Genomic DNA, 71,353 nt, shown 5'->3' with positions numbered 1-71,353 from the left:
GATCTCAAGCACACGGAATCATGATTTCATGCACTCCTTTCAAGGTCCGATGTTTCACTTTCGCATTGCTGACCTTGCGTGGCCTCATTTATGACGTCACTAGGGTCATACGAGTTTGTCGTCGATAACTCCCGAGCAAATTGAGCTCGCGAGTCGGGAAAGCTACCAATGGACTCAGGAAGGCCTGCCGAACCGAACGCTGTGCGATATGGCCTCCTTTGACCCGCTTCGTGACCTGGGGGCTCTAACCTGACCTTGACCCGAGGTCAACACCTCATTGACCTTACCCGAACAAAAAGTATACCGTTTGACACGCCTGAGCGAGGCGAATACGATTATGCCGAAATGGTGGCGTTGTTTCGACCGTTTTTTTTACCCGTGCCTTTGGTCACTTGATTGACATGACCTCAGGGGTCACTGGTTGACTCGAGACCTTCTTTTATTCCCACTTCTTTTAAAACACTAATTTTATTGGAAACATCAACAGTACGTATATTGTGTAAAGTTTTGTGTGCAGCACCATGAAGTTAAAAATCCGTAATCACTTGTGGTAACACTCGCATACCTTCAGTGTTCATTCACCGTGGTTTTGCTCTGCCTGCATCAAATAGTCCTCACAGAAAAATCGTGCTGAACTTTTGACGTTGATGTTAGGGTATGACGGCCAAGTATGGATCCAGTGGGTCTTAACCCACGAGCCGCTGGGGGGCGTAGAGTCACCCCCCCCCCTTTACGTTTTGTGGAATATCGCTGAAACTTGATGAGCTACGAAGGTCAAACTTGGCATAGCTTGAATACCTAGGCAATGTTAGAGGAAAGTTTGGTGGTTGTAGCACCTAAGATGACGTCACAGTGACGTTATGAACTGTCGTTTTCCGATATTGACCGTTTCTGATGTCGCTGAGCATGAAGCTCAACAGTATATGAACTAGACAGCACCTGCTGTCATCCTTAAACATCTAAGCACACTTCCAACTAGTTCCTGACCAATATTTGGTCCTTTGTAATCGGTCTCATATATCATATACATATATCGTGAGCAAAGCGAGTGTCGCAAATCTATAATTTGACCTATGACGTCACTGTGACGTCATTTCAAATAAGATCGACACGAAATTTGGACACAACCTCAGCTAGGTATCCAAGACGATGTGTGCAAAGTTTCGCTTTTCTATCTCTTCGCGTTGCGACGATATCGTCGCAAAAGTATGGCTATTCATAGCCCCCTCCCCTCCTAACTCCGAAACGACTGGGCCGATCGCAAAATTCAAACGGCATTTGATAGCCCCGGAAAACTGTCGAACGAAACCTAATTTCATTGACCTCGAGGTCACTGATGACGTAACTGGTCAGGTCAAAGTAAACATCGATGTTTGGCTTGTTTTTATTTTGGGCTCTGGCCGCCGGGCGCCGTCTTACAAGTCAGATCAGCCTCATTTTTGTTTACACACTCTTGAACAGATGCTTTAGATGCCCTGAGGGTACCAAACTTGTACTTTGATTTTCAGGTCAGGGTCAGGTCATCACAGGTCACGGAAATCCTGTATCATGCATCGGTCACGTGACACATGTTTTATGGTCCATTTAGGCCATAGGTTTCGAATTCGATGTCGTTTATGTCATTCGGGGTCATTTGGAGTTGAATTTAGCTTAGGTCAGGCCACTTTCAGGTCAAAATAGGTAAACTTTTAAGGTTGATATTTTTCAACAACAAAAAGGTGTCTATCGGATGCAGTTTGAGCTCAGGAACACGATGCTGCTATTCGTATTGGTGTACGATGTCAAATTTGTGCCGAAAAAAAAATGATTTCAAAAATTAATATTTGTGAAATTTTTGCTATAATGCGTATAACTTCGCTATTTTTGAAGATGTGTGGCTACAACTTGCGGGGGTTGATCGGGAGTCTCTTAAATCGTAGCCAAAGAGCTCCTGTGTGAAATGGTTAACATTGCATATTGATGTCTCAAACGATTTTCTTACAATTAGCTTTTTTTCTTTAACCCTTGCTGGCCGAGGGGGTGCCCCTCCCCCCCCACCCCGCATGGACTTTTTTGCATTGTTGACATTGCGTTACGTTATGTATGACGGAATTAGGGTTATAAAAGTTTTTCGTCAATAACTCCCCGTCGAAGTGGGCTGGCGAGTTGGGAAAGCCACCAATGGACTCGGGAAGACCTGCCGAATCGAATGATATGCGATATGACCCCATTCGACCAAGTTCGTGGCCTGGGGGCTCTGACCTGACCTTGACCCGAGGTCAACATCTGAACTTGACCTCTCCCAAATAAACATCATACCATTCGACGACGCGCCTGAGCAAGGCGAACACGATGGTGCCAAAATCGCGGCTCTTCGGCCATTTTTTTGTGAAGTTATTACCAAAGACCAAACTCGTGCCTTGGATCACTTGAACTGACTTCAGAGGTCACCGGTTGACCTGAGCCCTTAAAATCGGGTACCAGTCGCTGCGTCTCGTAACGGCGCTCACGCTCGTTTTTTTTTTTTCGCGGGGCGCTAGTTCCATCGGGGGCGAAACGGCGGAGGATCGTACCCCCCCCCCCCCCCCTCTCGGCCGGCGCGTACGTTGAAAACCAATGGGTCCGGCGAGGGTTAACGTGGCGCAATTCACCCTCCTTCCCCTACCCACTAGCTCTCTAGCCTCCCTCGTCATGACTCGGGCTAATCGAATGGTTCTTGACCAACGGCCCGAATGAAGCTGATTTGATGATGATTCAAGTTGTTTATAAATATTAGAATACCTTACCTACAATGATATCGAAAATGATTTCTCACATTTCGAGTGATTTCGATAGATACAGTACAATGTAACACAATGAAGAAACTTAGGTAATCGTTTGGGAGTCAAATTATGCTGAAGGAAGAGCGGGAGCCAACTTTTAAGAAATGATGAACTTTGAAGACATCGACTAGCGAGCAGCTGTCATTTCTGATAGGAATGCTCAGAGCATATTTTTATACCACCACACATCTATTCGTAAACTTCGCACGAATGTATCAAATGCCCAGTCAAACCACTTGTTTCTTATCTACGTCTCATTGCTGCTCCTTTTTGTAGAATGCTTAGGTATTTGTGTAGGGGCCGTTTGATTGGTCAGTTGCTGAGATCCTACATGTGATTGGGTTGGTGATGATGGTGTGATGTGCACAGTTTCACTGCTGTAGCCTGTATCTTGTTTGTTCATGCAACACGACCGATAAATAGGATCGTATCATGAATCGCAATGAGCTTAACTATGACTCCTGTCATGCCGTGCCGTGCCGTGCCGTGCCGCTGTTGGGAGCCCCCTCCCCGTCCCCCGTGTGCCCCGCTCTGCCGCCGGCCGCCCGGCACCGGTCGGGCAGCAGGTGCGGGCCGCCGATCACACCGTCACTCTGTCCGCCCGGCACAGCTCCGACGAGGACGCCCGCCAGGCCATGATGAAGACCGGCGGCCGGCTGCAGAACGCCCAGGTGACGCTGCTGCTCAGCTCGCGCTCAGAGATGCAGCGCGTCATCGAGGTGGCCCGGCAGCGCTCCATGGCCGCCCAGGGCCTGGCGCCGATGCCGACGACGGCCATCGCGCCGCTGCCGCAGCCCGCAGCCGTGCCCGTGCAGCAGGCGCAGCAGCACGTGCAGCAGCCGGTGGCCGTGCCGCAGCAGGCCGCGCCCGCGCCGGCACCGGCACCGGCAGCTGCTGCAGAGCCAGACGTCATCGAGATCAAATCGGTGAGTAGAACGAACTAGCGCCGGGTCGGACCTGGCGCAGAGGGGTCAGGTCACCAACCGATCAGAGCTTTAGCAGAGCGGCGGGCCGAGTGGACGGACGAGGAGGAGATGAGAGTTCAGACGGCCGCTGAGGCTGTATAGTTATTGTCCGGTGAATCGTTATGGTATGGGGTCTGACAACATATTTATACCTACAGCATTCCGGGAATAATCCTATCCCGATCAAGCCGAATTGCACAACCATTTGCCGTATATAGATGGCTTTATTGGCTTCGTTCCGAAACGTGTGATGAAACGTTTGATCATATTCATTAGACGCTAGCAATCTCAGCCGGTTCATGTTACGCTCATTTCGTCCTCCGCATCAAATACGATTCGCGGCGAGCTAGGAGCCTAACGGTTACTGAACGCTCCGTCACGTCCCGATCAACATAAGATGCTTTGTCGGTCATAGATAACCCGCGCCCCACTGGGGTCTGCGTATAACATGCCCTACTGGGGGGGGGGGGGGGGGCTATTCATAGCCCCCCCCCCTCCTAACTCCGAAACTACTGGGCCGATCGTCAAAATTCAAACAGCGTCTGATAGCCCCGGGAAAACTGTCGAGCGAAACCTAATTTCATTGACCTCGAGGTCACCGATGACGTCACAGGTCAGGTCAAAGTAAAAATTATTAGCATTTTGGCTTCTTCACGTTTTGGGCTCTGGCCGCCGTCTTACAAGTCAGATCAGGCTCATTTTTGGTTCACACACTCGTGAACAGATGCTCTAGATACTCTGAGGGTACCAAACTTGTACTTTGATTTTCAGGTCAAGGTCAGGTCATCACAGGTCACAAAAATATTATATCATCCGTCGGTCACGTGACACATGTTTTATGGTCCATTTAGGCCAAAAATTTCGAATTTGATGTCGTCTGTGTCATTCGAGGTCATTTTGAGTCACATTTAGCTTAGGTCAGGTCACTTTCAGGTCAAAAAAGGTCAAATTTTGAAGTTACAATTTTTCAACAAAAAAAGGTGTCTATTGGATGCAGTTTGAGCTCAGGAACACGATGGTGCTATTTATATTGGCGTACGATGTCAAATACGTGCTGAAAAAAAAATTGATTTGAAAAATTAGTAATTGTTAATTTTTTGCAATAATGCGTATAACTTGGCCATTTATGAAGATATCTATATTATAAATCCTAAATAATCCGCCGTGTGCGACGTAGTCACTTTGTAGCGCTTATTGCGGCGGCGTCCGTTGACCTACGGCCGTGAAATTTTACAGAAATGTGGGCCACCTTTACACGTAGGTCGTATTAACTTTTGGACATGATGCGGCCGGGGGTGCGCCCTTGGCGCGTGCTCGCGTGCCCATAGGGTTAACATTAGAATCGGCAAAAACACGCTATTTCTCGGGAACGGTAAGGGCTACGGGGGTGAAATTTTCACTGCAAGTCGGACGCGTGCACTCATTTGTCGTATTAAATTTTCGAGGGGGTGGGTTCAGCGGTGTGCACGTGGTGGGGCCGCGACCGGCGCCGGGCAGAAGGCACGTGCTTTGGGCTCAGTTGTTCGCTTAAAAACCTGAGTGAAAATAATCAGACAACGAAGGCCGACACAAGGCACCGCTCGCCAAGGGGATTCGCCAGTAAATACAATAAATTTGTTTTTGCAATATCTCAGCCGTTTCTGGGCCGATTTAGCTGAAACTTGGATTGTCGGTGGCAGTGTAGGGTAGGGTAGGGTAGGGTAGGGTAGGGTAGGGTAGGGTAGGGTAGGGTAGGGTAGAGGATTGTAGGGTAGGGTTGGGTAGGGGATTGTAGGGTAGGGTAGGGTAGGGTAGGGGATTGTAGGGTAGGGTTGGGTAGGGGATTGTAGGGTAGGGTAGGGTAGGGTAGGGTAGGGTAGTGTAGGGTAGGGTAGGGTAGAGTTAGGTAGGGTAAAGTTAGGTAGGGTAGGGTAGGGTATGGTAGGGTAGGGTAGGGTAGGGTAGGGTAGGGTAGTGTAAGGGTAGGGTAGGGTAGGGTAGGAGTAGGGTAGGGGTAGGGTAGGGTAGGGTAGGATAGGGTAGGGTAGGGTAGGGTAGGAGTAGGGTAGGGGTAGGGTAGGGTATGGTAGGGTTGGGTAGGGGATTGTAGGGTAGGGTAGGGTAGGGTAGGGTAGTGTACGGTAGGGTAGGGTAGAGTTAGGTAGGGTAAAGTTAGGTAGGGTAGGGTAGGGTAGGGTATGGTAGGGTAGGGTAGGGTAGGGGATTGTAGGGTAGGGTAGGGTAGTGGTAAGGTAGGGTAGGGTAGGGTAGGGTAGTGTAGTGTAGGGGTAGGGTAGGGTAGGGTAGGGTAGGGTATGGTATGGTAGGGTAGGGTAGTGTAGGGGTAGGATAGGGTAGGGTAGGGTAGGGTAGGGTAGGGTAGGGTTGCGTTCAGTAACATCCTAACTTACAAAGGGCTCGAACAACTCGCATGCATCACCATCATACTTTACAGTTCAATTAAAAGCAGTTACCCAGTTCTACAAAAGTCATACCAATAAAAATGCAAGTTTCTACACCCAAACTAATGCATCCGTTAATCATACATATCAAAACATACAGTTATCACGTAAACCTGTACCTCTAGTCTATATTATAAATCCTAAATAATCCGCCGTGTGCGACGTAGTCACTTTGTAGCGCTTATTGCGGCGGCGTGCGTTGACCTACGGCCGTGAAATTTTACAGCGATGTGGGCCACCTTTACACGTAGGTCGTATTAAATTTTGGACATGATGCGGCCGGGGGTGCGCCCGCGGCGCGTGCTCGCGTGCCCATAGGGTTAACATTAGAATTGGGAAAAACACGCTATTGCTCGGGAACGGTAAGGGCTACGGGGGTGAAATTTTCACTGCAAGTCGAACGCGTGCACTCATTTGTCGTATTAAATTTTCGAGGGGGTGGGTTCAGCGGTGTGCACGTGGTGGGGCCGCGACCGGCGCCGAGCAGAGGGCACGTGCTTTAGGCTCAGTTGTTCGCTTAAAAAACTGAGTGGGCCGGCAGGTCATTGACCTTTGACAACAAAGGCCGACACAAGGCACCGCTCGCCAAGAGGATTCGCCAGTAAATACAATTAATTTGTTTTTGCAATATCTCAGCCGTTTCTGGGCCGATTTAGCTGAAACTTGGACTGTCGCTGGTAGTGTAGTGTAGGGTAGGGTAGGGTAGGGTTGGGTAGGGGATTGTAGGGTAGGGTGGGGTAGGGTAGGGGTAGGGTAGGGTAGGGTAGGGTAGGGTAGGGTAGGGTAGGGTAGGGTAGGGTTGGGTAGGGGATTGTAGGGTAGGGTAGGGTAGGGTAGGGTAGGGTAGGGTAGGGAATTGTAGGGTAGGGGTAGGGTAGGGTAGGGTAGTGTAGAGGTAGGGTGGGGTAGGGTAGGGTAGGGTAGGGTAGGTTAGGGTAGTGTAGGGTAGGGTAAGGGTAGGGTAGGGTAGTGTAAGGGTAGGGTAGGGTATGGTAGGGTAGGTTAGGGTAGGGTAGGGTAAGGTAGGGTATGGTAGGGTAGGGTAGGGTAGGGTAGGGTAGGGTAGGGTAGGGTAGGGTAGGGTAAGTTAGGAGTAGGGTAGGGTAGGAGTAGGGGTAGGTAGGGTAGGGTAAGGTAGGGTAGTGTAAGGGGGAAGGGTAGGGTAGTGTAACGGTAGGGTAGGGTAGGGTAGGGTAGGGTAGGGTAGGGTAGTGTAGGGGTAGAGTAGGGTAGGGTAGGGTACAGTAGGGTAGGGGTAGGGGTAGGGGTAGGGTAGGGTAGGGTAGGGTAGGGTATGGTAAGGTAGGGTAGTGTGGGGGTAGAGGTAGGGGCAGGGTAGGGTAGGGGTAGGGTAGGGTAGGGTTAGGGTAGGGTAGGGGTAGGGTAGGGGTAGGGTAGGGTAGGGTAGGTTAGGGGTAGGGTAGGGTAGGGTAGGGTAGGGTTGAATTGAGTAACATCCTAACTTATTAAGGGCTCGAACAACTCGCATGCATCACCATCATACTTTATAGTTCAATTAAAAGCAGTTACCCAGTTCTACACAAATAATACCAATAAAAATGCAAGTTTCTACACCCAAATTAATGCATCCGTTTATCATACATATCAAAACATACAGTTATCGCGTAAACCTGTACCTCTAGTTTAGCTAAAACTTGGTAGAGTTAGTCATAATAATGCGTTCTATCACATATATTCCGGTTTTTTCGAAAAGTCGAAATTTTTCTGAAAAAAAATGTAAAAATATAAATTTTGAATGTATTATATAAAATTTTCGAAACTTTCAGAATTTCGAAAATCCGAGATAGCAGTTTGATAGCGCAGTCTATTCTGAGTCCTCTCATGCAAAGAAATTGGATCTAGCTTAAAAACTGAGCTCTTGGGAGCGATTGCCGTGGTTCAATGTTTTGCGTCGAAATCGGCCGAACATGGCGTCACTCTGACGTCATTTCCGGCCGACCTATGGTAGGTACGAAGTTCAAATTTTGACACAAGGTGGCAAATTGATGCAGCCGAAGGTACTAAAAGTTTGGCGTCGATACGTCAAGCGGTTTGAAAGTTATTGCAGAAAAACGGGAGGGGGGCTATAAATAGCCCCCCCCCCCTCCCAGTGGGGCGCGGGATAACTAACGACATGCGATTGCACGAATTTCTTCGTTCCTGAATTTTGATGGGGCTCATTAGTTTGTGGTGTCCCCATTGACGACCTCAGTTCATTAGATATGGGACATGTTTCAGTTGAACTAATATTGGAGATCCTCAGACCGACATCTCGCCTGCGTTGTCCTCCGATAACCGATCCGCCGCGCCCACATGCCTGTAGGAGAGGCTGTATTGATTGCCAGAGTCGGATTGCTGAGTGTGCCTTGTGCACCCGCTGCCCTATAATTGGATAAACTTGGAGCGGCTAGTCGTAGCAAACGCAGCAGTTGTTGACAGTCGGGAATGCTCAAGGATGTAATGTAAAGAAACGCGTTATAGATTATAATAGGTGAGCACTTAACCCTCGCGGGACCTATTGGTTTTCTACATTCGCGCCGGCCGAGGGGGGGGGCGGGTACGACCCCCCTCGCCGTTTCGCCCCTGGCGGAGCTAGCGCGTCGCGGAAAAAACGAGCGTGTGCGCCGTTACGAGACGCAGAGATTGGTACCCGATTTTAAGGTCCTAGGTCAACCGGTGACCTCTGAGGTCAGGTCAAGTGCCCCAGGGTACGGTTCAGTTTTTGGTGAATAACTTCGCAAAAAACGGCCGCAGAGCCACGATTTTGGCAGCATCGTGTTCGCCTCGCTCAGGCGCGTCGAATGATATACTTTTTGTCCGGGTCAGGTCAACTTGGGGTGTTGACCTCAGGTCAAGGTCAGGTCAGCACCCCCAGGTCACGAAGCTGGTCGAAAGGGGTCATGTCGCATATCATTCGATTCGGCAAGTCTTCCTGAGTCCATTGGTGGCTTTCTCGACTCACTAGCTCAATTTGATCAAGAGTTATTGACGAAAAACTAATATGACCTTGATGACGTCATAAATGACGTCACGCAAGGTCAACATTGCAAAAGTGACGCATCTAACCTTGCAAGGAGTGCATCAAATCACGATTCTGTGTGCCTGAGATAGTTGGAGATCGTTCCCGGCGCCAGAATAGCAGTTTTCATTTTTCCCCATTGACTTATAATGGTGAGGTCACGAAAATGACCTGACCTCATATGACCTTTAGGAAAAATCCGAGATATACAAGTTGTGAGACTCATAATGGATACTAGATCCTGCAAGTTTCATTTCCCTGTGACATCTCCTCTGGCAGTGAGGGGGGCGTTGCGAAGTTGCGACATCTGAAGACCGTGCAGAGGTTCACTTATGACGTCATAGGTCAGTGACCTGACCTGACCCAAAAATGCGGTTGGTGTCAAAAGATGCGGCTTGGATCAAAGGTCAGGTATGCCAAGTTTCAGCTCTCTATCGCCAGCGTGTTCGGAGCTATCGCGAAAAAGCCCTATGGGGGGGGGGCGGCACCCGCCCCCCCCCCCCCTCGGCCGGCGAGGGTTAAGGTGTAAGCTACTCTAGCCGGACCTACTGGTTTTCTACATACGTCCCGGTCGAGGGATGGGGCGGGTACGACTCCCCTTGGCCGTTTCACCCCTGTCATATCGCACATCACTCGATTTGGCAGTTCTTGCCGAGTCCATTGGTGGTGGCTTTCTCGACTCGCAAGCTCAGTTTGATCGGAGGTTATTGACGAAAAACTTCTATGACTATAGTAGCGTCATGCAAGGACAACAGTGTAAAAGTGAAGCATCGGACTTTGTAACGAGTGCATGAAATCACGGTTTCAGTGCTTGAGGTAGTTATAGGTAGATCATTCACGGCGCCAAAATAACACTCCATAGTCCATACCCCCCCCCCCCCCCATAGGCCTATAATGGCGAGGTCACAACTGACCAGACATGTGCATGGATCCGAGAAAATGGATCTGGGATCTGATCCCACGGATCCTGATCTCGGATCCGTCGGGATCATAGATACAGCTCTTTAATTTATCGAGAGATCCGTAGGGATCATAGATCCGAGTCTAGTATTTTTGATTGAGATCCAGTGGGATCATAGATCCTCATTTATTTTTGGTCAACACAGAAATCCCAAAAGATCACTCGTTATAACTCACAAACGTTCTTATTTAGTGCTTTTATGTGATAACACGTCATAATCCATAGTTTAATGGCACTTATTGACAGAGAAACACTTGGAAGCCTGGTTTCAAATGTTGTTCATGGTGGGATCCACTCAGACCATAGATCCATGCTTTTGGTTTATTGTCAGATCCTGTGAGATCATAGATCCAGGACAATTTTTTCACGCCGGATTCGGTGGGATCATAGATCCGAACCTACAATTTGCCTCGAGATCCACTGAGATCATAGATCCATTACTCGGATCCATGCACATGTCTGCAACTGACATACCTAGATGACCTGCCTTCGGGTGACTTTTACGAAACATCCGAAATATGCAACTTGCGAGGCCTCTAGAGGATAAAAATAAAATAGAATAGTTATACTAGGCCCTGCAAGTTTCATCTCCCTGTGAAAGCTCCTCTGGCACTGAGGGCATTGCGAAGCTGCGACATTTTAGGATCGTGCCGAGGTCTACTTACCTAGGACGTCATAGGTCAGTGACCTGACCTAGCCTAAAAATGCGGATGGTGTCCAAAGATCCGATATGGTCGGTAGGGTCAGGTTCGTTAAGTTTCAGCTCTATCGCCATCACGTTCCGAGCCATCGCGAAAAAAAAATAACTACAGAGGGGTGGCACCCCCTCCCCTTATTCCGAAGTGTTTGAATTGTTCATTGTTGAGGTCGTTCATCGCAGAACAATTCAAGCTAGTTCGTTTATTTTAATTCATAAAATGAGCCGTTTTATGGAAGCAGACTCCATAATTCGTTTGAAGAACAACTCAGATGATGAAATATGAATATCAACCTGAGTAGTTTAAGTAGGGGTAACCTAGTGATAAAGATCAGAGAGGTCTCTCGTAGCGGGAATAATATTGCTGCGATGATTAGGGGGAATAGGTCAAAAATGCCCTAAAGTGCGCAGCGCGAAACCTTCTGACACTCAACCTAACACAGATTACTCAAACCTTTGGGCACCATCATGTAGCTCATTCTTTTTACTACGCTTTGAGACCAAGAAAAGACACCTGCGTGTGGTATTTAACCCCCCAGAAAGTTTTCCGCATACCCTTACAAAAGGACGTTTTGCCCCACACCCTGGGTAATACGCCCACACCCATGTGCAAAGCGCCCCCACCATATCCATCAACAGAACATGATGAACATGGCAGAACTTGACGTCATTCTGACGTCATTTGTGGTCAACCTATCATAGTCTTTGGAATAAAATTTTGTTACAATGTGTAAAATGGATGCCCGGAGGAGTCCTGAAAGTTTGGTGACGATATCTGCAGTCGTTTAGGATATATCAGTAAAAAAAGGACAGGGAGAGGCCTTTTCGGCCCCGACCTACAGGGCGCTACCCTGCACTCTCACCATCGTGCAAAACGCCCCCTTTCAGAAAACTGGGGGCGTCTTGTCCCATGCATCGAGTAGGCGTCTTTCCCCATCTACTCCATTTCCGGTCAACAAAATATTGACAAAAAACGCCCCACTAACGCCGCGCAGCATAATAAATTCAACAGAATGACAATAAAACGCGGTTTTGAGTGATGTGCACAATAGCAAGTTTTGTGATATAAAGAGGGCATCAAAATATTAGGAATCTTCTGTAAAAACAACAAAAACAACACCCAAAACCAACATCAGCACCTACCCACGCTGCTCCTCAAGACGCAGAAACGGAAATAGAGACCTACGTAAACAAGCAGCTGACTGTTCTGAAAGACAGGATAAAACACCCATCGTTCGATAAGAAATACGACTTTTTTCGGGGAGGCGTTTAACCCAGGGGTGCGTTTTCCCCACAGTTACCCTATTAGGAATGTAGCATGCTGTCGCAAGTACAGCATACATATTACATTTAAAGTGAGAATGTATAGGAGAGATTGAGAAGCGAGCATTTCTGGGCAATTTTTTAGTTGGACTGGAGTCTGAAATTCAGAGATCCTGGGTGCTAAACCGCTAGAACAATAATTACCTTTAAACGTTGAAATATTTGAATGGGCCATTGAAGGGCAAATATCGAACCTTTTTGTGTAGCAAGCTTAACTTCGATCCGTCCCTATCTATTGCACTACCATGTTTATTACGACAGTTCATGGCATCGCTCTTTTTTAATGCGAAGATGTTTTTCGGATGCTCTGTGTGCTCTTTTTCTGTTTTATTATTTTCGTATTTGTGAAGTAAACCAAATGTCAAATGAATAAGCTCAGATGACAGATGCACACATGAAAGCTCCCGTCCCCCCCCCCCCCCCCTCTCACCGTCCCGTGCGCAGCGTTAGAGATGTGGCTCATCGCTCCATGCAGTTGCTGTTATGCGGTGCAGCATACCTCTCAGGCGCTCGTGTGCAGAGCCATCTAGCGACCGGCATATAAGTAGCAACGGGCCCGGCCGCGCGCGGGAGCCGATGCGCTCGCTGATGGGTCGTGTGCCGTCGCGCTAGAAGCTGCATTCCGCAAAGTGCATTACTATGACGTGTCCGAGTCGGCATATTGTGAACGGTGTAATCGAGTTGTAACACACAGCATGATCATAGATATGCCGAGCATGAAAGCATGAACAGTGAACACCCATAGCGACGCGTGCAGTTATTTCCCAATATCATCCGCAAAGCGCCGTATCACTCCACATCGAATGCAGATTGTTGTCGTGATTGCAACCGCTGTGAAACGTTCCAGACCGATGATGGGGATCGAAAGTTTCAGAGTTTTCGAGGGTCATACCTAAAATAGTGAACAACCTGCACACATTGGGCATACCTATATGTAGACGGTTCGATTTATTAACCGTTAAAATATGGTAGGAAACGCGAGTCAGAAGTCATGACTTCGATCAGAATGGATGCATTTCAAGGAATGTCCAGTATTTTGTACGTTTAAGATCTTTTTACATAACATAAGTATATTTTATATTTGGTATTTGGTATCACCGTCAACAGGTCATAGCCAATTAAAGACGGGTTCAAGTAGATATCTGGTCATCTCATGCATAATAACAGCGTTGAAGCAGTTGAAATTGAAAAGTATGAAATGCTACAATAATCGATATTCATCTCCCTAATCGGTTCCTTGCCTATCTGCTGCCTGATATTGGTTGGAAATCCACCCGTGTATGTTCAGTCTGCAGTGTGCCACGAGACCAATCTAGCGTTGTCCCTCAGCCTATCTGTGTGTCGAAATCGGTCCCTAATTTATCCGCCGTCTATTCTGACACTGTCCGTCTGTCTGTGTGTCCCCAGGACCGCGGTGGCAGCGCCGGCCGCTCCACGCGCCGACGGTCGCGCTCCCGCTCTCGGGACCGCGACCGGAGCCGCCGCGACCGCGACAAGGGCAGTCGGCGCTCGCACCGGTCCCGCTCGCGGTCCCGGTCCCGAGACCGGCGGGACCGCAGCCGCCGGGACCGCAGTAGGTCCAGAGACCGCTCGTCGCGACGGGACCGAGACAGGAGCGACCGCGGCGGGCGCAGTGACCGCGGCGGCAGGGAGAGCCGCGACAGCAGGGACAGCCGCTCTCAGGAGCGGAGCGAGCCGCCCGGGCGACTACTGCCGACACCGGCGGCGCGTAGCAGTCTGCTCGGCGAGCGGCCCAACGAGCGGGACAAGCAGCTGGCGGCCTCCTCGTCTGGCGCCTCCACGCCGACGCCGTCCGGGACGTCTCAGGCCGGTCCGACGCCGTCCGGGATATCTCAGGCCGGCCCGACCCCGGTATCGGGGATGATCACCACGCCGGCCTCCCAGCCGAACCGCTGGGACGCGGCGCCGGCACAGCCGCAGCAGCCGCTCATGACTCCGACACAGCTGCAGCAGAGACTGCTGCGCTTCCAGAAGGGTCTGCCCATGGACCCGCCGCCGAACCAGCCGCAGATTCCGCCGCAGCCGCAGCAGCTGCTACTGCAGCATCACCTGCAGCAGCAACAGCTCCAACAGCAAGTACAACAGCAGGTACAACAGCAGCAGCTCCAGCAGCAACAACAGCAGCAGCAGCAGCCGCCGCCGACAACCTCTCAGTCCATGCTGTCCGGCCCTGGGGTGCCCCCGAACGGTTTCATGAACCAGCCGCCACCGGCAGCGGCCGCCCCGCCGGCACCGTCCCCACCAGAGGGCGTGCGTGCCATGCCGCCGTCCGAGGATCAGAACGACGGCGGCGCGGTCGCCGTGCGGAACATGCCCATGCACGCGTCCTACCGGGACGTGCGCGACCTGTTCCGAGGAATCTACGTCGGCCAGAGCGGCATCAAGATGATCCACGACGAGCGCGGCCGGCGCACCGGCACTGCCTACGTCAACTTCCGCTCCATGTACGATCGACTCAAGGGCCTGGAGCGGTCCGGCAGCTTCATCCGCGCCGCTAGGGTGGTGGTGACTCCTCTGGACGGCGCAGAGTTCGCCAAGGCCATCGACGCGTACCGTCCCGAGATGGGGCCACGTCGGAACTCTTCTGATAACGGCCCGCCGCGCGCTCGCTCGCCCGGCAGAGACGACAAGCCGGGCGTGCCGGAGCCGCGCAAGGGTCTGCTGGAGCACCCTGCCGGCGGGCCGCCGTCGGCCGGGCCGGATCAGGCGGCGCGCGGCGGCGACGACGTGCCGCCGGAGCTGGCCATGGCCCGCCGCAGCCTGGCAATGCGCGCCACCGGGCTGCTGGAGCGGCCGCAGACGGGACGGCCCGAGCTGGACGCCGGCCGCGACCAGCCGGCGCCGTTCGGTGACCGCCGCCCGGGAGAGTTCAGCCGGCCGCCGCCGGGCGCGCACGACCAGCCCTTCCCTCCATTCGGCGGCGGCCCCGGCCCCGTGTCCGATCAGCACGCGCGCGGCTTCCCGCCGCCCACTGGACACGACAGCCCGATGGAGGGCGAGTTCGCCATGGGCCGCGGCGCTGGCCGTGACTCGGCCGGCGGTGACAAGGGCATGTTCGGGGCCGGCGCGCGCGGCCCCATGCGCGGCCTGCTGGACCGAGCCGAGTCGCTGGGACGCGGCGGAGCGTTCGGTGGCCCGCCGTCTCTGATGGGCGACGTGGGACGGCCCGACATGATGCAGGGCCCCGGAGACGCGATGGGCCGACCCAAGGGCATGGAGCAGCAGGACCAGTCCGGTCCGAGGGATATGATGGGCAGGCCGGGCCTGATGGACAGAATGGGCCGCGGCGGAGGCATGATGGGCCGCGATGGACCAATGGGCCGCGATGGTCCGATGGGCCGCGATGGACCGATGGGCCGCGATGGACCAATGGGCCGCGATGGTTCAATGGGTCGTGATGGTCCTATGGGCCGCGATGGTCCTATGGGCCGTGATGGTCCGATGGCCCGCGATGGTCCTATGGGCCGTGATGGTCCCATGGGTCGCGATGGTCCTATGGGCCGTGATGGTCCCATGGGTCGCGATGGTCCGATGGGTCGCGATGGACCAATGGGTCGCGATGGACCGATGGGCCGCGACGGTCCAATGGGTCGCGATGGTCCGATGGGTCGTGATGGTCCAATGGGTCGCGATGGTCCAATGGGTCGCGATGGTCCAATGGGTCGCGATGGACCGATGGGCCGCGACGGAGGATTTATGGGTCGTGGAGGAGGCATGATGGGCCGCGGCGGAGGCCCCATGGGTCGCGGCGGCGGCTTCCCGGGCCGTGATGGTCCGATGGGCCGTGGTGCAGGTCCCATGGGCCGCGATGGAGGTTTCATGGGTCGCGGAATGAGCCCGATGGGCCGCGAGAGTCCGATGGGCCGCGGCGGAGGGCCCATGGGCCGTGACAGCCCCATGTCCCGGCTCGATTCGGGCATGAACCACCCAGAAGACCCGGAGGATGAGATCCCCGAACACGAAATGGAGGACGCCGAGCTGCCAGAGCACGAGATGGAGGACGTGAAAATGTCGGAGGACGGTTACCACGATCCCTACGAGGGGGATGAGTTCGACGACAGCTACGAGGGCTACGAGGATCCGCGCGGGCCGCCCATGGAGCCGTTCGGTCCGCCCGGCCGCAGACCGCCCGCTGGTCCGCGAGGCCCTCCTGGAGGTCCTCCGGGTCCGCCCGGCCCGCTGGGACCCCCTGGTCCTCACGGAGGTCCCCCTGGTCCTCGTGGAGGTCCGCCCGGTCCCCACGGCGGTCCGCCCGGCCGGCCGTTCGGGCCCGGGTTCCGCGGCGGTCCGCCGGACGCCGAGGGCGGAGAGAAGGGCGGCAGGCGTAACGAACCGTCTCCGTTCGTGCGCATGGAGAACGTCTCCTACTTCGCCACGCCGGAGGACATGATTCACCTGATGCGCGACTTCCCGTTCGTCGAGATGTTCTTCGAGCTGCAGCGCAACAGCACCGGCAAGCGGACGGGTGTGGGGTATGTGTTATACGACTCTGTTGAGACGGCGGGGGCGGCCATCGAGCAGCTGACTGGCTCCATGGTCAGCGCGCGCAACCTACGCTTCATGTTCAGCTCCAAGTCGCAGTACGACTGGTCGCGCCAGACGCTGCACGAGCCGCCCATCATCGGGCCGGCTGCGGACAGCGGCCAGCACGGCATGCCGGGACAGCCGCCGCTGGCGGGCGGTCCCCGGCCCGGCCCGCCCGGCGGGCCGCCGCCCGACCGCCGACCCAACCGTGAGCACTCCGGCGGCCGGGACAGACACCGACGGCACTCTGCACAGGACGGCGGCGAGCAGGAAAATGAACAAAACTCCGGCCAGGACGACAACAACGGCACAGAGGACGACTCGAAACCGGCCGAGACAGCCGAGAACAAGTCCAAACAGGATGACACACCTTCGAAAAACGCTCCGACGGAGGCTTTCAAGAGGCAGGACTCTACGCCAAAGAAACCAGAACCGGTGAAAGACAAGCCAGAACCATCACCCTCTCCAGCTGACAAGAAGCCGCCGGGGCGTTCTGCCAACGGTCAGGTGTGCGTGCACATCAAGGGCCTGCCGCCGGCCGTGACGGAGTCGATGGTGGTGGACTTCTTCTCGGACGTGGGCCTGCTGCCGCAGCAGTTACACCTGCTGCTGGACGAGTTCCAGAACCCCAGCGGCGAGGCGTACTGCGAGTTCGCCGACCCGGCGGAGACGGAGCGGGCGCTAACCAAGGACCAGCAGTACATGGGCACGGCCGAGCTGTCGGTGCGCCCCGTCTCTCGTGACGAGGTCCGCGCCGCCATCGGGGACGACGCCGGCGGCGGCGGCGGCGGCGGCGACTTCAACGGCGACGACGGATACGGCTACGACGAGGAGTCCGGCGACTATCCCCGAGAGGAGGAGAGCTACCCACCCCGCGGCCGGGGCTCGCGGTTCGGCGGCGGACGCGGCGGCGGGGGCTTCCCCGGGCTCGGGCGGCCGCCCATGACCCGCGGTCGTGGTCGCGGGCGCGGCGGCCGGGGCGGCGGCGGCGGCGGCGGACCGGTGGACGGCTTCGGCCGGCCCGGGTGCGTTCTCAGTGTTACCAACATCCCCTTCCGCGCCAGTGCCGACGACATCCTGTACTTTTTCGGCGACTTCGGCGTGCGGCCCGAACAGGTGATCCGCAGATACAACGAGCACGGCTTGCCGTCGAGCGAAGCGCGCGTGGCCTTCAACAGCGGGGCGGAGTCGATGGCGGCCATGAAACGACTCAACCGGCGCCAGATGCTGAACCGACCCATCTATCTGGAGTTGCTGTGAGCGACCGCAGCAGCCGGGTCGGAGTGAGAACTGTTAAAACTCTGCTGGTGCCGCATGTGATTGAGAGTTCTGGGCATCATTGGAGGTTTTTAAGTGAGCTTCGCACATGCCAGCGAGATGCCTGTTACTTTGTGCTAGCGAATGAATGTGTTCATACTTTCGCCGAGTTTGATGCGAAGCTGGCATCGTTTGCGTTGTACATAAAGACTGTGGTAGGTAGGTGAAGACGAGGAACGTATCTGTCATTTTGTGCGTTGTGGTTTAACAGGCATCCTGTGTATCATCTGAATGACTGTGTTTGAGGAGAGCGATTGGTCATCATAGTGTGGAAAGTTGTGGCTCTCGTCTCCACCAGCATCTATCTAGGTCGAGCATTGTGGTATGACTTGTGTACAAATCGTATTCAGATGTGTACCTTTCTAGTGTCCACGTATCTAGGGTCTAGGTACGTGTGTTGAAAAGCACTGTTTCTTAATACACCTGATGTGAGAAAAAAAAACTGGACATTTCCATTTTCAGTCGCAAACCCGTGCCCGAGGTGAACGTTCCTATATGCAGTACCGCCAGTACCTACTGATTACACCCACACCGAGTTACTGCACAATGCACATTTATATCAATAGCTTTTCAAATGTCTTCACCGCAATAGAAAAATACGGTGTTAACGCCGTACACACGATTTTGTTCCATTAGATCAGAGTTGCGGTACTATACGGGGACAAAGACGGGTCTTCCGCCTCGGGACGAGTCAAAACTTGTACGAGCGAGCCCAACTATAGATATCCAGGCCCACGAAGGTCCTCTGAACGTGAATCTACCGCCTCCAAACGAGTAGCTGAAACCGGTCAGGCCGGGTGGTGACTCAGCGCGTGCCTACATACGTCATACGGTGACGTAGTATTGCGTCACACTGGACCATACGCTGACGGCTGAGATCCCAGTTTTATGAGGAAAAAGCGGGTCAGCTGTTACGACGTCATTTCAAAGGGCATTGACCCGGGATCCACACCCAAACGGAGAACAGAGGGTCGCTGAACAAACGTGGGCGACATTTGGTGTTCTTTTTAGCCACGGAGGGAGGGAAACACCTGTGCGTCCGTGCATTGCCGTGCCTCTCACGCTGCCGACCGCACACCCCAGGCGGCGCCACCGAGGCGACCTTGATCGTGCACTCGGGCCGCTGGCTGGCACGACGGGCCGGCCGCCGGATCAGCTGGTTCCTGGCACAGAGCGCAGGTTTCAGCACGCTCCCAGCTCCGGGCCTTGGCAGCGCTGGCGGCGCGGCGCGGCCCGAGGTTTTTGTGAGAGGATACTGCGGGACCTTGGGCGGAGCTCAGAAACAGGGACGATCTGAGACGCCCGTGGACCCTTACATGCACACGCCAGCTTCAGTATCTGGCTCTCTGCAATGCGTGTTGCATCTCGTGAGATACTGCTGGCCACGTTACTGAAAAACATACACTGAGATCGGGAGCATGGTTGGTTGTGGTAAATGTGGTAAAAAATGCCTTAGATTTTAACATTGAGATTCAACAGGTGCCATGTGAGCGCTAAGTGGCGCTGGAGACTCAGTCGCGTCAACGATCGCCAGTGAGAACTCATCGTATATCAAACTTCCTTTCACATCCGATACCTACCACAGAGCACGAAGCCCAGTATCGAATGGCCGTGCCTCGGGCCACAGCCCACAGGCTGAGCCAGCGTTTTTGTCTCGCCGGCTCCACACAAAAACCATCAATGCCAACAAAGCGCTCTCCGGTCTCATGCAGAGCGACCTATGGAGGCAAAACATCGCGTGTCATGCATTTGGCAGACGGACGTGTCGTGTCTAAATATGGTCATGGATAGGTAGCTGATGAAAGGGCAGCACTTGTAAAGCATGTCAGTCATTATAGTGCGAGGCATTCTTGAGGATACAGTTTTACTGGTCACGCCATGATTTGTAGACGAGTGAGTAAATCATGCGCGCCTATCTTGCACTTGAGTCATCTATCCGAACGATGCGCCACGACCTACAATAAAAAATGAAGCACACGGGGTGGTGTTTTTAGGTGTATTTTATCACATAAACTAAGCGAACTGATAAGTTTCCGAGCCAACGGAATAGAGTCATCGCATGAAGCCGCGCCAATTGTTCAGGAGGGATCCGCCGGGTGCGTGAAAATTCCAACGTCGACGCTGTCTTGGCAAAACTAGCAGACAGCCTGTAGACCGTCGGCACCATCCGTAGCTCGCAGTCACGCCACACGGAAAGACAACAATTTGCTAAGTTACCGTCAAGATCCGCGGCGATCGAATACACAGAGTCCCGCACTATCGCGCGATAAACTAAAGAACGCGGCTCCGTGGACCTAGCTTGGGATTAGCGCCCACCGTGTCCACAGCCCACACTTATCTTAATATATAAACGCACGGGATTATCATGACCGCCCAGGCTCCCAGGCGTAAAACGGGACACACGTGACAGCTAGTATTCAAAGGCGTGAAACCCAAAGTGTCCCATTATCGCTAACACGCAACAAAGAAACACGCCGCTAACTAAATCAACCACACAATAGCCGAAACGCGCAAATGCGGTCAAATATCACCGTTTTTATATTTGCTTTTCTGGTCCTGTGCAAGCCTACGTCTGACAACATTCCGGCGCGCCCGTGTCGCCGCAGCTAGCCGGGAGCGCGGCTCGGCAGTACCGCGGTGCGCGCCGCGTGCGCCCGCCATGCTCGCCCCGGGCGGGGCCCCTCTCCTGAGCAGGCGCGCGAGGACAGCCCGCCGCCCATCTACAGACCGTATACGCTCTCGTCGCTGTAGGCGATGTACAGGAAAAAGTCCTCCTCGTGGTGCTCCTGAAACGTGCAAATAGGAGTAAGGTGACGTTGTTACTACACTGGGAAGTAAACTTCATATAGTGTAGGTATCAACATTATGATGTAGAAAACAGGAATATGAAACAACTGCTGACTAACTTAATCTGATGAGGTTCTTGCAACAAATTTGGAGAGCAAAAAGATCAATCCCAAATTATTGTGAGCAGAAAGAAACTTTACAAGGATCACACATGGTATGTCTTGTGCTCGTTTATGTAACCTTAGTTTTTAACTTTAACATTATTGCTGATAGGAACTCCAAGAGCTTTTATTGTAAATACAGGCAATAAGTATAAGTCACAAACATAATCATAGATGTTGGAAGTGTCCTAACAATAACCAGCATCCCTGAGAACAGGTTCTTATCAAATGTCAGTGTCACATTACACACAGATATTTCAGTATCCATATGAAACATCCATTCCATACAGGTTGACTGCAAGCTCTGTAAAGGCTGACTGCCCAGCCTCCCACTGCACTGACCTGGTATAGCGTGCCCATGGTCGCTGAGGTCGGAGGGATCACATTGTTGACAAAAAAGAAGAGGGCGTCCTCTGGCCGCAGGTGGATCCGCTTCCTGATGAGGAAGTAGAACTGGCCCACAGTCAGGTCTGATGGCACCAGGTACTTCTTCTTGTCCAGGTCTCCAATCCTTGCCTTAGGGGCCTTCTCCACAATCACCTGGGAGTAGACCAAGACAGCGATTTTGTAAGCTCAAGCTATTCACAATGCAACACCTTAAGCCAACTGTTATTTGTTTATTGGGACTGCAGAACACACTAACTAGCAATTGCTAAAGTCAATCTATGCCGACTATGATATGATCTTGATCTAAATGATACAGTGTGCCCTCCCCTAAAATGCCATGGATATTTTGATTTCAATTTCAATTCACAACTTTGGCCATACATCTACAAGTCCCAAATGCCAAATGTCCATACCATAACCATACCATAACATATTTGAGAATTCTGTAGGCCACTTGGCCTGTTGGTCACGTTCTCAATGAGCAGTGCATGGATCAATCATGAATTTGGTAGCTATCAGATACCATGTTGAAGTCAACAGATTATTCATCATGAATCAGGGACGTAGCCAGGGGGCGGGGGGGGGGGGCATAGGGGCCATGCCACCCCTAAAAGCGAAAAATAAACTAAAATTAAATAAAAGATAAAAACAAATAAAACAGCTGCACCATACCCCAAAAATAGTGGGCCAAATCCAAGGAATCTTCCTTTTGAAGTAGGTACAGTCCACAGCAGAAGTAATGTGGGGTTTCAGACTTCAGTCATGGGTATGTTCTGCTTCTGAAGCTTAGGAACAATTAGCCAGACTACAATGAAACTTTGAATGTAGCTTATATGTATTGTCATTTGTCACCCTTGCAGCTGGAACTTTAGCTATTGACATCTTCTTTTCGATCTCTCTGCATTAAACAATCGCCAGTCAAAGCCAACTGTTGAGATTGGTAAAACCCTACATTACTTTAGCGGTGGGCTGTACTGGTAGGTACCTACCTACGAGACTAGGCCGAGATCCGCAGGGGCGCGGGAACTACTTTCCGACTGGGGGGGCACACCATAATAGAGATCAACCTAGGGTACCCCCAAATCTAGTTTTCTCACCGGTTTTAGGCCACTTGTTTTTCATCCCTCGGCTTTTTCAACAAAAAAGAAAACATTTGCAAAAAAAGTGTGGTATTCCGTCTCAAAGCTGTGGGGGCACCGCCCCCACGGCCCCAGAGTTGGGGGGGCAAGCTGCCCCCACTGCCCCCCCGGCTCCCGCGCCTATGGAGATCCGAGACCTGTGGCCCCTCCCTGAGCAAAATCCTGGCTACGTGCCTGTCGTCGTGAATAGCACTTAAAAAGCAAACTACAAAAATTACAGAAACGAGCAGAATGAATAGGTACTTACAGGAACTCTGTCAGGATACTTCTTTCTGATTTTATCGCCCTCAGCCCGTCTCTTCTCAAACGGGTGTTCTTCTTTGTATTGCCACTTCATGGTGACCACCACAACGATGCGCAGAGCAGAGTGTAAAAAGGATTTACCAATAACTGTCAGGCTGTCCTCTTGAACTAATTTTCGACCGCGAATAACGATAATTTCACGCTCAATGTCAACGCTCACAAAGGCGCACAACGCAATAATCCAAAACAGTGACTCAACGGCCTCAACGGACTCAACACCTCAAGGTCACTCTGACGAACATCCATAACAATGCAAAAGAAATGTAGTACTAAAAACGATCGACATTCATCGTTGGTTCTTGGCAAATTTGGCTTCCTTTCATTTAAAGTTTTTAAAATATTATTAACAGTTGTATTATTTTTTACAATAATCTTATTTTAAGTCTTTCGTAGCTTGTTCGTAGCGTTATTTTTTATCAAGCGCAAGAACATTTCTGATAACATGCTCCAAAAACACTGCACATCAGCGATGATCAGCCAGCTTAACATGTGATTTTTTAATGGTAAAAAGCCATCTCAAGCTTTAAAAACAGAGAAAACCATTTTATTTACTACACGCTGTGGAGAAAACAGCCTGATGCATTTTTGTCGGCAGCTTTATGAAAGTTATCTTAGAAGGTATGCATTGCCTTTTTTATCAACGCCATTAATATGTACAGTAGGTCTATTAAAAAAGTCCCCGGCACCAGTGGGCGCTGCCTCCGCTGAGCCGAACCCCCGTATGCCTGTCCCGTATCGCGCCGATATCAGGTCAGGTAGGGTCAGCGGGACCGCTCGGTCCGGCCCGCGAGCGGTGGACGGGCGGCCGGTAACGCTTTCCGCCAGCCAGCTGTAGAATCCAACAAACGGGACGGTCACCGCTCAGCGCACCGAAACCGGTGTTCAAGAATGGCAGTAGATGTTCATGGCCTGGCCACAATGATTATGAGATACTCATTGTTAGCCCGTGCCCCACAGGAATGCCTTAGACTCTCACGCCCTGTTGGAGGGGAAATGGGGATTGAGCATCATTCTTATACCTCAGCTTTGGACATTTAAGTGGCATTCGAAGGAGCGTCAAAAATAGCAAAAAGAAGAAGAAGAATACTTCTGCCAATTTTAGATCGGGTTAGAGCCAGAGGTCATGGCACCAGAGGTCATCGGTGGTAAAATTTTGCTTGGACAGGGTGCGTTGCGCGCACCGGTGCATTGGGTTTCCAATTTCCATGGAAACATCAACAGACTCGGAAGCTCGCAACGCTAGCGTGGAGCCGAATTCATATCAACCGCCGCAACAAGGCAGCAGCGCAGCGCAGCGTGCTGCAACGCGGGGCCGTGAAACACCGCCCAGAGCTATCCATGTGTCAGGGCAATCCAACCCACGTGATGGGCTCGGCCCCAGCGGAGCATGAAGTCCAGGACTCCCGCCCGGGCCCCCTGTCTCCCCCTAATTCCTGTTATCCTTCCCACTCTGAAATCGACCGAGCCTAACCTAACACAACAATCAGCTCGTTTACCGCTATGTCTGAATAATATTGTCAGATTTAATTAAGGTGAACGGTTTAGCACGTAAATAACAGCAACTGCCACCATCGGTATTATGAGAAAACCAATTGCTTTTTCACAAACACTTAAAAGTTATTAGCTTAAAACTTGCTTGAAATTAATTTTACCAGCCTCGTGTTCCTCTTATCAAATCGCTTCGAATGAATCAAAAGTTGATCTTTAAAGGTCATTTGAAAAATTTGGCCTATGTTCAAAGACATGACCTGACCAGAAATTGTAATGATGCATAGCAGGATATTAGATCCGTATCGTGGAACTTTACAAACACTTCAGATGATTTCATAACTTAAGCATGTCTATCAAAAATAATTATTACATGGCTCATATGTAAGCTGGGTGTGTGATCATGCTTACGAGTATGTTGAACGCAACTGATAATGTTCTGTTGGCCACAATTTCTATATTTAATTTATCCTCCCGGATTTCATATTTTTATTCATGACACATTGACGATGCCGAGAAAAAAAAAACGCTTGAGATACATTCAGTATGAGGAAGGGTCAAGGGTGCTAGATTCCTTCCGTCCTCGCTATCCTCAGGAAAAAACAATCCGCATCGCCCCTAGTCTTCATGCTTCCCTCTCTGGACTGGAGGTCACCCCACCAGCCAGCCTGTAGTTGATGTCGGATCCATTCATTTCCAGGACACATAATCCTCTTCGGGTGACCGTTTGGGAGACGGCTGGACTGTCCTGACAGGGCAATCGTCCCACGGGAACAGTCTCGCCTCCGCAGATCACTGTCGCTGGCTCGCACAACCCAATTATTTACTACACCAGAGCATAGTTATGTCACAGTTCAATTTTCTCCCATTGACTTGAGCGATCTCAAAATTGACCCGGCCTTTCTGTCAACAATGTCAAACTTGCAAAGTAAACGTTTCAAATGCATATAGTGTTGCCCATTGAAATCGCTGAAAGTTCTAAAGCGATCGGTTAGTCGGTGTATTTAGATATGATGAGCACAGGAACTTTCCTTGAGGTAAGGCCACTTGACGTGACATGGTGTTATGACCTTGAATTGAAAGACTTGGGCGGGGAAAATGGGTCATTTGAAATCTTAAAATGCTAGATTTTAACAATAATTGCAAACATTATCCCGGCCAAATAGCGAGTGAGAAGGGGAGCGATCCCCCAACCCCATGTTTAACTCCTATAATTGAGCTAGCTGCTAGAGCCTCGCGGAAAAAAACGAGCGTTTGCTTCGTTACGTGACGCAGCGACTGGTACCCGATTTTAAAATATCAGTGACCTCTTAGGGCAGGTCAAGGGTCCCAAGGCATTCGACCGGTTTTTGGTAAATAACTTCGCAAAAATGGTCGCATTATCGTCATTTCGATACAATCGTGTTTTCTGTTCTCAGACGCGTCGATTTATACGCTTTTTTGTTTAGGTGAAGCAATTTAGGATGTTTACCTGAGGTCAATGTCATGACTCATGTTAGGGCAACACAGGTCACGAAGCTGTTGAAAGGAGGACATGTTGCATAACATTTGATTCGGCAAGTCTTGCAAAGTCCATTGATGGCTGTCCCGACTGGCTAGCTCATTTTGATCGGGAGTTATTGACGAAGCACTCCTATCACCCTAGTCCTAGTGACGTCATAAATGACGTCACGCAAGGTGAACAATGCAAAAGTGAAGCATTAGACCTTGCCAAGAATGTATGAAGTCACGATTTGAAGTGCTTGAGGCATAATTTTAGATCATTTCCGACGCCAAATTAACAGTTTCCATATTTCCCCATTATGCTTATTTAATATATACTTTGCGGTGCGTTCACTGGGGATTCGAAGTTGTCGAATTTGGGAGAGCCAGTGCGTTATTGCCACGAGCGTGCTCTAATGAAATTCAGCGTGCGTTAATATATATTGGTGCACGGCTACCTTCGAATTAACGCACGGTTAATCTCCAGTGAACTGCACCGTTAAGTATGTATTAAGTATAAATGACACTAACGCATTGCGGATTTGCATCATTTTATAACCGACAACCGTGCAGAGATTTACTTAAAGGGACCATCCCACCTTAACATTAGTTTTGAGTTGAGATAGCCAAGTTTGCGGCCAGGCTCAGAAACCACCATTTATCCTGGTCGCAACCCCCGCAGCTTTATGGTGTTCAAGAAATTTCTTCCCTTTACTTGCAGGGTGGGACCAGCTTAGTCCCTATCTCTTAACCATTAGCGGTTTCTTGATGACGTCAGCAGTCATTTCAACGCCCGCCATTCCTTGAACCCGAGTTTTGCTGACCTTGAGCTCCCTTTTTTATCAACGTGAAATCCGTCGTCGGCGCTGAGAAAGCCTATTGCTTTTCATTTTAATTTGAATATTAGAAGATACCCACCACTGGAACTTGGACTGATATTATACCAAGGCCGAAGATGATCAAGCTGCCTGCTATATCTGGAGCTTGGTGTTCAACTTCAACATGGAATAAAAAACAAAATATCAAAGCAAACTGGATATGGTACTCCAAGTTAAAGTCCAAAGAAATTTTGAAGAGCTGACAATTGACATTAATTCTTTTCCTGCAAGGTTTCCATATGGAGATCACACCATGAAGAAATATTTTTGATGTTTACAGTTGAAAGGGGATTGATCATCCAGTTTTGACGAAAGACGCTGCTGACTGTCTTTGGAAAAGGATGTCGGCATGAGGTGCAATTGTGCTTGTGAAGTGGTTATAACTGGTCTTTTCACAGTATTAAATTAAATGTGCCATTGCAGCCAAGTGTGTTATCATGTAAGGTAAAATCAAAACTACAATGTTGGTTTTACGAGCATTGAGAAGGCTGGTAGGTAACACCTGCCTGTGCTCGTAAATCATGCTGCCAAAGTTTTCTAAATTAATTCTATCATACACTTTTGTTATCCAGAATGGTTGCACTATTGTTTGGTATCATATTATTCCATGTAAATATGGTAGCGTAAAGTCCGACCAACATGTTACCAGATTTGAAGCTGTTATGTTACCTAAGTACCTGTTTTTTACTGGCGTGGTGAATGTCATTGTCACCTGGATTTTGTTTTGAGGTGCAGACCTAGTAACTCTGACTACATGGGTTTGAAGCTATTATCTATTCTGTTTTTACTGGCCTGGTGAATGGCGACTGATGTTGTCTGTGGATGGCACTGAAACAAATTTTGAGTGTTTTGTACAGTGTTTTAATACAATGCTGAGGGCTGAAAGTTGTCTTGTTTAGAGTGGTGAAAGTTCAGGATATGCCAGCCACCATGGTGGGTCAGAGTTAAATGTGTTGCAGTCAGTTCGGCTTCGGCAAGCACACGGATGGGCATACGCATCAAGACCTGCTCTGCCATACTTTCAGCCAATTTTACCTGGGTAAGTCTTTTCTTTTTTCTGCCAAAAGCTATGACATTGTGAATTTCAGCACTGTGGCCTGTGTGTAGCTTTCAGGAAAGCAATTCTAAATAAAGCTCTGATAAAGTGCAAAATCAGCAATGCAGCCCTCTATTACATTTTCTACAACATCTTACTTGTTCCTTGCATGGAGAGAAAAATGCAATGTTATGATTTCGTTTATTCACATAATTTGACAAGCATGCAGTTACCTGCTACTATCACTGCACAAAACAGAGCAGAAAACATCAGTTGATCAAACACAAGGCATAACAGAAGTTTACAACATAGGGCTGCCGAACCTGCTTCCTCCCACCACAGTTGATGCCATTTCCTAGCCTGGCTTGATGTGAGCACTGAATAGCTGCTTTGTCTAATTACAGCTCACTACCATTCAACTTAAACTACTATCTTTAAAGTAAGAGTGAGAGCGTTCAGTGTTCATAGCAGCTCGACAGACGACAGACAACAAACATCTTGACAAACCAACCAGTATTTGATTTGGCTAATGATTTATGTGCTTGTTGTATCATGGCCAAACTACTTTAACAGCAATAATCCCTGTTTCATCTTGAGCTTGCTTTTATTTCCATTTGAACTCAGATCTTGAAACAATCATCTGAAGTGATATCAGATACTGGCTTCTGCCTTCTGTTTCTCTTGAAAGCAAGTTAAAACAACAATGATAAACTAAGGCAGGAGATGTGAGTTGTGGCAGTAGATTTTTGATTCAACATATGTCAACCTTATATTGCTTGAGACCTCTGTGACAGACAAACAAATATTTATAGTTTTTTGATAGTTTGGATTCTTGGCTTGATTTAGCAGATCAGCTGTGAACCTTGACTTTGAAATCACCGTCATGGTACCCGAACGAATCCTCGCATGACATTTCTTCGTAGCACAATTTTTCGTCCGCATTTCTTCGTCTACAAATCTTCGTCGGTGCATTTATTTGTCCCTCAATGCTTACTCTTGCATATATTTGCGTTGAAGAAGAAATGCGAGCCGTTTTTCATATACCCTGGTGCGAGACAAAGTAATGCGATAGGTACGAATAAATGCCCTGACGAAGATTTGCAGACGAAGAATTGCGATACGAAGAAATGCCATAAGAATTGTGGGCCTTGGTAACAACTGGATTTCCATTACGTCATGGGTGATGATGTCACACCACGGGTGACGTTTCACTGCTGCTGCTGCTGTCCACGGAGGGCAGCGTTTGTGAGTGGAAAACAGTAGCAACATTGTAAATGAAGGCAGTATTGGCGCTTATGCTACATATGAAATTTATAACAACATATTGATATTAGTGAATGTTTATTTTTGTTACTTTTCATAAACCCTCCATTTCAGGGTCTGCATGCAAAATTTCTGTTATTTTAGAGTCAAGCTATTGTACTGAGGGATTTATTTTGGCAATTTAGTCATTTGTTAGGTTATAAGGCTGCAGAAACTTTAAGTTGAGGTTGGTATCCACTATCCAGTTGCAGCTATAATTGTGTCATATTTTGTATCATTTTCTGAACATGTGAACACCTACATATATGAATTCAAATATTGTGATTGTAGAAAAGCAGTTACCCTCATATTGCAGCGGGGATTAGAACAATTAACCACACTTGTTATACAAAAAGCCTGTTTGCCATCAATTTTGGGAATTTAAATTGGGTATTGGTAAGGTAGATGTAGCACAAGCTGCCCGATGCATGAGAATGGGTCTTTCTAACCAAACCTTACCTAACCTGACCTACAAACTACAGCCTTAAACCTAAAATTTACAACCTACGACCTAGTCCTGCGGTATGGCATATCACAACAGCTTGTGCTACGTCTGCTACCATGACCCAACTTTGTGCCAATTCATACCAACTTGGGATGACAGTCACTGCAGATGTGTGCTGACCATGCAGGTCTTTGTTACAATTGCAATTTTATTGTGTTACAGGTTTCGGCGCTCTACAGCTGCGACCCGCCATGGCTGGGCCACCGCGGCGGCATCACCTTCAGGGTGGACCTGCCCGTGGCCACCCGCCGGTCGGACCCGCCTGCAGTCTGCAGGGAAGCTGCCCTGCAAGCCATTGCAGAGCTCCCGCACCCGGACGTCACTATCTGGTCGGACGGCTCGGCTCGCGGCGGACGGAACAGGGCGGCGCAGGCTCTGATCCAGTTCCACCACCTCAACAGAGAAGAGACTGTGCGCGCTCCTGCAGGGGCGGTCTGCTCCAGCCTAAGAGCAGAACTGACCGCCATGCGCGAGGCGTTCGCGGCTGTGGCCGGCCTGGAGGACGGGGAGTTGGCGTCGACCAAGTCGGTCCGCCTCCTCACCGACTCAAGGTCTGGGCTCCAACTACTCGGCCGCGGCCCAGCTAACCATACCATGGCCCTGGCTGCCGAGGTGTGGAGGCTGCTGAGTGCTGAGCATCATCGCCGAGAACGGCACCGAGACGGTGCTCCAGTGGGTGCCAGGCCATGCCGGGCTGGACGGCAACGAAACCGCCGACCGCCTGGCTGGCGAGGCCACGGCGGGCGACCAAGACAGCGCACCGATCGACCTGTCGAGTGCGCGGGCCGCCGTCACGCGCCATGTCCGGGAGCTGTCGCGACAGAGGGCAACCGCTGCCCACCCACACCCGGACCCCACGCCTGGCCACGACTCCCTGGCGCGCTGGGGTCAGTGACGCTGTCCCAGCTGAGGACCGGCACATCACCGCTGACCCGTGACACGCTCCACAAGATTGGCCCGGAAGCCGACGACGAATGCCCCGCGTGCGGGGAGCCCGACAGCGCGGCGCACCTACTGACCGATTGTCCGGCCTATGAGGTGGCCCGCCGCCGCCGCTGGGGTGTCGACCCTCGCCTGGTCGACGTCCTCGGCGGCCCGGCGACGAAGGTCGTCACCTTCATCGAGGATGTTGGGCGGACCGAGCCGCCGCTCGACCTGCCTGCGCCGCCGCCCCCCTGAGCGGGTTGGCGGTGGGATGCAGAAGAAGAAGAAGAAGCAACTGCCAGCGCGCCACGGCGGCGAAGCCGAGTTCCGCCGCTGGACCGCCCGCGCAATGGCCAGCACAGACAAGAGACAACCGAATCACAACACCTACAATTACGTTATTGTTATGGTATTGACATTGTTACAATTAACCCTGCTCTTTCGAGCGTGGATGCACGCTGAAATTGTCGCATAATTCCATGCAGCTTCCACCCTTCTGCAATACAAAGTTTGAATGCAAATTAGTCTTGCAATAGGTTTAGAACTTATGTGCAGATTGTCGATGCTGGTTGACTTGATGATTGGAATTGTGTTTATCTGTTTCATCTGTTTTGACTTAAATATATGGCCATGGACTATGGCCTACCTTGGGAAGTGTCTCTGATTTCAACAAAACATTTTTCATCAGGATACGCTGCAGGGTACATAGTACATACGTAGTGAAAATTTTGAGCATGTATGGGTGCTCATGTGGAGATGTAGACTGCGAATGAGACGGACTACGACGGTTTTTGAACCAATTAAATCTGATTGACAACATAATGTAGGACTTAAAACTGACTGTCAGAAGAATATTCACAGAATATTCACTTCACCCGGTACAACGAAAAGGGAAAGTCAGGGAACAGAGGTAGGGTACATCTCGAAGATCAATCAAATTGCAGGTGCCGATTGGTTATGGATCATCGCAGCTCAAGGTACTGCCTTGTGCTGCTTTATTGTTAACTGAAATTGCTTCCACCTTGTATTGAAAGAAGTCATTATGGAAGATTTTAAAAAGGTTCTTGAAAAATTTAAATACTTTGAATTCATATTTCTGCAGAATTATACACCCGTATCATTCTTTACATGTCAATATTTGTATATTATCTAGCATATAAGAAAATAGTGGCCTCAAGTTTCTAGAAAATGTCTGATTTTGCTCTCTGGGCCACTGCAGATCCCTAAAAAGTTAGGAGCCGTCTTCATTATTTAATGTATAAAACCAAATAAATTATCACTGCTTAAAAGTGGAAGAAATGACAAATGAAAAAACAAGTTTTCCTACAGCGTTGCAATCCAGATTTCAAGATAGTGATGGGCGCACTAGAAAGCAAGTAAAAGTACTCCACAAGGTAAAAGTAAGGAACAAGAATATCCTTATACTGTTTCAGAATTCGGTAACAAACATTTTTTATGTATTTTAAATACCCGAACGAATCGAATCCAGAATCAGTCTTGATGATATTATATGGTTTTTGTATGGTGTTGGTGGTACTTGAATGACCAAAGTCAGTACATGTCCATCACCTTTCGATATTTCCGTGGTGCTCGCTCCCATTTCATAGCTGCTCACGGTGTTTTCTGCTGACGTCATATGGTGCTGCTCCACTAGCGCCACCATACGGGGTCAGCTGGCGAATTATCCAGTTAATACCAGAGCCCAGAATTGTCCTGGAATCCTTTATTGGCCATCATATATTGACCTTGTTAAGATAAACGCGTCATTCGCGCAATATCTGTCGCACTTTGATACCAAACTATTGCTTCCAAATGCCGACGTAAAGAAAACCTTTATGTGACGTCATAGAAACAGCGGATTTCCCAAAAAGTAAACAAAAATAAAAGTCTTATATCTCGAAAACGGGTGAATATTTTCCGGTAAAATTTGGTAGATGTTCATTTTCGCTCTTTGTGATTCACGCTACATCACTTTTATGCCAATTCATTAACTTTTTTGAAGGTGGGAGGGTCCCTTTAAGACGCCATGGTTAAGTGACCTGACCTGAAAACGTGGTTGATGTCAAATGATCCGGCTTGAATTAAATGCAAGGCGTATGAAATGTCAGCCTTCTATCATCAGTGTGCTTTGAGCTACCGCAAAAAATACATGGTGGCGGCATTCACCCCTTCTTCTCGGCAGGCGAGGGTTAAACCTCGCTTCGAATTATTGCAGATAATGATGCGACCGAAAACAAAGCATTTATCTGTGTCTAGAACGGCCGCTGACTTGTTGGACAAGATCTCCAATCTTGATTTGCTAGATGGGAACAAAATACTCGGTATGTGATACATATATACCCCTCGATTTGCCCTCGCGCTAAGTCTATTTTAATCATCACTGTCGCTTTTTATCCGAGATGATGTCGCCGCTAAACGGGTTGTTTTGTTTGCTTGCGTTGAATGGTCATTACGGATTACCTATTGAAGGATTATGATAAAATAGGAATGGGGCGAGGGATGATATGCACTGCGTCTGCAGGTGTTTAATTTAGATCACAAAGGCATCATTTCCGGCATAGTGCAGAGTCGCTATCTTCCCCCTCCTCTGCACTGCGGCATCTCTGCGCCCCACACACGGCGTCCTCACTCCACGGCCGGCCGCCGCCAACTGACCCACTCGCCGGGCGCCGCGACCTGACCCGTGTCGCTGCCGCGGCCTGCGCAATAGAGTCGGGGCTGGAATCCGGGGGTTCGGCCGGCCGGCCGCCTCTGGAGCGGGGGACTTTTTTAGTAGACCTACTGTACGTTCCATAGAAATTTTATTTGTATTTATAGATGGACAATATTGGAGAAAAAATTTATCTTTTTTTTTCACCAGAGGCGAGGAATCGATTGCAAGGCTAAATAAACGCCTGAATGATATCAATATCAACCTATTTTGTGCATTCAAATTAAAAATGTTAATAATGAAATATAACAAAACACAAGTGACAACGGAAGAATATGAAGGAAAGTAGGGAGATGTGAAGTAATTTTCCACAAAAGTTATTGAAAAGTTCCAAAAAATTTCCTCCGATTCCATTGCTACCAAATCCAATGTATACGTGTTTTTGATACAAAACTGACGCAGCATCATCTATAGATGGCCTTGCATCATTCACTTTTCACGCCGGCGTGGTTGGTTACTTTTGTCGTATAGTTATTTATTTGATATTGCTATAACTCGAGGGAGATCCAAAATCACGGATTGTTGAAACTGTATTTCTTCTGTTTGGCGAAGAACTTATACCTTGAATTGCTGGATATTTGAGTTTGAAGCTAGTGCAAGTTGAAGTGATTGTAAAGCAAGATCAAGATAAGCATAAGCAAAGCCCCACTTTGCTAGCTTGAGCTTGAACTTGAACTGGCGCCTACTTAGTTCAATAATTTTGAAACTGCTGGTTTTAGTTGAAGCAAGTTTTGGCACATTTGGGCAGAATGGTAAGTATCATCGGGTACTTTAAATGTTTCATTGACATGTGAAAGGGACCCTCCCACCTTAACATTAGTTTTGAGTTGAGATAGTCAAGTTTGCGGCCAGGCTCAGGAACCACCATTTATCCTGGTCGCAACCCCCGCAGCTTTATGGTGTTCAAGAAATTTCTTCCCTTTACTTGCAGGGTGGGACCAGCGTGGTCCCTATCTCTTAACCATTACGGGAATCTGATGACGTCATCAGGCTTTCGAACGTCCGTTAAATGTTTGACTGAAACGTTTTGTAGCACGCGGTGGTATATGCTGCTTTGCGCGCAACAAATGCCGCACTTTCAAATAAAGTCGCTAGGAACAGCGGCGATCCCAAAAAGTAAACAAAAGTAAAAGTCTAATATCTTGAAAACCGGTGAATATTTTTCGATGAAATTTGGTAGATATTCGTTTTTGCTCTTTCTGAACCGAGCGACATCACTTTCATGCCAATTCATTAACTTTTTTGAAGGTGGGAGGGTCCCTTTAACTTCAATTGTGGATCAACAAGGATTTATGTGATTCAAGTGCAATGCAATGCATCAACAATGCTGCAAATCAATGCTAGATTAAAAGGCTAAATATCTATCTCTTAATTTCTCTGGGGAGCATTCCGGTCTAGGGGTGAGATACTTGCCTCTAGATTCGGCCATCCGGGTTCGATTCCCGGGCAATGCACGTGGCATTGCCGCTACCTGACCGCTTGGAACAGAGTGAGAGTTCTGGTTAGCGCCTTGGTCCACTGGATGTGGTGCTTAACCCAAACCAACCATAATTTCTCTATTAGTGCCATGTATTATGTAGGTATCTGTCCATCTACTACCATGCTTACCTATATCTTTATTCATGGCTTTCGTACATCACCAGCTGGCCAGCCAGCTGATGCAATCCAGATATTACCAAGGCGGCCTTGGCAAGGCCCCACAGACCTGTGTGCTGAGGGTGGACTGTGGATGGTAAAAGCAGTTGCGAATGGGTTGTTTCACACCCCATCATTAATTCTCACTATATTGGCCATAATGATGACAGGCTTCCAAATGACATTCAGCTGTCTTCTGATTTCTGAACTGCTTACAGGCACCTGCTTTTACTGTGCACTCTGCTGAGCTGCGTGGTGGCTACACTGCTCTGCTGTCCATGTTTTTCATGCCTCTGTGGAATTGCAGCAAACAACTTTCCGTTTCTGTTAGAGAAGAAAGCTGGGGCACAAATCCCTTAATTATTTGTTTTTAGCATAGGTGCTATAGAAGAAAAGTATAAAGGGGAAGAAATGAAAGAATAAAATGATCATTTTATTACTGCTTTGAACAATTTGAGATACCCCCCCCCTTGCAGCTCACTGTGTTTTATGTTAACATATTATTATTGATATTAATTCTGTGGCCTAAAAATATGGAGTACAAATAGGACGCTGGGCAGACAATAGGAATAATGACCAAGATCTTTTTTACATATACACTGAAGTGATGACTGATAAGAACAGGAGAATAATTGCTAGCTGAGAGGCATCATGCAGCCCAAAAATGTTGTATTCTGTTCATATTCATTGTTTTTCATTGAGTATGTGAAATGGAATTAGTCAGCATTAGGAATGGGAAGTTTTAAAGTCATGTCTGTTGTGGTAAATGCTGTTTTACAAACAGGTACTTTAGAGCAAAATAGAGCTAGCTATAACTTTGCCCATTAGTCCATGCAAAGATAACATGAATCATGTTATCTATGGTCCATGCATTTTTATTCTTAAGATACTGGCATATATTAGTATGCCAGTAAGAGATAATTCTTCTAACCACTTTGATTTTTTTTCAGCCTGCTGCAGTGGAAGATGACACCATCAAGGTCGACAAGTGGGATGGATCAGCTGTGAAAAATGCTCTGGATGATGCTGTCAAAGAGGTAAGGGTGTAGGCTTGTAGCGTCATTTCCTAAATTGTATTGTTTTCATTGAGCCTTTGTAGGCACTGATGTGTACTGTAAAAAGTCACATGCGAAGTCAACTGGTCTACCTAAGGACATTTTAAAACCGTCTGATTTGATTATACTCAAGTTAGCGTTACAGTTAATTATTATCACTGTGATTCTATGCTCACGGAAACTGTACGGTAACATCGCTGCCCATCCGCCGATCGCCGCGTCATCTATACGAGTATATTTGCGACTGCCCCGCCCTCTGCCGTCGCAGACGCTGCTCACCAAGTACAAGTACTCTGAGAGCCACTGGCTGATGGACTGGCGGCTGGCCATCTGCACTCTGGCGGTCGGCCTGTCGGGCCTGGCCATCGTCTGGGACTTCCTGCACCCGTTCCCCGCCTCCAGGTGAGAGCGGAGGGAGACGCGCTCTCCGGGGGGGGGGGGGGGACTCACCCGGGAGGGGTGAGCGACTTTGTGTGGAGTGACGACTTTCTGGGAGGGGGGGGGGGGGGGGCTGGCATCTAGTATGGCACTTATCGTCGGACCAGGTGATTGGATTGTTTGGTAGCAAACTCGGTGACGTTGGTGTCTTAGAGCCGTGGTAAAATAGATGAAGCTTTATATGTACAGTGTTAACATCGGGTAGATAATTTTAACAATTTCCAATCTCCCTCCGCTCCACCCTCCACTTGCCCTCAGCTTCTCGCGGGCAACACAGCATGTTTCGGTTTTCACTCTCCGAAAACAGTGATATCACATCGGGCAATATGTTTTCCTATTGCCTGCTACCTTACATAGTAATCATGTATTGGCATGCTGCATCGAGAGTTCCTGGAAAGGTTTTTCATTAGGTAATGTGTTCACAGTGCACACCGCAATTTTGCCAAAAGCAATCAGTGACGGCAGTGCTGGTCGCTACCTTGCAGGAATACCGACTGTCTTGTCCCTACGTAGGCGTGAGAAACCCAATCCATACGTGCTCTGCTCAGCTTTCTATGCCGGACCTGCTGCGGCCAAGCCCGTTTACAATATTGGGATTGCCTGACCTGTTGACGCCGGTGGGGTCCGCTGCCCCCCCCCCCTCTCCTCGCCGGGGCACTGCGTGGCGTTATTACGGCCAAAATCCCCGGTCTGCTCGGACATTATGGAACGTAGCTTTATTCTGGACCGGCGCACGGAGGGGCCGGTGGAGGTGGGGAAATCAGTGGTAGGGGAGGGGAGCGGGTGGGGTCAACTGGTCACACCGTGCCGCACTCAGACAGCAAAGTGTTGGTTTTATTGACGCGAAAAAAATCGTGTCGAAGTTTCGCCAGTGGAAAACAAAATCAAAATTACCGTGCTTTACGGGAAGTTTGACTTTTTCAACAAACTGACGCTCGTTTGTCTGTTTTTCGGCGTGTAAGGGTGCGTTGGCAGCGGGGTATACTTAACGCCTCACCATTGCTTTAGTTAACTGTTTATCTCATTTAGAAGTGGACTGTTTGTGGAAAACACAGATAGTTATCAAGCATGACGTCACCCTCCTCTGTTTTACTTCCTTCAGTCAAAGCAAACATGTTTCCCCGCGTTTCACAACTCCTCCAGTCGACTGTTTGCGCTCCGTCCATTAGCCGGCATATGGCTCTCGTCTGGCGCCGCGGCGGCTCGCCCGTTGGATCCCTTTCACACCTCTGACGTACGCCGGCTGAGCCGCGACCGGACACGGGCCGCCGTTCAGATTGATCCCAGCTGTGGAGACCGGGGCGGGCGGGATTTCGGGTTCCGGCGCCGACCGGCGTCTCCCTTTGAAGTGTGGCGAGTCTGAACCGGGCCGGGATTCTACTGTCGAGCGTCTCTGTGATCGGACTCCTCCCCCGCGGGTGGGGGAATAATGCGGCGGTGCTCCGCGCCACCTCAAAGCCGAGGTGTGGCTGTTCGCCCGTTCGTTCGCTGTGTGACTTCTTTGTGAATGTGTGGTTTCCATTTCATTGAGGATTTTCATAAATGTTTATACAACTGTCGATAATCGATATGGTGTCGGAATATCGCACTGATGACTGGTAAAAATACAAGCTTTGTCGTCTTGCTTCATCAAAAGAAGTCAAGATCAATTGTAAATTTCTGTATAAGAACCCGCTTCGTTATTTTCTGAGCCTGTTCTATTTCAGCATGGTTCTGCATTTATGAGCTAGCTATCCTATTCGCTGGCATACCTGTAGCCGGTTCCTTTTTCGTTACGACGCCATTCTTTGTCAAGTGACTCTTGTTCGTTTACTGCCGCGCATTTTCTGCTGGCTCGTCTGCGAGGCTGCATAAATTGAATATCACATTTGCCTTTGTGCTGCGTGCTTGAATCAGGCTCGCTGTTATTGGTCTCACGCCGGCCGGCATTATGGAGCGGCTGGGCTGGAGCGGCGGGGTGGGGACGGCTCGCGCAGCGGCCACCACTGCCGCCGCGCTGAGTGTATTTCCGCCCTGCTGAAACGGTAATCGTCTGTGGCATTTGGTAATTGTCCAGGTACCGCGCTCGGCCGGTATCGAGCGTCGATCGGTCGGGGTATGTGATCGGCCGCGCCGACCGGTATTGGCTGGTGGGGTATGCGTTGGTGGCGGCTCGGGGCTGCGCGATCAGCTCTGGACGTATGTGGTCATTTGCTCCGGCACTTGTCAGTGAGTGTCCTGACTACTTAGGGTCATTTCTGATCAATATATCCACCTCTGCTCTCTCCTGATCGCAGTGGTCAATCTCGACCACCCCTGGCTATCCTGACCACTACTGACCAATTCGGACCAATCCGGACCAATCCTGACCAATTCTGACCGCCGCTGACCGCTCCCTACCACCGTCCCAGCTCAGGACCAGCTCAGTGACAGGACCGGCTGCGTGTGGCCGCCTCCGATACCGTGTGATGTATGGCCAGCTAACCGGACATAGGACCGGGGGCGGTGACGGCAGCGGTGGCCTCGATAACTAGGCGTAGCGTAATTATTAGCTGAAGCCTGCCAAGTTTGGTGGATAGGATAGGGTGACACTCTCACTTCTCAGAGCTGCAAATGTGTAAAAAAAAAAATCCACAACATCTCATTAACATCCATTTTTACATCATCTTATGGCTTGATTTTTTCTCGAAATTTTCATTACTGCAGTGGTAGTGGCAGGAGCATAATGAAATATTCTGAATGTTCATTTAGCGTCATTCATTCAATCGATAACTGATGCCAGATATTATGTTATGCATGCCAGAGTACTGTTCGCTATTTCTGAAAGCCGGTTTTACCTGTTATTCGTTGCGGCGGTGCCCAGGGGATCGGCTTAGCTGGTCTCTATACAGACGCTTCAGGCTCCCGGTGGGCCTGTCGGACTGGAACGAGTGTTTGTTTTACTCGATGAGGGTGTATGAACGGAGCCGTGTCCGAAAGTCTATGGGGAATTCCCTCCGTTTTACGCATTTTGTGCATTGTGTGCGTTGTGGATTATTTTTTACTGCGACTTGGCGTGTTTGCTGTTATTTCTTGTCTCATATGTCCGCTCTGACCTGTGCTGTCGGGTTCGGTAGCAATATTTCGTTTCCGGTGCCCCTCCTCCCTCCCTATCTCCACCCCCCCCTCGTCTTCCGTGGCCCGCCGACGCTGGAGCAGCGAGTGCAATACCTCCACCTTTCTGAGCCGGCGCCGGGCTTCAATATCGGCCCGATCCGGCCAACGCGACCGCGGCACCGGCACCGGAGCCCGTCACCGACTCGACAGGGGTCCGAGCGACTTATCCCGCTCCATGCGGCTATAAATGCCCCGACTATGGGCCGCTTTCAATGCGGCGGTTATTTCGAACACGTTACAGCTCCGGTGGCGGTGCCTGAGGCGTGGTGGGCTGATTAAACCGGCGAATTTGAGGGCCGTCTATCATGGACATACCGGCGTTGGAGGTAAATTAGATAGGGCGTCTCGTCGGCCGTCCGTCGGTCGTCGATCACCGGAAGCCTGATGGACGAGCCGCCTATCGCTCCGGCTGCCTAAGGGCTGCGGTCAGATCTATTTGAGACGCGTCTGCGTGAACTGTGGACTTTGAGGAAGGAGCTGCTATCGGTCATCATGCAGGGAATTTATTGGAGCTCTCATAGTGTAGCGCTTAGAGAAATGAGTCCTAAATGGTCGGAGGGACGCATGATTTAGCGTTTATCGGAGTCGTGTGTCGTCATCAGCTTCCGGTTTAGATCTCCTTCCCCCACGGATCGCCTCCGGGGCTAGTAATTTGTCATGTTTGATGTATGGCCCCGTCTCTCCTATCTGACGTAACGTTTTGTTTCAATTGTTCAGGGCGTCGACTTGGATCCAGTTTACTTTTTCTGACCATAACGCGCGGTTCTGTGAAAAATCACACGCGCTGTGGAGTGACGACAGTAGCACTTTCTTGATTACCACATCTCCAAAACATTTTTCCATTTATTTTTTGACCCACACTGAAGCTCAACACTTAGGTATTCGACCGACTTATCCGAGCAATAACTTGTGTGTATTCTGAAAGAAAATCGTGTAAAACACCGTGCTTATTAATCCCTGTGTTTTCGGCAATTGCGTGTCGCCACGGGCATCGCGTGCGTGTCGAATTGGTCCACAAACACGGCTTTATTTGGGTCGGCGCCAAATGAAAAGCTCTGCGAAAATCGGAGCTAGCTAACGAGTTGGCCCAAGTTTGGGTGGCGGTGCTGCCCCTCCCTCTCCTGCTCCGGCTCTGGCGACCGCCGAGAGCGCTCACCAGAGGCCGTCGCTGGATTGAGACGGATCCTCCGCCAGCGTGGCTAGCGATGGATGATTGCCGACCATTCGGCTCGTGCAGAGTGGAGTGGCGTCTCTTCGCGCTCTGCCTCCGCGCAACGCTAATGTCACTGCTGTGCCTGTGTCTGTGCCTGTGCCTGTGTCTGTGCCTGTGTCTGTGTGATAGGAGTCCGCAGGGAACAGTGGATAGATCTGGGGAGCTCTGGTCATGTTTAGGCTGCTGAATTTTTGAAATGCTGAATTGTTGGGACCACGAGTTTTCGTTCAGCTTGTTCTTGCTCCTGATAGTTGCGATAGTGTGTCCGTCACTCCGTCATGCAGTTCAGATGCAATCAAGGTCTCCCCCTCTGTGTGTTTTCAGGCCGGTGCTGATTTTCTGCGTGTGCTCGTATTTCGTGCTGATGGGCGTGCTGACTCTGTACACCACCTACGTGGAGAAGAACATCTTCCTAGTGGCTGTGCAGAAGGACGCCGCCGGAGTCGACCCTGACTCCAAGTGGGAAGTCAGCTCCTCACTCAAACGGTAAGTCGGTCAGACTTGTTCTTTGACCAGCCCATCTCAGTATGCGATCCGCAGAGCCATTCACTACTGACTCAAGGCCGAGGTGGGGTATATTGTGACCTAGTCCCAACCTTAGGTGACGGAAGTGCAGCCATGACTGTCCGATCCTTTTACCCTACCCGGCAACTATCGTTTTATCGACCGATTCTTGGTACGAGCATACAGGCTATAACCCGAGCTCTCCATGGCTCACATTGACCCGGGGCCCGGGCGTTCGTGGAAATCGCGCTCAGATGAACTCGGCTGTGCCTGATGCTGGGCAATGACCAGGATGCGCCGGAATTTTGTTCGTTATCAGGAGATTGAACGTGAGTTCAGTTAGTGGGGTGGGACTGGACGGTGTTGGCAGAACTTTGGAGCTGGGGAGGGGCAGATTACGTTCGTCGGTTATCGCTGTATTGATTTCCGGGATTTGAGTGGATGCATCATGGGATTGTAGGTTTATCAAGTGGTCCGTCGGCTTTTGAAACACGGAGCGATATTCATTTAATGACCCAAGTGTTATGAGCCATTCTCTTAATAATTGCCTAATCTAATAAGTCATTGATTAATGTGTATAATAAATGACTCAGTTCAACTCTCAATTCTCAATTCAAACATTGCGTTGTAAAACACACAAAAAGTCGCTTCCAACTCGCTTCATTTTTTCAAACCACACTCTGCGTGAGGCCTGCACCATTCTCTCCTAATTTCGTTAATGACTTGCAGATTCCTTCCGGTTATCTCTGTCCTGGGATCAAAGGCGTGACACTTTCCGGGCCGGTCGTTCTGGTTGTGAGAGTGTAACGTATTCCTTTGACCCGGAAGTTCAGTATCGAGCGCCGAAGCAGTTCCCGCTCGGCATTGCCGCCCGGCATTAGCGACCCCATTGAGGTGTCGCCAAGTTGGTGCTATCTGAGTGAAACCCGTCTCAAAATTGTCTATATCATGCCTTGTGAAGAATGCGTTCAAGCCCCGGGGATCAGAAATGTGACAGTCGGCGGTCAAGATATCGACTCGGGTCGGGTGAGCGCACCTTTTTAGAAGATCAGCCGTCGTCCGGGCCGCCGTCATTGGGTCCCGCTGCAGGCTGGCCAGCCATTTCCCGGACAGACCGGGAGCACGGGGCACGCGCCAGCAGCGGCGGTACCGGCGGCGCGCCAGAGACATATCGAGACGCGTTCCACCGGGCTATTGCAGTCGTTCGTTGTGTTCAATTGCATTCCGCCGGTAATGGGCCGGCCATTTTATATAGCCGGCAAATGACGATTATTTTGAAGATCTCGCTCATACATTTTACTATTGTTTTATTTTTGCTTCGGACCCATAGGTCCTTTTTATGTTTCGTGCAAGTTTGGTTAAAGTTCAACGCTGCAGTCTTGTTCTGGTGGAAGTGTGGTTGAGCATATTGGTATATTGGTTTGAACATTCAGGTAATCATGGTCATTGCAATTCGGGCCCGCTTAGCAAGGGCCCGTGTCCAATGCAACTGTAAGGACAGTTTGACACCCTTGCAGTTTGCGGAGAGTTCTCTCGTTCGAAGTTATAGTTCGTTTTTTTTTAAGTTCGACCCTCACTGTAATCGTCTCTTTGAACACAGCACGAGAATTGCTAGCTGAATTACTGAGAAAACTGGTTGGCGCACATTGATTTCACAGACGATTAATTTTACTCAAAATTATTTGTTCCTGGCTCTTATTTTCCAGACTCCTAGCTCGTATTTGTCCTTATCTACAGCCCCACAGGGATAGACGTCTTGTCAGAAATTATAACTGAACTGATCAATAGATCGCATGGCGTTTAACAGAACGGTATATCATCGGTGTTAAAAAGTTATTTGGAAAATATTATTTATGTCTCCAGTTCAATGTGCGCTAACCAGTTTTCTAAGTAATTCCGCTAGCAATTCTCGTGCTATGTTCAAAAAGATGTTTACAGTGAGGGTCGAACTTAGAAAAAACGAACTATAGTTTTCTCCAGAGCATGAGCATCGCATGCCGGCAGACCAACTTCTTTGATTGGTATTTAGAATGAAGTCGAACTTGTGGAGAGGCTGGCCGCTTTTAGCTGTCGTGTCTCAAGGCGTGCTTGCGTGTGAAACTTTGAGACATCGGGTTGTGACCATCGGGTCACAACAGTCCATAAACTCGAAACAAAGTAGTCAAAGTTTCGGGCAAACTAGGAAACCCATTGCAGGAGTTCCATGACCTGATATCAGACGTGTTTGCTTGAGGCTGCATGCAGCATGCCTTATACAAGTCAGACTTGTGCCAAGGTCCCAAAAAGATCCGAGATCCAGGGTTCGCAGAGTCCAAGGTCTGGGACCTTGATGGATCCTGGACCTTGCATTGTCATTTTTGTCGCGAGACCTTGGAAACCCAGGACCTTAAAACATCCATATGCCGCGAGACCTTGGAATCCCAGGACCTTAAAACATCCATATGCCGCGAGACCTTGGAATCCCAGGACCTCAACATTTGCATATGTCGCGAGACCTTGGAATCCCAGGACCTCAACATTTGCATATGCCGTGAGACCTTGGAATCCCAGGACATCAACATTTCATGTGACATGAGACCTTAGAAACCCAGGACCTCAACATTTCATATGCCCTAAAACCATGGAAACCCAGGGGTTAGGACCTCAAAATTTTGGTATGCTGCAAGACCCTGCAGAATGCAGACCTTCAGTACCAGTTTTATTATTTGTCATGGGATCTTAGGAGAACGGTCTGGACCTACACCATCATTTTGTTGAGGGACCTCAAGAATCCTGGAAGCTGGACCATGAGGTTTATGTTGCACATGGGCCACTAAGGACCCTGCACTAGGTTTTGTCTGTAAGCACTTCAATAAATATCTATGGTTGAGCGACCAACTGCAAGGGGCTAGATAGCTACACGAAGAGAACGAACCAGACTGTGTAGACATATACCTATAGAGCAAAATTGTTGCCATGGCTGTGAGGCAGAACTGGAAAAGGAGACCTGGTAGCTTTTTACCAAGGCCCTAGCTTTTTACATTATCAATGAGCATGGATTATGAAACTGTCAAACAGTGGACAGTGGTGGTTTGGAAAGTTCTTTTCTAATCTCACCTCACATATTTTCTGGGTTGTGATATGCCGGGCTTGAAGCTACTTGGAAGCTACCCACTGACCAAGAAAGTGTCAAACTTATTTGTTTTGCAATTCATCAGATCACCATTGAGCAATGAGCAATATAAGCAATGATTCCATGACAGTTCAACTTTTTCGTTTAGCAGGTTTTCGTCGGACAATTTTTCGTCTGCAGATTTTCGTCCGCAGACTTTCGTCTAAGCATTTGTTCGTCTGTGCATTTTTAAGTCCGCGCATTATTTTCATAAGGACATTTTCCGCCTCGTCCAGACGAAAAAAATGCCGGACAGAAATATACTCAGACGAAAAATGCACCAAATTAATTCGAACAGACGAAAAAATGCAAGACGAAAAAGTCAGACGAAAATCTGCCGACGAATAACCGGCTGACGAAAAAATTGTCCAGATGGAATTTTGTTCAGAGCCTTCAATCTAATGTGAATGAACAGTAAGTAAGGTTTACGCTCGCTGATACTCGAATTCTATTGGCTTAGTCGATCAGTTTTTCTGTGAGCGCTCGCGCAAACAAGACTTAGAACATATTTTACTTTTTATCCTAGGTATTATGTAACTGAATGTGCAGAAAATCGAAAGCATATACCTATCCAATTCAACTTTTCCATCTCTATGAAGCCTATAGGTTTTATTTCTGGTTTTTTATATTGCCTGAAAGAATACTTGAATGTCTGTCTTCAATAGCTGTAAGGTGCTGTCCTACATGCCTACTGATAAGGTAAGATTGAATTGAAAGGGACATGACAATACAAATTGCAAGGTACCTATCACTCTGGTACCTATTACCTACCTATATTTTTTATGAATTTGTCAGGTTAAAGAAGGAGATATTGATATTATGATTAATTTTTAACTTGTGTTGAAGCTCCCCCTACCTATGTTGGTTAACGATAAAACCACCACAGTCCACAGGTTTGCATTGGTTCTGCCCCTTTCAATGTTACTGGGCATCCGTTGGCAGAATATTTAGAAGTAAGTCTGCTCATCAGAATGTTAGTTTGTTTAAGTTCTTGTTGTGGGACCATGAATACTTTGGATCCTGAGATGTATTCTTGCCGTGGGACCTTGAGGACTGTGGACCCTGAACTCTGAAGTGTGTACTTGTCATGGGACCTTGGGGACTGTGGATCCTGAAATTCACACTTGTCGTGGGACCCTAGGGACTGTGGATCCTGCAATGGATTCTTGTCGTGGGACCTTGGGGACTGTGGATCCTGCAATGCATTCTTGTCGTGGGACCTTGGGGACTGTGGACCCTGCAAAGTATACTTGCTATGGGACCTTGGAAACCTTGGATTCTAGAAATTGAATTTGCCGTGGGACCTTGGAAACCTTGGATTCTAGAAATTGAATTTGCCGTGGGACCTTGGAAACCTTGATTCTAGAAATTGAATTTGCCGTGGGACCTTGGAAACCTTGGATTCTAGGAATTGAATTTGCCGTTGGACCTTGGAAACCTTGGACTCTAAAAATTGAATTTGCCGTGGGACCTTGAGGATCCTGGATCTTGATTTTTGATCCCGGCACAAGTCTGATACAAGTTGTATTATGCAGTTGTTACCAATGCAGTGCTGAAGTATCTGAAATGTATAAGCATAAAATGAGTCGGAAATGTTGCGTACTTTTGCTTATATTTGTTGGTGCTCTGCTGAGGAGGGTAACAAGTTCATTGTCTGAAATCTAGTACTCGTATATAGTAAATTTATCGAAATTTGATTGACCTAAGTGAAGGATGAGAAATAGAATATTCTTTCAACATAGGATGCCGTTTATTCATTCACCAGACTATATTCTACGAATGCAGCCTCGACTATTTTACATCAGAACGTCGCCATCCCTTTACTCGAAGCGTGAGCCGTTTCCGAGTGCGATCCGGCCCGGAAGCTGGACGGACTTCCGGGAACTTCTGACGGGAAGGGAGACCGTCCCCGTGTGTCGTTCCGGGTAACCTGCTGTAGGTGATATCCATCATACAGCACCCGTGTCTGCGCGACCGGCGCCGAATTGGATTAGACCCGCGGAGACGAGCGGAATAGATGTCACGTGCCAGGTGATATGGCGTCTCATTTGGCGAGATGAGGTCGAAATGCTGCGTTTCGGTAACTGATGTGTGGAATGTTGGGTGCAGGTTAATGTCATCTGGACTTTATTGCTGGCTTTATTGAACAGGTGTCTTCCACGGGAAGTGAATGACAGGCGTATTGCTCGTCAAAATAGACGAGACACGCTGTTTCGTCGCATGTTATCCTCCGATGCATGGTTCCGTTTGCCGTCTGAATGATGGAAACAGCCAAATGTTTCATGGCGAATGTAGGACATGCAGCTCATCTCCCCATATCCCTACGACAATGGATCTATGGTCTTTGGCAGTGGATAGCACCGCCTACTTCTTAACCCTCGCATGTGTAGGGACTCGCGTAAAAAGCGGCCGATCGCGACGAAACTTTCAGTACCCTCGCATTGATCAATTTTACACCTACCCTGAACATTTCATAACCTTGACCCAAATGACCTTTGACCTGTGACCTCTTTTCCGAGACCATGTTTGGCCGGAATCGCGATTCCGCGTATGTCGGCTCACATTAGCCGCGCGTTTGCAAGCTTTTCGTGGTTTCAAACGTTCAAACATGTGATGTGATGTTGCTTCCATGCATTAGGGTGGGTGTCAAGGTCACCTGAAGGTCAGGTCAGGTCAGTGACCTTTGGTGACCTCGGGTGACCTCGGTTCACTTTTTTCGAGTTTTACATGTTTCTAGGCTAGTTTTTGGAGCTGAATTCGAATTTAGCAGCCATTTGAACATTTACGAAGTAGTTTTGGTGCCTTCATAACATGTTACGAAGCTGTCAGAGGCGGTTGACACGTACTACGAATACCCGTCACGACCCCTACTGGTTGACCTGACCTGACCTGACCCGACCTGGTCTAAATGCTTAAAGACATTATCTGTGATCAAAACTAACACGATATTCGTGATCAGCACCCCGAAAAACCCCTTAGCAGCCACACTTTACGACTTTCTAATAGGTCCCGATTTTCCCGACTTTGGGTCATTGACCTGACCTGAAAGGTCAACCAATGACCTAGGACCTTAAAACTGGGTATCATCGGCTTCCTCTCGTCACGGGCAACACGCTCGTTTTTTCCGCGAAGCTCTAGCTCGATCAGGGGCCAAACGGCAGGGGGGGGGGGTCCAACCGACCCCCCCCCCCCCTACACATTAGAAGCTGGCAAACGCCGCACACATGCGAGGGTTAATGTATTTTATGTTCTCTCGCTCTTTTTCTATTCATTCAGGAGTTCGCTTCGCTTCTCATTTCCGAGTACCATTCGCCCTCGTCCATTGTGCCCGCTGTCCTCACCCGAGTCGGTCAGGGGGCCGACACCCAGCAGGAGTCTGGCACTCGTGATCTGACACCCGGCAGGTGTCTGACACGCTGACACCCGGCAGGTGTCTAGCACTCGAGATCTGACACCCGGCAGGTGTCTGACACTCAGCAGTCTGACACCCGGCAGGTGTCTGACACGCTGACACCACCAGCCGCCTTGTGCCGCCTCATCCTCTGATGTGTTTGCCCCCGACGTCCGACCGTCGCGGCCCGCTGGCAAGCACCCTGTTTGTTCCGGCGCCGAGCGTCAATGAACGACGTGGACAGCCATTTTCATTTTGTAATGGCCCTGGAGACGTGAGCGCTCCCAGGAGAGGGCAGGGAAGGGGTGGTCATGGGCTGTCAATCCGGTGACGGTGGGGTCGTCCTATTTATCCTCGGGGGATGATACTGATACTCCTCCCCGTATTATCGAGTTGGGTGTTCATGGGGCCTATTCATGCTGTCGCCAAACGCTTAGCGAGATTCGCTTTACGGCTGGTCGATGGACTTTACCAGGCATTGTGACCGCTTTACGTTCGCCCCGTTAAGCGGGCCCTGGGCCCGGGCCTGCCGGCGTCGTTCTTGGCTGCCGCTGGAACGTGTGATGAAGGGGCATTATTTGCTCGGATGGCGGCAATGAAAAGGCCAGGGAATGACTGAGTGCTCGTCGGATGACCCCCTCCCCCTTCCTCCGCCGCCGCCGTCACCTCTCACTTTAGTGGGCTCTATTTTCCACCTCCTTCTCTTTCTTTTTTCTTTGCTGTCCTGTTTTCTCTTCTGTGCTCTGGTTTCTTTTCCTCTCTCTCTCTCTCTCTCTCTCTCTCTCTCTCTCTCTCTCTCTCTCTCTCTCTCTCTCTCTCTCTCTCTCTCTCTCTCTCTCTCTCTCTCTCTCTCTCTCTCTCTCTCTCTCTCTCTCTCTCTCTCTCTCTCTCTCTCTCTCTCTCGCTCTCGCTCTCGCTCTCGCTCTCGCTCTCGCTCTCGCTCTCGCTCTCGCTCTCGCTCTCGCTCTCGCTCTCGCTCTCGCTCTCGCTCTCGCTCTCGCTCTCGCTCTCGCTCTCGCTCTCGCTCTCTCTCTCTCTCTCTCTCTCTCTCACTCACTCACTCACTCACTCACTCACTCACTCACTCACTCACTCACTCAACTACTCATATGTGCTGTCATCTCGGGTGTTCTCTTCTGCATTTCTGTTGCCCATTTTCATCTCCTGCTGCCCTTCCTTTCATCCCCTTTCCTCTCCAATTCTCCTCGACTCTGCCACGCGTATCGCCATGTCCTGTCAGCGGGAACGCGTCTCTGCGTCTGGGCGTGCTCCTTGGCCCGCAGCCCACCGCCTGGCTCAGCCGGTCTTTATCCGGCCGCGGAGAATAGGTGAAGCGTTTGATCGGATCGGCTGGGGTGACGCGGGCTGCCAGCGGAGTCTTTATCAGCCAGCGGCCGGCAGCGGTGGCCGCGCGAGCGCTCAGTTTGAGCGCAGAGCCCATGGTGCGGAGATTGGATGGGCCCCGAGCTGGACCGTTGATAACGCTACAGTTTCGGCGCCAATTGACTCCGAGGGCTGACGATGGAGAGGAGAGGCTGGACGCTGCCCTATGGTGACCTTTGAAGTGGTACGCAGAAGTTTTTATCCCTCAGAAATCCTTTCTTTGGTTATGGTTTTTGCCGTCACGTCCTCACATTCATGTGCGGTCGGTAAATAGTGTCACGCGCCGGGCACTATCACAATCACGGTAATACGTGCCGGCGGCGTGGTCGTGATTTATGGTTAATAAGCGTGCCGACCAGGACGGGCCGTGATTCACTGTGCCGGCGGCCATCCGTGAACATGCTGATTAGTCTGGGATTACGCAAATGAGGCCGGCGGGCCAGCTGTGTCGCCCGGCGACCACTGCCCGACTGCTGGCGAAATGTGGCGCGTGTGATCCTCGGTAGCTGACATTGCGACCTCGAGGTCATGCTATTTCATGGGGTAGACTGTAGCCCCTGGTAAATTTTACAACATGCCGCCTTTCATGCCTTGTTTAACACCGGCACATTGTGTCAGGTATGAATCAGTCGATCTGAAATATGCTCCATGATGGCGGTCTAGTTGTGTTATTAATTAGACGGTCCTTGTTAATCTGAATCCATTACTCGATGGCGGTGATACGGCTATCTGCAGCGGTGACCCCGTTTGGCTAGACATGTCGCCGTTAGGTGGGCAGTGATCGGACCTCGGCCCGTCCCTGGCCTGATCAGATCATGACCAGTGTCCGGCTTCGTCTAGCCTCAACCACCGGAGTATTTACTGTCTCGCTAGCGGCGACTCCTGTTAATTGCTCTATCGTTGATCGCCTGATGGCATTGCTCTATGTTGAAGTTATGGGCGGCAACTCGACCGACGTTGGCCGATTTGACTCGGTTTGCTGGAGGGGAACAAGTTCCGGGATCACTCCTACGCTCTGGCTAGGAGAGATCTCACCGTTTGGCCGACACGCCGTCCGCTTTGGTGTTCTCTCGCTGTCCTCACTCGCTGAAGCAGCCTCGTGTCGCTGTTGATGGGGGTATTCCGTCGGACCGCCCGAGTCCTCTGTGTTGGAGCGCCCCCTCCCTTAGCGCGGCCTCACGTCAGCCGTGGACGAAATACACACTACACAGGCCACTGCACGGGCGACGGCTGATGGAAGGCGACCCGACCTGACCTGACTTGACCCGACCCGACCCGACCCGACCCGACCCGACCCGACCCGACCCGACCCGACCCGACCCGACCCGACCCGACCTGATCTGATCTGACCCTACTTTACCTGACCTGATCAGACTTGACTTAGCCCGACTAGACCCGACCCGCTCCCAATGGGAAGAGGAGGATTGGCTGCGACTGGGCCGATTATTGGTGCCTTCGATAATGCTGAGCCGTCGGCGGCGGCGGCGTGTGACGCATGTCGTCGGCGATGGACGGCAGTGACCTGTGACCTTCCTTCGAGGGGCTGGGCACAGGTCGGTCGGGTGACTGACAAGTACATGTTGCAGACTGGCCGTTTCAGTGGGTAGGGGGACAGGTCAGCTGCGAAATGCTTGTGCCCTGCCAGTGTCACCCTTTACCTTTACCGAAATGTTTTCATTGTTACATGTCGCATGCAGGTATTGTACTTGCTGAAAAGTTCGTCGAACTTGTTATCGCAAGAACAGCATACCTAGAGGGCATTTTGCATGAGGGGTTACAAACAACATTACACCTTAAAACATTGATGGCGGCTCTAAATAACTGTAATCTGTTGACCATTCGGTCCCGGAAGGAGCTTGCCTCCTCAGTGGCTGACAAACTTTGGTTTGAGAATCCATTATTGATTAGATCCGTGCCGTTCCTTCATTATTGCGTGCGCCAGGCACATAAATTGCCTTCAGCGCTTGTGGTGGCCATAAAACCCTACGTGTTTCGAATATAAGGTGCCTCAAATAGGACTTTGGCTGTTTCAGCTGCCGTATTGTGTGCTACTTTTCCATTTATTTTGCTTAATGATCATCACGTTAAGTACTGGCAACTGTGAATTGCCACGAAACGCTCGTATCCATTCATGTAAGTGAACTGCGTGAACTTTGCTAGGATGTGGTTTACGCCAGGACTCGTCGAAAACAAGGCAGCAAGACTGACGTTTGTCGGAACGTTTGTCACCATTATTTTTGCTGCTGTACATTTTATATCTTTGCATCGCAGATGTTTGGCATGTCGATTTTGTTTGGATTTGTTGCTGAAAATGGTGATGACGAAACCCTCCTTCCGTGTCTGATTTTCATCGTCGTGGGCTCGTTCAGCTCCCTATATTCTGTCGCTCAGATTTCTGATCTCTGATCTCTGCCTCTCGTCGGCCACGCGTCGGGTCACGTGCGTCTGAGATGAGCGAATCGCGTCCACTGCGCCCTAAAGCTGCCGTTTGGGCTCCGGACGTGCCTGGTGTCCGCCATTCGAGTCATGACGGCTATAGAGTGGACATGACCAGTCACAGAGAGCTCCGGAGAGAGGTGTTCCCGATCCCCGTACTTTACCACCGCTACTCTCCCGTGTTTTGATTGCGTCCGGGATGGTGAGGAGGGGAGAGGGGGTGCAACGGATAGGATATGCGAGCATGGGTTTTGAGGTTTCGATATCGTTAACCAATTAAAGACCTTTTCGTTATTTCGTTATTAACTTGTAAAGCTAATTATTTTGGCTCAGCAATGCAGTACTGTAAATTCCCCTGCAGTTTACTTATTTCGATCGTTGATGCGGTTTTTTGCGTTCACCTAACATTGCATCCCCAATGCCCATTGTGTACCACCTCGACTGACCTCTGAACACCTTCAAGCCTCCTCGCCCCTACCGTTGATTTAGGACCTTCCCTCGACTGACTGTCCTCTGTTTTGCCGGCAGGTTCGATGACCAGTACACCCTGTCCGTGCGGTACGTGGACGGCTCGTCCAAGCGCGAGCGGCAGGCCTCAGTCACGCGATCGGTGGCCGCCTTCTTTGACGAGAACGGCGTCCTGGTGCGAGAGTGTCTGGTGCCCGTGGTCACCAAGCTGCACAACAGTCTGCTCTCGGGAAAGAAGGACAAGTAGGCAGCGCTGAAGAAGGGTGAAGAAGGGGCAACGGCCACGAATAGTGACGCCACTGCCTTCGAAGATGGAGGTGTTTTCGAAGAGGGATGGGGTTGGATAGGTGGAAGCTATGAGCGGCGCACCCCATGTCCGGGGGACCAACTATCTCATCACACTGGTGACCCAGCCAAAGGGGCGACGGCGGCGCCTGAGTTTCGGTCACTCCGCACGTGCTGGTGCATATGTGGCGGGTGACAGCGAGCGCTGCGAAGTGCTGTGTGGGATGGAACTTTTAATCGAGAGATGCGAGGGTGAGGTGCGGGCGAACGCTTGCAACAGAGTTGGGTGGTGCGCGGCGCGCCTGAACGCGAGTGCACAGTTTCTTCGGGGCGTTTGGAAGGGGCTACTCTGTTGCCGGATGCGTTATTTTCGTGTCGTTTGGTGTCCTTTTTGGTGTCGCAAGCCTAGTTCGGTGTCCGTTTTTTCTTCAGAAACAATACACAAAAGTATCGGGTGTTTGTTTTTCGGACGAGTAATACTACACACTATAGTTGTGTCGCCTCCGGTGTAACTCAATACCTCCGGGAGGCGCGCTAATCTCCCGGTGACGTCACGTGGCTGCCTGGGATGACGTCACGGCGGCCGGTGACATCCGTGAGTGTCGGCCGACCGTAGCCCTCGATAGGACACGCGGTGTCGATAGATCCTCTCGGTATCGGGCCGATCTGATGAGCCACTGACGTCTGGTGATGTCCAGTCTGAGGGATAGTACTGGTCATGTCAGTATGGTGTCTTGGGTCCGATTCTGATGAAGTTTTATACAGAAGTATAAAGTATTCCTGTATCAGCAATGCCGAATAGCGATCCATTTTACACATGCATTTAATTTTGAAGCTGATAACCCATAACCGCCTCACAATAAGTTTCGTCCGTAGACATGCAACCTGTAAGACATACAGTCTGTGTACTGCATCATAAAACTTAAAATGGACTCTCTCCACATAATCGTTAGTTCGTGGGAGCTTTCGATAATTAGTTAGACATCTTCGTCCGCAATAATACCCTTAAGAATTTCGGTCATATCAAATCGTTCATTGAATGATTTGATATGAGTGAAGTTTTTACGATACGATTGCTGACGAGTAACGAAAATATGCAAATACATCGAACGAAAGCTCCAACCAGCTAATGAACCTTGTGGATAAAGCTTATTTTGAGTTTTTTTTACACTTTAAACTCCACATCATGTCTTTAAGCCATTCCACAGGTCTACTATAGTTAGCATCGCGACGATGAGCATCAATTACAGTTGATATCTTTGAACGAGTTAACTTTTACTTGATGTGAGCAAGAATAAACATAAAATAGATAGGCAATGAATCATTGCCGTCGAGCCAGCCCCTTTCAGAACAATTGCACGTAGTAACTAGTAAGGGCTATGGAACTGATTGGATTATCAGATGTCACGAGGTAAATTGTCGCTGTGCGGCCTGCGATCTGCTTTGGTCAGAATGTAATTGAAGGGGTGTTTCTTTGACCTTCATCAAGGAAATGGAGCTATTGTAATTAAAGGTAGTGTGCCAGCTTTCTTGGACCGTATGGAGTTAATGGCCCAGATAAGGAGAACCGGATTTTTAGAACTTATCCATACCTTCAAAACTCATGGAAACGTCTTAAATTCTTCAAATTTTGAGTACCCCAGTGCGAAATTCGCCCCGACGGGTTGTCGGTCGTACCCCAACCACATTTCACACCACTATGAACAATAAATGCACACACTGAAATCGCTATTACCGATATGCTTATCCAATCAAGTTTCGATAAACCCGTTCAGCATCAGCTCCTGCGGTTTCGAACACGCCTGTTAGTTGGCTTCTGATGCTCGTCGAGGTCGGAATTTCCAAATACGCGTGGTGCGTCGGGCCGCGCGCTCTGACTTCGGCCAAGAAAAATGCGTCAGCTGATCATTGTCATTTCTGCCACTTACGTGTGGTGAAATGGGGTCATAACTTATAAGACGGCTTTTTCATATCAATTATTTTACATAAAATCATATTTCAAACCATAAATAATGTTCGACAGCCAAATAAAAGAAATAATACCAATACGGGCTTACAGTTTAAGGCTCGACATTGTGTTGCCTACGATTAGACAGCTGATAACTCATTCCCGTACGTCGTATGGTCGTAACACTATAATGACCTTTGCTTATTGTCACAAGTGCGCCGCATTCGCGATTGTTGCCCGACGCCTGTTTGCAGGTGAGCCCACTACAGTTGTTATACATATCTAAAAACCGAAAAACTTTTAGGCGAAAAAGGCACTATTCCAGGCCCATTTTTGATTTTTTTTTTGCGATATTAGGTAAAAACAGAAGCTTCTTATCCTAGGAAAAATAAAATGGGAAATCTTTCAAAGGTGGCACACTACCTTTAAGCAAAATCCTCAGTTTTTGGTCTGCTAATGGTTCGCTTCTTTTTTAAAGAAAACAATAATTTGTAATGCAGTACCTAATTGCTGGGTAAATTGCGCTGCGAAGCACGATCACAGTGTGCACGCGGTTCGACGGCGTTTATAACGACCATTATATGCTGTGGAACGTTGAAGGAATCTGAGACTTTTGACCTTCCACTAATGAAGGTCAAACAATTACTTAAATGTATCTTCGCACTTCGCAGCAATCTGCAACGCAGCTGATACTTTGTAGGAGCCATGCGGCATGCACTACACTCTGCGCTTTGCATTAATGCTGAAACGGATATCCCGGATTTCAAGCATAGTGCTGAATATTAGCTGCTATATAAGCCAAATCAAAACGTGAAACCTACAGCCGGTAAACGAATGACAATTTTGTGGCGCACATACTGCACCGTCTTTTCGTCTAATGAACACCCGCCGATGTTCGTCAATTATTAGGGGCTGAAAATGAGCGTAATTAAAGGGTACCTATGCAGCGTGCTTTGGTTGATGGGTTTTCTTGTAGGATTATGTTGCATGCCGTCTTGGGGCATTGCAGCGCAATGATCCAGGGGAGTAGGCAGTAGCCAGGTGGGTAAACAGTCAAAATCCAAGAAGCATAGGATTTCATCCGCTATTTTTTGGAGGGGGCCGGGCCGCAGCTGCGTCAAAGGATCTGTCGCAGGGGCCTTTGCGTCGCCAAGGGCCCACTGAGCTAACCAGGGGCCTTAGGGAATAGGTGCCCCTTGTTCTCCAGGAGGGCCATGGCCCCTTTGGCCCTCTCCTTTGCTACGCCACTGCATAGAATGCATCTAGTAAGTAATAACGTTTGGATTTTGCGTTTTAACGTTTTGTTTTTATATTTAATTCTTCTTACGCTACCTTTATTATGCCCTTTACAAAACTTTTGACAACGCGATGGACCTTTTAGGCCCCAGGGAGTGGGCCATGGCCCCTTTGCCCCCCCCCTTGGTTACGCCCCTGCATTGATTGGACCAAGTCACGAATTTATTTATAAATTAGTCATGAGGCCTTACCTATTGACATGCATTGCATAAGTATGTAATGCATAACATTTTGAAGCAAACGACCTTCTGGCTCAGTTCCTCTCTAATGAAGCTGTAGGCAGTTTGCTGCATTTCGCTCTTTCCATACTAATTTTGGGGTGTGAAATCAGCGCTCTAATACCTTGCAAGTAGGTATCCAGGATAAAAATGCTTCAGTACAGAGAGAAGGAAAGACTTATTAAAAAGAGCCTCAAAATATCCCACCTCAACTGCGATAGATCACGGTTGAGCATAAAAGAGCAACAGGCCCCCGGGCCGTAAGGCAGGTCTCGGCTGCGGCGATGGCCGGGCGCCCGGCGCGAGTGGTGCCTGGCGGTACAGTATAAGCGGTAGGCGTTTGGTGTGCTGCGGCACAGCCTACCCTCTCCCACCGGCGCCGCGGTGGCTCATAGTTTTTCACACTTCGCGTTAGCTTACTCATTTTTTATGTATCTGAGTTTTCTGTTTTCTTGAATGGTTTTGAGAACAGTTTTGAGAGACATTATGAATGTAATAAGAAGTATTAACCCGTGCCCCGCTGGGGGGTGGGGGGTGGGGAAGGTAACTTCAGTGCCTTATGTGCAAGTTTCAAGCGGATCCAAGGTGTCCAGAATATGGGTTGAGTCTGGAATGGGGCATGGGATGGGGCAGTGCGTTAAATTTCTGAACGTTTCGCGCGGCCCAGGTCAAACGAGGTCACATTTACTAGCGGTTTGTGCTGAAGTTACTACATTCTATGGGCTTCCGAATGATGTACCTACTTCCGATCGCATTTTGTCGTATGCGTATATTCAAGAATATACAAGAATATAAGAATATACTGTGCAACTGTTTTTCTTTTTACCCTACCCGTAAATAACCTAAGGTCATCGTGTGACTTTGAGGGGGTAAATTCGACCGTGGAAAAGTAGATCGAGGCCCTGGTGAGTCGTTTGGTAATATTTTAAGCGTTCTGACTACTATGTGGGCCACAATCTGCAGTGCAAGTTTAGGGGATCGTGATCTTTGTTAGTCTCTGTATAGGCCAAACGGCTATAGGGGTGAGTGACTGCAAATTATTTGGGCCACATATTTCACTTTAAGGGCTATGTTGTGTGCAAGTTTCAAGTGCATCCGAGTTGTTCCGAATATGGGCTAAATCCGGGTTGAATATGGACGGTCTTGACGGGCATCCCAATAGAAAATGCATCAGCAATAGGTATAGAAACACAGCCTGAATGGTCTGGGGCCCGCCGCCCAGCCTGGTTGATCTTGCGTTTCGGCTAAAGGTGAAATCGTCGAACATTTTCGCTAATCGGCTCCATTATTTCTTTCTTTGAAAAACATGCCCTGCCCCTATGTGTTTGATGGTTGCGCTAAATTCAAAGGCGATTATTGTACCTATAGTGTAAATAACCGAGCCAAGTGCGCTCAGCTAGATTTTCATGGCAGCATTTGAGTTAAAAAAAAAAAAACTTTGGGACACCCTTGACCCTGTGCAACCAGCGACTTCAAGCATAACATCGGGGACAACCAATAAACAAGTGCACACAATCCCCCAAATGCCGAACAAGATATCTCACCTTTCGGGCAGACACGGGCAATACTTCTGCTTCTTCTTTATGGTGGATTAGGGTACGTAGCCGTCAGGCTTAAGCGTCCAACACGGTCAGCACAGAAGCACCTCCCGCCACGCACGGCGTCCGAACAGTATCTGACCTGGTGAGGCCGCCGAGTGTTTGCCCTCAGGCGATCCCGACCCGACCCGCCGATTGGTCAGCCGTGCCCTGGCGGGGTCACGTGATTAGAGTGGCAGTTTTCCATACAGCAGTGGCGGTCAGAGCCACCGGATTTCCTAACACCTACAGATGAACCGAAAATACTCGCCGTGTAGCCTTCAGTCTTCTAAATTCCGTAAACAATCCGCAAAATGGCATAGCTCAATCGGGATCATTTCATCAAAACATTGTGTGCATTCAGTTTCACACTGAATCAGCAGGCACCAAACCTCACCCACAAGTATGGTCCACTTTTCTTCCTCCGCTACCGTTGCTGTCTTCGAACATGCAAAATCAGCTCATTACTGTCCGCGCTGGCCACAAACAGTGCCACCCGGTCCGACATTGTGCGCTGTTTGTCCGTGTTTGTCCAGCTGCCGTGCGACAGGTCCCCTTTCAGTTTGCATAGTGTCCTGTTGTGCGTGTCCCTCAGCAGGTGGGCAGTTGCTGTTTTACTTGCATCAAATGCATGGACGATGTAAAGGAATGCGTGCATTTGCATACATCTATGTGGGGCATTGCAAGCAAGGGACAAGTGAAAATCAGTATGGGATAGACATGAGTCAACTCGCTTAACTTGCCTGACAAAATATATAGATTCATTGTGCAACATCCAAAATCATCGGTAGGTAGTTAGGCAAAGCTCTATAAAGGTTTACGAGTCATTACATATTTCCTTCAGTGGGAGCCTTTTGTGATCATGTCAGTTGCAAGCGCCTTTCCTTTAATGAGAAGGTGATATAAGTTAATCAGCTTTAATTACCTGTCCGATTTCAAGCACGAGGCATCTGTTATCTTTCGTTCCAACAATCCACTGAGTTGAATGGATGCTGGATAATGGGAAGTTCGACTGCGAAAAAAAAACTATTATTTTGTCATTTCACACCTTCCTTTTGTAGTTTCTTATTACATATACATAGGTGGTTTATCGAGGAGAGCATCCTTCTACTGAGCAGCCAGCGTCGCAGTCGCTAACATCAGACCGTTCCGCAGATAATCACTTGCGCTCTAATTTCACCCTTAGTTTAACCGACTGCCAAAAACCAGATTTCGCCGACTGCATAAATGAGTCATGAAAGGCACAGCTGAAAGGTGGATTTTGCTCATCAAACTGTAGCTCTGACGACCCTTAACCCTTACATTTTGGCTAATCTCACTGGCGACATCATTGGCGGTGTCAAACAACCATTTGACCATCCCTAACCGTTCTTATGTCAACGAAGCGTCTCTAGTCAATTACAGACTCCGGTAAAGCCACCAGACACCCGCAGGTTGTGTGACCAGCTTTATTGTCCCATCAGCTGGGACCGAGGCGTGTGACAGCGACTGATTGAAATTCCGAGAGCGGTGCGACAGAGGCAGCCAGTGACACGGCATTGGTGAATACACACATACACACCGACATACACTACACACCCCGCGCGCACATGTACAGTGACCTGACGGGCAGCCGGCCCGCGGCGGCGCCCAACATTGACCCGTGCCCAGCTAACTGGCCTCGGTTGCTAGCAACCCCAATAGCTAAACATGGCACATGTGCTCCGACCTGCACGCACAGCTAACCGGCATACGCGGTATGGCACACGGTCATACGCGGTATGGCGCACAGTCATAGCCGCTTCCCGTCCTTTCACCCGTCCAAACTGTGACAATGCACGTCAAACATGAAGCATCTCTATGTAATCTCTTATATATAATAGTTTAAAGGGCATTTCCCGTTTTCTGTTTTATCACACATAACCATCAATGAAGCTAGATACAAAAGCCTTATCACGCAGTGACGAGTAGTCAGACATATAGGGGAGACCCGGGAGGTATGGGCCGGTTTTGTGAAAAGGCAGTTTTCTTCCAGTGGGAAGTGGTTAGACCCGGTTTTTCACTCTGTGTACGTGAAATTGCCTTTCGCCTGCAAAGTGTGCCCGATATTAGGCATCTGGGATCAACTATTTTGTCTCGAGATAATTTTAAATAAATCATGCGCTTTTTCGATCCATCAAAATACACCGGGAGGTATGGGCCATGGCCCGGGAGGTATGGGCCAGTGCCATGTTTCATATTCTTCTCTCGATAATGAGAACAATACTTGTAGCTGTTATCTACCTTGATCTCTCTTAGAGCCCAGGAACCGCATAAGTGGCCAACAGCTTACTTCATGGGGGTCACGTGGGCACATATGTATTTTGGTAAACGCATTCATGCTCCATGAAATAAGATAAATAATATTTTTCTGTTCGAATGAAATTTGTAGTTATATTTTCGACCTTGCGCGACAAAAATAAAACTTATTGAAGAGGACATTCAATGAAAGCATCATTTCATTGATTTAGGATCCACGGGGGTGGGTGGCCCGAACCTCCCGGTTAGGACGCCAGAATGTGCGGAGCGTCTCAGCTCATAATCTTGCAAGAAAACTTCAAATTGTCTATCCAGTCTTAATTTGCATGCTTTAAACTTTATATTACCGATGGTCTGATACCATAAAACGAGCCTGGGTCAAATTTATCACGAATTTTCTGTACGTACCGTATTTTACTCGAAGAGGGTAAAAACGCTTTATCACCGCTCATTGCCAAAGAAGACTGAGGAATTTTTTGGAAATCACGTGGGTTGTATAACGGAATGGCTGCTACCAGTTTGCGCGGTCAAATGTGTAAAAATACGCAACACTTCTTCAAAACTGCGATGGCCCATACCTCCAGGGGGCCCATACCTCCCGGGTTTCCCCTACCGTCATACCGACCGATCCTGACAAAAATACATAGCTTCGCTTCATGCCTAATGCCAGAAAAGCTCCGTCTAGGCTGCTAGCTAAGAGTATGGGCGCATTAGACAGGAGAGATGCTTGTGATGAGAGCCAGACAGATGCTCTGGCGGGGTATGATTGATGATGAGTTTTATAGAGCAGGTAGCTGATATCTGAACTCCCAAAGGTGCCGATCTGGTGCGCTATAACACTAGGCGAGCGAGCGCGGCGCACAGTGCAACACTCCCGGCAAACACCAACCGACACAGTGCACAGTGGATCAAACAGTTCCGTATAAATGACTAACAGCTCGGCCCGGACCTCCCTCCGATCGGGTCTTAAGGCCGCCCCACACTGGACCTCGCATGCGGGTTGCGGGTTTTTGGGTTTTCGGGTTTCTTCAAAATGGAATAATACAAGCTAGGCTGAGTGACCCACACTACCATTTAACAAGCGAGTCTGCATGTTTTTAGCTTGCGAGCGACCTTGCATTGCATTCCAAAAGTTGGTTTTGAGTCAACTTTTGATTTTCCTCGCTGCGAGGTCTGCGAGTTCTGCGAGGTTTGCGGGTTTTTCGTTGGAGTCGAATTTTGGTTTGATGCGCTGGTATTGTGACTATATGTAAGTTTCTGAAGGTGTACCGGCTTCACTGCATTCATGAAGGTACCATAAGGAATCGGTCCAATCACTCTATGAATTAGTATTATGCCCGCAAACTCAAAACCCGCAAACCCGCAACCCGCATGCAAGTTCCAGTGTGGGGCGGCCTTTACATCAGATGACACACAAGTCGGTCTTGTGATTCGCAGGGACATATTGTCTGAGAGGTATACGAGTATATGGCGCGTAGAAAATGATGCATGAAGTGATTGTTAATTTGTCGATTAATCTCATATTCAAGCAGTAGGTGTAATAGCGCAAAATGATTCACTTGTGTTAGCAATGCACATTACACGCCGTGATATGTACAACCATTTTTAACTGAAAATGACATAACCCCCATTAAGCACATCAAATGTTGACTAATTTACTTTTGCCTGTTCGACATTTACAATCATTTCATTACCCTAAAACAACAAAACTGTACAGTGTACATGACGATATGTCACACAAAACGTCAGCAGAGCGAACTTCCGTGAGCAGATAATCGACAGCTATATTATTATCCCATAGCTACTGGCCAAACACGAAAATGTTTCTAGTGAGGTTCTTGGGTGAGCTAAAACCTGGCCGCCGAAGAGAATCACACTCGAGTACCGGGCGATAACACTACACGGATTTACACCGAACACCGCGTCTGTACGCCGTACCACCGAGTACCAGTTGTACCAGAGGTACGGTACATCTACCGCCAGACTATGTACACGGACACATACAACAGGTACATGAGTTCAGAACGTCCTCAGACAGTTTGAGACGGTTCAGCCCCGTCCGACTGCGCGCGGCAAAAGAAACGTCAACACCGACCGGAGAACACCCGTCCGCAAACCGCCACGCGCGCCACACACGATATGACGTCACATAATGTACCGTCTGATGACGTCACCTTGTACCGGTGACGTCACACGCAGCGGTGACGTTACACATCACGGTGAAGTCACACACAATTGGGAGAGCACACATGTTAAAAGTTGATGAAGGACTTGGCGACGCACTCTCGAGTGTCGCCGACTCTCGCTCTTCCCTGAGAAACCCCTCTCTCCCAGTTCGGCGTCCGCGGCCTCTGAGTGACCTTGGATGACCTCCGAATGACCTCAGAATGACCTTAGATTCACCTTATAGTGACACAGTGTTCTGACCGACCCAGACGACGAAACGTCGACGGCAGCCACCGACAAACGACTTCATTCTTCAATGATGTGACATCTATCCCTCAACGACAGATATCCACAGCCCACAGTCCAGGTGACCTTGAGTGTTGACCTTGACCCCGGGTGGCGCGGCTCCAGCTGTGACCTTCTGCTGACCTCTGGCTGCCGTCGCCAGCGGTGGCCGCCGCCGCCTGTCGGAGGGCACGGCTTTGATTCAGTACGGCTCAGTCCACAGTCCACAGACACAATCACCCTCATCAACAGCGCCGGTACGTGACGGTCAGCCGGCCGGCCACTGTCATGAAACTCGACGGAAATATCTGCGAGAAAAGAAACCAAAATAGTAAAGCCATCAGAGCCAAATCCCCATGGAAATTGCACAATGTTAGCGTGAGGCAGGGCCAGATTCCAAATTTACGCATAACATTCGCTTGTGCTTATGCATATTTCATAGCATGAAGTCTACTAACGGCACTAGATGCCTAGGCCAACCACAGTGAACGAGCGCTCAACGATTCATATCCTTCATAATATGCCAATGCAGCTACAACGCCACCATGTCCTCGTAGGATTGCCAGGATCTGCCCCAGACGATTGACTTGATGTCGGAGGGCCGTCTGTAGATGGATTGAACTTATCAGGTGCCATCCGGCACAATTGAGATGCATGTGCTCCTATACGGGGCTTTCTAGCAGTAATGCTGGACATTCAAGTGACGCCCACACAGACCAGAGTTCATGATAAAGTTTAAGCTTAGGCTCACCAGGCCGCGGAATCGGCTCATGTGGGATCAATTTACCTGCCATCTCAATAGCTTTACGTAACTGATATGCTAGATAGCCGATACAAAGTGCAGTCTACTCATTGATTTCGTCATATTTCGTCAATGTTATTGGAGGCTATTTTATTCCACATGTTCTTTATCCCCTATGCAGTTTATTTCTCACCGAGCGCAGACAAGGCTATGCGGCACAGTATGCTTTCAGGCGCTCACTATCAGCGCCATCTATGAACGAAGCTGAAAGGAATCCATACATGTGGACTAGGTTCATGATCGCAAACCGGTAACCTCGAAACAGACAAGCAAAACTGTCTGGTTATGCATTTTGTCAAAATAGAAAGGTTTTGTAAATAACCTGAATTCTGTCGATTCGCGCATTTCATAGGTAAACATTAAATGTTTTGCTAAACACATATTCGCTGCCTCTATTTGGAGTGTACCGCTGTGACTGATCAAGACTTAATTCGGAAGAAAACGACCGATATAACATTTTCAATTTGATGCCGCGCCGCAAGACATCACTATCACTATCTGAGACGTCGGACCTAAGCAGTGTTTAATCAGGTCCAGTCACATTGACCAGAGCGGTGGACTGGCACTTTTCTATGTCACCCCGCGATTACAGATCACTCTCGATGCGTTTCCAACAAACACATGTTTGTCTGGAGTATTTCCTGAGTCGCGACAGCCTGGCGTTTTCCCGGAGCCCCTGCACAGAGCGGCGCTCTCAGACATATGAAACACTCTGTGCTGATTGGTTCCAGTTCCATCAAATGAAGATGCTGTCTCGCATGCGATTGGTGTGCTTTTTATACCGTGATCGATACACCGCCAGGAGATGGAGAATTGATAAAAAGGAATAGAAAATTGGATACAATGCGATCCATTGCACTTATCCATTTAAAGTACACACCGATATTATAAATTATGGCACATCAAACCTTCCTCTTCAAGGAAATCCCTGTCCCCATTTCCTCAGTCTCTCTCCTACCTGTCACACCCACCTGCCTGGCTCTGTGAGCGGTTGGCGTGCGGCCGGCGGCGGCGGCCGGGCAGCGCTCGGCTCCTACCACTCCTCAGCTCGCAGCTTGCCCGGGTCCGGGTCAGACACCATTGACGCCTCCGGAGGAACCGTCTGAAAAACGGCGCACCGCCGGCTAAACGATACATGACGCCACCGAACGCACGAACACGCGCCAGCGCGCGACACAAACACGCAGTGTGGTGGTGGATCGATGAGGAGGGCGGTTATGTGGCGTTTGTGTTTTGGAACGGACATACACCCATACATACCGTGTGAAGCGGTGATGTTCAGACGAGTAGTCATGTCAAAACAAACACTTTCGGCATTATTGGCAAATAATTGCAGTGACATCCGAGTACCACAAAACACCATATAACAACAGTTGCAATTCACAAACCAACCAGCAGGGATAAAAGAGACGGACAAAATATTAACACTGCCAACACTGCCAAATGACCAGAGACGCAACTTTACATTCAATTTCTTACAGTGACACTTGAGGTGGTTCGCTTGTAATAGGTATGTGATTTGCCAGCAAAGACGATGCTTTAAAACGAGAATATAGAACGCTTTGAGCTGCGGGTTTCATGCAAGAACTCCTTCCGACACATGCATATCCCAATGCAGGAGTGGCCTGCTATTGAGTTCGCATTTCATTTTGAATCAGCCGATGCATCAGCTGCAGACAATGTGCATGCAGCAGCGAGAGAAGATATCTGCATAAATGAATGCAAATTCGAGCTTAATGCTGCGTTCGAATTCACATTGTGGACCCAGCAAACGCTCACTTGGTATAAACAATGTCTCTTATGATAGTTTAAACCTCAACACAACTGGCGGGTATGTACAAAATTCCGGTCCCATAAAAGACTGACATGAACATCGTGGCTGACATAATGTGGCATGGATCAGGGATCAGATCTGTCCGCCAGATCCCCGCCGATCCATGAGCAGGCATCCATTTCCTGATAACACTCCGGTTAATGGACAGACGATTCTCTCCGTTCCATCAAGCTGACGTAAACTGGAATGGATGATCGGTGAACGCTCTTGATATCCTCAGACCAGGGGGCGGACAGCCGAGGGGCACTGGGGACCCGGGAGACGCAGGCTGCGGTCGAACCGTCGCCATGGACACTCACCAGTGGGGAAGGTATGGGGATGTGTCATATGCCGATCCGCGGCCTCGACTTCTCAGCTAGCGGTGACTGGTGGTGGACAGAAGGCCGCGTGCAGGGGATTATCACCAAGGACAGCACAGCGGGACGGATTCTGAAGGTTAACGAACGAAGCGAGCCAATAGAGCCACCGGTCACCACCAGCAGTAGCGAGGAGCTTGATGGGATTAAAACCCGTTGCTCAACTCAGTAATTAACTGATAGGTGGCTGGCTAGCTCCTAAGACTGTGATAGCTCAGTGAACGCTGCACGTTGTGATAAGAGTTAATTATGCGGGGCACGCGCTCGCCGTATTGGGCGAGAGCATAGCGTTTGATTTAAGGCTCGAGTGCAGCGAAATGACCAGTGTAACTCAGCCTGAAATACAGCTCCAATCAATTTCGTGAGGGAAAGACCGTCTCTTCCACCAGAAGAGATAATACGTTATGCGTCTGGAAGTTGAGATGATTGCCGTACAGGCAGAAATATGTAGTGACTGTTGAAGTTTTTTTTATTTTCGTGCTAATTAGTTAGTTGATGATAGTGAGGACCAGCCAGCTAGTTTCACGCAATGGCTTCCGCATTCAGAACATTACATTGTCCGTAAAAAAAAAACTCCAGAGTCCTGAACAACTTTAAGAGCACGATAACTTCTAATAAAGAACCATCTCTGTATAGTAACTACAGAATACATATAGCCTGATGTGTATATCGGTATGTAGAGCCTGATAACTTGTGAAATTACTGCCGCCATTTTCGCAGTGATTGAGTTAGCGTTGAGTACAGATCGACTGCAGGCCTTATGCGACCGTCTCTATGAGTCAGGTGTAATCAAATAGATGTAGTTGCATGATGCATAATCATAGAAACCATTTTCTGAGTATGAACGATATTCTTCTTCCCTGGATGGCGAGCATTGTTTGATGTTCGCCTTATATCACGTGGCTGGAGCAGATGATATGTTTCCGCCACCATAGCAACATCTTACGATGTTTTTAAGGGCGTGCAATTTAAATAATGAAAGCAGTCATTCACAAAGTTTACCCATACCAGCCGGGTCTAGGAGCATTTCATCCGAGTAGCATACGCTAATATCCCAAAGGAGGCCGATTAGCACACCTAACTAACCAAGTTTGTCCCATCAGCTGACTTTGAGCGTCAGCCGTGCCTGCAACGTCATGTTACCGAGACGGCCGCACCAGGCTGCTTGCAAACTACTTCAAAGTTAGCAGAAACAGTGGGGTCAATATTCGTGTCAGCTGCATATTGTTATATTTTACACGGCAAATGAGCTCTCTAAGATGGTAGCGAACACTGCTAATATCCAGCACGTTCAACATGCCGTAAATCGACATAGGAGCTCTTCCATTTATTAATTTTTCATCACACACATGCCACCGCGTGGATCGAGCACACTGCTGCGAAGTCCATTGTTCAAAAGGATTGGACGATCCATTGTGTTGCCATTAAACGATTAAAGACCGACAAACGCCTCCTTATATCATACTTGCGATGCACTACCGAAAGAGGTTATCTAATCGGCTAGCTACACAATTCATAATTCCTGTCATTTCGTAAAATGCCCAAGCACAACAATAATCCTTAAAAGCGTCGTGCATAGCAAGAGCTTAGCACGGCATTTGCGCATATACCGATCGGACAAAGTGTGCCGGTAACCACGGTTACGGTTGCGGTTGCGAAACGTAACCATGGTTAGGCACGCGTAGGCCGGTCTTCAACTACAGCGTTAAGGCATCATCAATCATGCGGCAAAATGATTAAACTTCACCACTCTAACAGCTTTTAACGTGAAATACCAATCATCCACCCAAACTTTCCACGAATAATGGACCTCCCAATATCGCTTTAGGCCCAGAGCATGACCGTTTAGAAAGTGTTAGGCAGTACTCGTAAATTCGTTCGCCCTGTCGGCTGCAGGATTCGTCGAGGGCCGTAATTTCCGATGCAGTTGGCAGGCCCGGTTGCAAGGTTGTGTCAGGTCGACGGACGATATGGGATCATATTCATCGCGGCCGATCGATGGACCGCACACTTTGTGCCCCTGTGTGAGAGGACTCTATTCTAGATAGGAGGTGAAACAGTGCTTATCTGGGGACTGACTTATAGAAAGACTGAGTAGGTATCTGCCATCTTCCACTTTGTATAGTTGCTAACTTTAGCAGTAGCACAGTCTTACTGACTTTTTTATCAGAAGGCAACAACTTTAGTCTAATAACGACTTACCATCTTTCTGCCTCCTTGTTTCATTGTATGTGCACATATGGATCAGGAGGCTCTCCCATTTACTGCCATGAACTATGAACTTTGAGCTAGCTATGAGCGATGTCAGAGATCCCGCTCCGACGAACCCTATCACACAGCCGAGCGTCGACTCTATTCCGTGCAACAGGCGACACTCTGACTGCCATTCCGGCGAACCGATCGGACCAAACGGCGGACCGATTGGACCGGACGGCGGACCGGGTGACACCGGCGCGGCGCCCGACAGCTATTGCACCGAGATCGCCGTTCGGGACTGACAGTGGCCGTCGCCCGCGGCATCGGTCACGTCCGCCTCCCGGGGTAGGTTGGACAGATCGGGCACACCTCCGGACAGAGATTCATCGCTGAGGATATCAAACAAGTGAATGCTATTTCTTATCGGGAACACGAAATTGTGGAGAAGAATAGCTGATTGAATCTTCTGGCACAGTGCGATTGACGACACATGTCACAGTTGCTACGAAGGCGAAGGAAAACTAGATTAACATCGATGGGGGACAGGGAGGTTTAGAAGAGATCTATGGCTTTTCGCCACGGCAGCACTCCCTACAGGAACCACGGCGATTTGATGCAAATGTTCACCTGTAAGTACCATCACTGTGGAGCATGTGATGCTCCATGCCAGCCAGCTCCATGCCAGATGGGTGCCAAGCAATATCACAGGCAACGCTGACGGACTGTCCAAAGCAGTCTCTTTTCGATCATGAACTGAACCTCGGCCCAAACAGCCGCTGCCCGATCTTCCGACTTGGCGATTCCTGGCGACTCCCGAGCGCGCCCGGAGCCCCGCCCGACCTGCCGACTTTCCCGAGTCGCCCGAGCGCCGCGTCATTTATCGTGCTCGGTCTCGGCGGGCGTCGCGGGCTGGCGGCACGGAAGGACCTCGGCGGTGGAAGAGGATTGAGGGCGTCATTCCGACCACTCTGTGGGGGCGCCCGGGAAGGCTCCGCACGAGAAATGGCGGTCCGCTGAGACACATCGCGACAGGCCGTGATTGGTCGTGACAAAATGGTGATCGGTCGTGACGGAATGGTGATGAGTCGTGACGGAATGGTGATTGGTGTCCGAGGAGTGAGAACAGATCGATGGACACAGGTGTGAGCGATGTGAATGACCTCCGACCTGCGCACCACCGACTGTGACAGGTGATCGATCACCTTTTTCTGCTATACTGGGCGTGGTGCAGTCTGAAGACCTGCCTCAGTCCAGTGAAAACTGGCGGCAGCATTACACGCTCATATTTCACACGAGCTTTTCCTTTTTGTCAGACTGCTCACCTCCGCCTATTGATGAGCTTCTCCTCGTCACAGAGTAGCTGCAGCAGCTCTCACAGAGCTCTCTCCCCCCGTCCCCGTGGAAACCTCAGCCGTCGCCGCCACCGGCCAGACCCCGCCGCACCTTCCCGTGTTTACCCTACCGTCTGCACCACTTTCGGACAAGGTGCGAGTCAACAACTGCAGACCAACGTGGCGCTGGTGCCACAGCAGCGCGGCACAATATTCCGCCGGGCAGTGCCACAGGTTGCCGGAAGCCGGCGGGAGCAGGGAGGATATTGGTCGCCGGCTGCAGCCATGGGTCGTCGCAGAGGGAAATTGTCTCAGGAAATCTCTGGCAGCTGCCAGACGATGGGACTGTGAGGCGCAGCTCATCGGCAGGTCCGCTGGTGACCCTACATGGGTCGATGTTGATGATCGATAACCACAAAAACTGATACGAGCAGAAAGACAGAAAATGACTACGTATGTAGGCCTACACTCTACATTTATGTATAATACCAACGGTATAGCCATAAGTCCATATTTGAAAGACGGACCAGGCTCATAAGCAAGCATAAGCAACCGCAAAAATATGGTTGATCTTTTGTCATGGTGAAAGAATTAAGCACGCGATCTTTATTGCTCTATATATCTTTATCGTGGATCGTGGATGTAAAAAGTCTACCATCTTATCAATTAAACTAACCAAGCTCATTATTCCTGGGGTATGCAGCAGTACCTAAAGGGTGAGATTTCAGTATAAATTGGTCTACAGCAATGTTTTCTGGAAACCAGAGACAGGGTATTATGGAACATACTACATAGCCGCTCTAATTGCAACAAATCACCGGAAATAATCCACTGTATCGATAACAAACAATTATCTGGGCTTACAGCGACATTGATCTCCTATAGCAAAGCAAAAATGAGGCAATGCGCTGCGGTCTGGTCAAACGAGTTCAGCGAAAGTATAAGCACCGATTTATTATCAGGTGATCCTATACTTACCTAAATGTCAGGGTGGCGACCGATAAAACAGGCCCATTATCCAAGCATTGAATAAAAATGGTTTAATGTTAAAGCTGTTTATACATACCTAGATGATACTTCATACCTACAGGTACGACAGTGACTTGTTTCATTGAGTTTATACATTACTGGTCCCCAGTTGATGTATATTTGCATTTGTGGTAGCGTATTCGTAGATGATATTTATACTATGTTTAACTTTCCCATACCCCAATTCGCATAGGCAACATTTACCCGAAAAACAGCTTCTTGAAGATCTGGAATGGAAAATTATTATATGCAACTGAACAGTTATAACACCAGAAATACGGCACGATCTGAACACAAAATGGAGCTCGGGCACAAACTGCTAACAGTCAACATTACACCCATGCGTCGCTCGGTGTACAGCCACGAACTACGACAAGGCGCAAGCAGTCGATGCAAACAGAGGACACAGTTTGAGTGAAGAATCTGCACGGAGCTGAGTAGGTTCGCTCGCCAGCGACACTGAAATAATTCGCCAGCTTTTCATCTATGAAAACACAGCGGCCCTGCCGCGGGCAGAGGCAGCTGGCAGACGAGCAGACGGGCAGACGAGCAGACGGGCAGCAGAGTTTTCCGGGCGGCAGAGAAGCAGCCAGACGTCAGGAGAGCCAGAGAGAGACAGGTAACAGACAGGCGGGCGGCGGAGGGCGACAGCAGCTGGGCGGGGGCGGGGGCGGGGGCGGGGGCGGGGGCGGCACACACCTGCACTGAACGGGGGCGAGAGGCGGCCGAGGGCGGCGCGGGCCGGCCGCCGGGCCCGGGGGACGGGGGGCGCCGGCGGCCGGCCGGCCCGCTCGGACATTATACGTCTGTGACGGCGCCGGGCTGGTCTGGACTGTCACAGCGTCCGCCAGCCACCTGACGACCGGTCGGGTTAGTCAGACACACAGACAGACACACAAACACAGACAGACAGACAGACAGACACACAGACAGAGACAGACACACAGCGGCTACCTGACGACCGGTCGGGTTAGTCAGACACACGGACAGACCAATAAACTCCCAGACAGACATAGACAGACAGGGGCCACCTGACAACCGGCCGGGTTAGTCAGACAGACAGACAGACAGACAGACACAGACAGACAGACACAGACACACCGACAGACAGACAGACAGACAGACAGACAGACAGACAGTTTGACACACAGACAAATACGCAGACAGGAGTCACCTGGCAGGACCGTTCGGCTAGTCAGACACACAGAGGCAAAAACAGTTGTTACCTGACAGGACGACCGAGTTAGGCACACACACAGAGACAAACAGAAGTGGCAGACATCCATCCCATCTGTTACACCACGTGGGCGGTATAAATTGCAGTCCATCCGTACGGGTTGCACACAGGCACACAGGTGCGCTTTAGGCGCACGGAAAATGCGGTGTTAACCTCACACTGACAAACTCACAGACAAGTTACGCCGTCACCTGCGGAAAAATTGGTCAGTCACCTCAGCCGGCAAACAGCCGGCTCTCCATCGGCCACTCCCCTCCATTGACGAGCCAGCAAACGAGGGTTTGCAAGTTCCGGTCAGTGCTCACGCTGAAAAGCCAGATGTCCCTGTTTTTGCATTACGTAGCATGTTGCCAGTACTGACAATAGTAGCTTTTTTATGCATCACAGCTTTGATGCTTGGATTGTTTTGAGACTCTGCAAAACGCCAAGTCATCAAGGTGCACCCCCACACAAACTATAAAGTATCCAATAAAACTGAAGCTAGTTGACAGCCAACTGACATTTCGAGGCAGTGTACCGCATTCAAAAACCCCCGA

The 71,353-nt window shown here is 49.6% G+C and overlaps 3 protein-coding genes and 2 long non-coding RNA genes across 7 annotated transcripts in view; 2 read left to right on the top strand and 3 right to left on the bottom strand.

The window, feature by feature from the left end:
• LOC122370990 (collagen alpha-1(V) chain-like) overlaps positions 1–18,501 on the top strand; it is a 42,802-nt gene extending 24,301 nt beyond the window's left edge. For all 3 annotated transcript variants that reach the window (XM_043347016.1, XM_043347014.1, XM_043347015.1), the window contains exons 3-4: positions 3,412–3,727; positions 13,615–18,501. In XM_043347016.1, coding sequence (XP_043202951.1) covers positions 3,412–3,727; positions 13,615–18,012 — 4,714 coding nt within the window. In that variant the 3' untranslated portion in view covers positions 18,013–18,501. The remainder of the gene's footprint in view (positions 1–3,411; positions 3,728–13,614) is intronic.
• A 1,550-nt stretch (positions 18,502–20,051) lies between these two features.
• On the bottom strand, positions 20,052–23,515 carry LOC122370986 (gamma-aminobutyric acid receptor-associated protein). The gene is made up of 3 exons (XM_043347010.1): positions 22,791–23,515; positions 21,360–21,557; positions 20,052–20,855 (listed from the first exon to the last, which is right to left on the bottom strand). The coding sequence occupies exons 1-3, from the start codon at positions 22,878–22,880 to the stop codon at positions 20,790–20,792; spliced, it is 354 nt and encodes a 117-aa protein (XP_043202945.1). The 5' UTR covers positions 22,881–23,515; the 3' UTR covers positions 20,052–20,789.
• Positions 23,516–32,744: 9,229 nt separating this feature from the next.
• LOC122370984 (probable signal peptidase complex subunit 2) lies at positions 32,745–52,720 on the top strand. Its single transcript, XM_043347009.1, has 5 exons — positions 32,745–33,923; positions 35,757–35,843; positions 36,130–36,263; positions 40,972–41,133; positions 52,041–52,720. Exons 1-5 carry the CDS (start codon positions 33,921–33,923, stop codon positions 52,225–52,227), a joined length of 573 nt encoding a protein of 190 aa, XP_043202944.1. The 5' UTR covers positions 32,745–33,920; the 3' UTR covers positions 52,228–52,720.
• On the bottom strand, positions 52,709–57,393 carry LOC122370985. Its single transcript, XR_006254650.1, has 2 exons — positions 57,272–57,393; positions 52,709–52,964 (listed from the first exon to the last, which is right to left on the bottom strand). It is a non-coding gene; the product is annotated as an uncharacterized LOC122370985 (long non-coding RNA).
• A 4,252-nt stretch (positions 57,394–61,645) lies between these two features.
• On the bottom strand, positions 61,646–64,125 carry LOC122370983. Its single transcript, XR_006254649.1, has 2 exons — positions 63,806–64,125; positions 61,646–62,211 (listed from the first exon to the last, which is right to left on the bottom strand). It is a non-coding gene; the product is annotated as an uncharacterized LOC122370983 (long non-coding RNA).
• Between the last annotated feature and the right edge of the window lie 7,228 nt (positions 64,126–71,353).

Source organism: Amphibalanus amphitrite, unplaced genomic scaffold, assembly GCF_019059575.1.
Source record: "Amphibalanus amphitrite isolate SeventyFive unplaced genomic scaffold, NRLGWU_Aamphi_draft 001192F_arrow, whole genome shotgun sequence".
NCBI lineage: Eukaryota > Metazoa > Arthropoda > Thecostraca > Balanomorpha > Balanidae > Amphibalanus > Amphibalanus amphitrite.
The sequence above is the reverse complement of the archived record's forward strand: the minus strand, read 5'-3'. Positions and strand labels throughout refer to the sequence as shown.

What these genes read in the sequence shown, in the direction of transcription:
- LOC122370986 (XM_043347010.1), bottom strand. Translation starts at nt 22,880, where the DNA reads ATGAAGTGGCAATACAAAGAAGAACACCCGTTTGAGAAGAGACGGGCT. An exon ending in AGTATCCTGACAGAGTTCCT is followed by an intron (nt 21,558 to 22,790) that starts GTAAGTACCTAT and finishes GTCTACTCCCAG; the next exon opens with GTGATTGTGGAGAAGGCCCC. An exon ending in CCATGGGCACGCTATACCAG is followed by an intron (nt 20,856 to 21,359) that starts GTCAGTGCAGTG and finishes TGCACGTTTCAG; the next exon opens with GAGCACCACGAGGAGGACTT.
- LOC122370984 (XM_043347009.1), top strand. An exon ending in TGGATGATGCTGTCAAAGAG is followed by an intron (nt 35,844 to 36,129) that starts GTAAGGGTGTAG and finishes CTGCCGTCGCAG; the next exon opens with ACGCTGCTCACCAAGTACAA. An exon ending in CACCCGTTCCCCGCCTCCAG is followed by an intron (nt 36,264 to 40,971) that starts GTGAGAGCGGAG and finishes GTGTGTTTTCAG; the next exon opens with GCCGGTGCTGATTTTCTGCG.